This window comes from Musa acuminata, chromosome BXJ1-4 (assembly GCF_036884655.1).
Source record: "Musa acuminata AAA Group cultivar baxijiao chromosome BXJ1-4, Cavendish_Baxijiao_AAA, whole genome shotgun sequence".
NCBI classification, from domain to species: Eukaryota; Viridiplantae; Streptophyta; class Magnoliopsida; order Zingiberales; family Musaceae; genus Musa; species Musa acuminata.
Window position 1 is genome coordinate 29,907,540 of NC_088330.1, and position 70,610 is coordinate 29,978,149.

The 70,610-nt window shown below is 39.8% G+C and overlaps 8 protein-coding genes across 9 annotated transcripts; 3 read left to right on the top strand and 5 right to left on the bottom strand.

Annotated features, from left to right (window-relative positions):
* Window positions 1-11,453: 11,453 nt before the first annotated feature.
* On the top strand, window positions 11,454-13,260 carry LOC103982045 (transcription factor MYB41). Its single transcript, XM_009398843.3, has 3 exons — window positions 11,454-11,844; window positions 12,033-12,806; window positions 12,953-13,260. The coding sequence occupies exons 1-3, from the start codon at window positions 11,582-11,584 to the stop codon at window positions 12,978-12,980; spliced, it is 1,065 nt and encodes a 354-aa protein (XP_009397118.2). The 5' UTR covers window positions 11,454-11,581; the 3' UTR covers window positions 12,981-13,260.
* A 2,643-nt stretch (window positions 13,261-15,903) lies between these two features.
* On the top strand, window positions 15,904-17,958 carry LOC135652099 (uncharacterized membrane protein At4g09580-like). The gene is made up of 4 exons (XM_065172792.1): window positions 15,904-16,219; window positions 16,653-16,923; window positions 17,215-17,385; window positions 17,582-17,958. Exons 1-4 carry the CDS (start codon window positions 16,053-16,055, stop codon window positions 17,717-17,719), a joined length of 747 nt encoding a protein of 248 aa, XP_065028864.1. The 5' UTR covers window positions 15,904-16,052; the 3' UTR covers window positions 17,720-17,958.
* A 449-nt stretch (window positions 17,959-18,407) lies between these two features.
* Window positions 18,408-28,098, bottom strand: LOC103982047 (nucleolar protein 12). Its single transcript, XM_009398845.3, has 6 exons — window positions 27,406-28,098; window positions 27,271-27,323; window positions 26,394-26,463; window positions 26,170-26,292; window positions 25,925-26,053; window positions 18,408-19,069 (listed from the first exon to the last, which is right to left on the bottom strand). Exons 1-6 carry the CDS (start codon window positions 28,081-28,083, stop codon window positions 18,623-18,625), a joined length of 1,500 nt encoding a protein of 499 aa, XP_009397120.3. The 5' UTR covers window positions 28,084-28,098; the 3' UTR covers window positions 18,408-18,622.
* Window positions 28,099-29,640: 1,542 nt separating this feature from the next.
* Window positions 29,641-31,254, bottom strand: LOC135652094 (protein HAIKU1-like). Its single transcript, XM_065172780.1, has 2 exons — window positions 31,121-31,254; window positions 29,641-30,999 (listed from the first exon to the last, which is right to left on the bottom strand). Exon 2 carries the CDS (start codon window positions 30,937-30,939, stop codon window positions 29,947-29,949), a length of 993 nt encoding a protein of 330 aa, XP_065028852.1. The 5' UTR covers window positions 30,940-30,999; window positions 31,121-31,254; the 3' UTR covers window positions 29,641-29,946.
* A 1,003-nt stretch (window positions 31,255-32,257) lies between these two features.
* Window positions 32,258-35,235, bottom strand: LOC135672130 (ubiquitin carboxyl-terminal hydrolase 20-like). The gene is made up of 6 exons (XM_065180582.1): window positions 34,974-35,235; window positions 34,748-34,858; window positions 33,384-33,556; window positions 32,965-33,300; window positions 32,765-32,884; window positions 32,258-32,671 (listed from the first exon to the last, which is right to left on the bottom strand). The coding sequence occupies exons 1-6, from the start codon at window positions 35,233-35,235 to the stop codon at window positions 32,258-32,260; spliced, it is 1,416 nt and encodes a 471-aa protein (XP_065036654.1).
* A 4,249-nt stretch (window positions 35,236-39,484) lies between these two features.
* On the bottom strand, window positions 39,485-41,110 carry LOC135652102 (glycine-rich cell wall structural protein 1.8-like). The gene has a single exon (XM_065172802.1). It carries the CDS (start codon window positions 41,017-41,019, stop codon window positions 39,688-39,690), a length of 1,332 nt encoding a protein of 443 aa, XP_065028874.1. The 5' UTR covers window positions 41,020-41,110; the 3' UTR covers window positions 39,485-39,687.
* Window positions 41,111-49,329: 8,219 nt separating this feature from the next.
* LOC135652105 (uncharacterized) lies at window positions 49,330-50,261 on the bottom strand. Its single transcript, XM_065172808.1, has one exon. The coding sequence runs from the start codon at window positions 50,192-50,194 to the stop codon at window positions 49,505-49,507; it is 690 nt and encodes a 229-aa protein (XP_065028880.1). The 5' UTR covers window positions 50,195-50,261; the 3' UTR covers window positions 49,330-49,504.
* Window positions 50,262-53,484: 3,223 nt separating this feature from the next.
* Window positions 53,485-55,141, top strand: LOC135652112 (protein RGF1 INDUCIBLE TRANSCRIPTION FACTOR 1-like). 2 transcript variants are annotated; one of them, XM_065172825.1, is made up of 4 exons: window positions 53,486-53,720; window positions 53,836-54,036; window positions 54,319-54,534; window positions 54,607-55,141. In XM_065172825.1, exons 1-4 carry the CDS (start codon window positions 53,718-53,720, stop codon window positions 54,856-54,858), a joined length of 672 nt encoding a protein of 223 aa, XP_065028897.1. In that variant the 5' UTR covers window positions 53,486-53,717; the 3' UTR covers window positions 54,859-55,141. The 2 variants fall into 2 exon arrangements, with proteins under 2 accessions (XP_065028887.1, XP_065028897.1); XM_065172815.1 differs by having other exon boundaries at window positions 53,485-53,720; window positions 54,319-55,141.
* Window positions 55,142-70,610: the final 15,469 nt, after the last annotated feature.

Genomic DNA, 70,610 nt, shown 5'->3' on the forward strand with positions numbered 1-70,610 from the left:
CCATGCCTAGTATACGGTCTCTAGGATATTAGATGAATAAGGGACTATAGGTATATGATAACTGAGAACAAATAGGTCCAATGGATTGGATTCTCCCATATCGTCTGGGGACTGCGGCATAGTACATCCGAAGTCGATGAGTCGAATGAATTATTATGAAGATAATAATTCACTGGGCAAGAAGGAGTTTTGATAGGTATGACTTACGGCCAGCTCGATATTAAGCCTAGAGTATCATACATATATGGTAGACGTTGCGATGAATAAATGTTCGAATATGATATATCCGCTGGAGCCCCTATCTTATTGAATATCTAATAAGCCCATGAATTATTGGATTTATGGATGAGATTCAATAAGAGCCAATGAGAGATTATTGGGTAGAGATCCACTAATCTAAAATCTCCTATTCTTCTCTCCTTCTCCTCATCAAATAGTAGGTCTAGATATTAAATGAGCATCGTCGTAGCCCTACTATGTGGATTACCACTAGAAAGGAAGATACTTGACCTCCTTCACCCTCTCCTAGAAATCTGTAAGGATTTAGGGATATACAATTTCATGGATTTTGCGCACAAATCTTTGCACGACGACAAACATATCGATGAGAAATTTGAGGATTTTGTTTTTATGTTCTTCCATTGCACATGTGATGCCCCCTAAGATTTCCCTATACTTCTCATAAGTAAATTTATAAAATTTATAAAATAAGAATCAAAGAATAAAAATGAACTTGAGTTGTTTGATGATTTTGAATTAGTAATAAAAAATATATACTAAAAAATTTATGTTTCTCTTTCTAGTGATTTTGAAAAATAAAAAATTGAGTGTGACAATTGCATATTAACTCCTTGCACTAAATGCAATAAGTTAGATTCACTAAAGAAGGAAAACTTATTACTATAGCAAACAAAATGATTTTGATTGAAAATAATTTATGTTTAAACCATGCTTGATGATTTAATAATTTAATTACGCATGACAATTTGAAGTAATAATGATTTTTATGATTTATAATTTATTGATCTTGATGATTTCTATAATTAAATTTACTCTTTCGGTTTTAAATGATGATGCATGTGTTGATTACGACATATAAAACTAAGACATGTTTGTATGAAATAAATCACACAAATTGAAACAACTAAAAAGTGAATGCATTTTGAAAATTTCTCTCTCTCTATCTTATCGATTTTTCAAAAAGAAATTGATAAATCTATTTATGTCATTTTGAATCTCTTAAAAATAATTTTGATGATTTTGATTATTTGAATTTGAATGAGTTTTTACCTATATTATGATTTTGATTCCTCAGAATTATAACTTGAAATATTTTATGAATCAAGATCTCTTATTATGTATTCTTGTATTATTTAAGAGGAGATTTTTTATGATTAATGATTTTTTGAATTATAACTTTAGATTTTCATTTAATATATAAATCATGATCTTCACAACTTGAGATTTTTTATGTATAAATCGAGATATTTTATTTGTTTCTCCTATGATTCTTTTTGCTTTTTAAAAAAAGAAGTTTTATCCAAATCATAATCTTGATTCTTTCATAATTATAACTTGAGATTCTTATGAATCAAGATTGTTTAATATGATTCTTCTTTTTGCCATTTGATTTATCCAAAAGAATCAAAATTTATCTTTTGATATTCATAATTTAAAATTTATTTTCATGAATTGTATATCTCATCACCAAGTTAATTTTTCTTAATATATTTCATATGTTGATTTAAAAAATAATGTGATGGGAAAAGTTTTACACTATTGTAAACTTCCATTCCTTTTGACAATAACAAAGGGGGAGAGAAAATTACTATCTTGCTAATCTAAAAAAAAATACATTGCTAGCTTGCAAAGAAAGGCAAAACTTGCAACCTTGCACATCTCAAGGGAGAAAGTCAAGCTTGCACGTAATAAAAATTTGCAAAAAAGGTATTAACTTGCATATTGTAAAGAGAAGCAAAAAGTTACTATCTCAAGAGAAGCAAAAACTTTACTAAACTTCATATTCTCAAAAATTGCTAGCTTGTGCATTGCAAAGGAAACAAAAATTGCTAGCTAGAATATTGCAAAGGGTGGAAAAAATTACTAACTTGCACTTCTCAAAAGAGAAGAAAGAACTCATTAGCTTGCATGTTCTAAAGTGATGAAAAATTTGCTAAATAGCTAAGCTTTCATATCTCTAAAACCTGATGGTTGTACTTCTTCTTTTTATTGATAACAAAGGGGGAGAAGATATGATGATATGATGATCATACATGGTAGGATATAATATACTTTGATATTTTGATACCATGATGATTTAAAATATTTATAATGATGCATGCAATGCAATGATATACATATAATGTGTAGCATATGATCATGATTATAATTGCTTTGACTTGAATTCAAGGTTCTATCAATATGACATATTGATAGGGGGACTTTTATTTAAACTCCGTCATCAGTTAGTTGTTATCATAAAAAAAAAGGAAAGATTATTGAATCTTAGATTTTGATAATGAAATCAATTGATAATGTTATAATCTAATCTATGTTTTGAGTGACGTAGGACTAGCTTCGATAAAAGAGAGACAAATTGATTGAAGTAAAAGGAATCAGATGTTGAGCCGAAGGTGAACATGTCAGAAGATTAGATGTCAAACCGGAGGAATGGTCGACGTGTCGGCAGAAGGCTTCATGTCATGAGTTCGGGCATCCAGCTAAAGGATCGGATATTACACCAAGGAGATCGAAAGTTACGGGAGTCAATATGCCGATTGGACAATACACCGAAGGAGACGACGATGCACTAAAGAATCGGATGAAGCACCGGAAGAATCAATGATATGTCAGACAATAGATGATTCATGCTTTGTAATAATTTATCTAGATTGAGATAGTTTAGGTCGTAATTGAGTAGGATTCGGGTATAACTAGGCCAACTCAATTAGAGGCCAATTGGGCTTATGTTGGGTTTATTTTGGGCCAAGAGAAAGACTCATTTAGTGACCCAAAAGTTGGGTTAGGCAGTGACACAATCGGTCTAGGTGGTGGCACTGCTAGAGTCTTAGTCTCTAAGACACAATCTTCGAGACTGTGTCAGGTGATAGTACCACTAGACTGGGTGGTGGTATCGCCTAGTGTCAAGCGGTGGTACCGCTAGTCTGGGTGGTGGTACCACTAGTCTTAGTGGTGGTACCGCTTAGACATAGTCTCCCAAACTGTGTCAGGCAGTGGTATTACTAGTTTGGGCGATGGTACAATCCAATATCAGTGCAACAAGCAAAGGTACCACCCAACATAGGCGATGATCCTGTCAAGGACTCGAGAAATCCAAGATAAGACCCTTTTTAGTGTTAATTTTAAAGTCATTTGAGGTTTATAAATACTCCAGTTATTCCTACATGGAAAAGCATGAATTAGAGCAGAAAGGGATTGTTATTCTGGGTTATAAAATTGCTAAGTGTCTTGCTCTTTGCTTTCTAGTTTTTGAAATCATTCAAGAGAGGTGGGTGGCTTGTAAGAGTTATCTCCTAAACTCGTGAAAATGAGAAAAAGTGTAAAAGAGTAGTTGGTCTTTGCTCATTGAAGGAAGACCGATAGTGGAAGTCAGTTGCCTCGAGTGAAAAGGAATCGAGAGTGGATGTAGGTCACGACGACCGAACTACTATAAATCCGGTGTGTTCTTTTCTTACTGCTTACTTCCATTACTTAGCTGCTCATTTCACCTTATATTTACTCCAAGTCATTACATTCATTACTTTCTGATATGAGCTTTGTCGAAATGATTTTATCGAACGTAAGATTTTTAAACCGATGTAATTTTACGTAAGCACTAATTCACCCCTCTCTCAGTGCTGACTTGGTCCTAACAATATCGATTTGCAATGAGAACTAGACTCATCTTATCCTCTCTTTCTATTCTTTATAAGACTGAATTTAAAAACAAAGAGAATATAAGAGAAAATCTATAATATCTCATTGATTGGTTTACGTGACTAAGGAAAAATAAGAGAAGATATGTAATTTCTGTATTCACAAATCCACATATCCGCATATTTGTTTGCCTAGTGTTAAATTATGTGTTTAATTGATAGGAGATTCTATCTTTTTATAAATCATAAAAATCATAATTGAGCATGTAGGACAAATAATTAGAAAAGTTCTAAACTTAGGTAGATAACTGTAATAAAAATTTAACTATAACCATGATATACCTTATCATCGTATAATCTATCAAAACAAACTTGTATTTTCTTATGGTTCACACTTAGGACAGCTGGTTCTTATGTTGCTTCCTTCCATACTGATAAGTCCATAAAATGACATCCAACTCTTTTTTTTTTTGATGATTTAGAAGAGAAGTAGTTAAGAACATTTTAAAAAAAAATTGGCATCAATTGATGATCTAATAAAGATCTCAACCTACAAAAGAAAACAAAAACAAAAATCTTTGGGACCAGGGAGTTAATGAATTGGCTGATGATATATTAAGAAACAAAAATCTACTAGCAGAATTCTCATTTAATAAGTGGTCATAAAAAATTTTATGTACATTTAAAAATATTGATTTGTTGATGACGTACGTCTATCTTCGTTATATAATTTTTTAAAAAATAATCTTTTTCTTTTGATAAAAAAATTGAGAACCAGGGAAAAAAAATAAGAAAAAAGAGATGAAATACTGGTGGAGCCTACTAATAGTCCCCGAAGAAAATTGTGTGTCAACTGATAAATTATCATCTTTTCCACGGCTGATGTAAAATTTGTACGCGGTCCCCATCGCTGTGTTCGCATCACGTCCTGAGCTATATACCTGACCATATTGATGGAACCCATTTGATGTGCACATCCATCCTCAAAGTATTTTTATTTCAGTGGCCTCTAACCATTGGAGCGGGACTCGCATTTTCCAAGAATCAAGCGACTGACTACCTTTGGCATGACTATTACTTGGGGAAAAGCCAAGCCCAATGTTTAGTGAACCCTACTTGCAATATAGCATGCCATGTATCAAATCAGCTTGAGTGGAAGATGTGGATAGCAGATGGACGGGTAATCGTAAAAATAATATGGCTGATTTCTCTATTCATTCATCACAGGCATGATCATAAGAAAGATTAGGTTAACCAATCTGGAGGATCCAACTTTGGAAGGGTGAACCTCCGGCCTTCTATTGGTTAGAGCATGCATTTTACATCCATGTCAAAGTTTAATTTACAAACCAAATTGACTCCTATTTAGTTCGGGATCAGCTAGACTAGTCTAGCTTGTATTTCTTTATATGAATCAGCCAAACACAACTAGAGTAATTAGACACGTGAAAGAGGAGAAATCGAAGGACATAAAAAGTTGATATGCACCAAAGGGCAATCAATCAACCTCTAGATGACTTGGAAGGTGCTGCATCGCATTCATTGATAAAGCTTTTGTCAAGTCACCACGAGATGCTCGATCAAATGCTATCGTCTACAAATCACTAAAATATTGATTGATATATTCTTCCACAATGCATAAGCTGAAATAGATCATCTAAAGAAGATGATGTAATGACTAACATAGTTGAAGATGAATTTTCTTTGTGGAACCTTAGGATTTTCAAGAACAATTTTATCAACAGTTAATCACATCTTGTACATGTCTACGGTGACAGTCGTAGCCCTCTTAAATCTCCCCGAGTGACTTTACCCTCCCTCATAGTTATCTGTAGCTCAAAATCATCAATAGATTCCACGTATCTCCCTAGCTCGGACAAGATACTGAAGCTAAAGATGGATACGAGTATGCCATCTAGTAAGACATTACATCCAATATAACCAAACTAATTGTCGTCCTCATCAATGTTTCAACCTCCTGATTGCTCCTTTGACCCATCGACTTCTGTTGCAAGGACATGTTTCTTATTGATAGATACGACGGACAACAGTGCAGCGGCAGAGCGTCACTGGTACAACCTTTCAATGTCCTTCACGTGGAGTGTCGAGCTGTTTTCGGACGGTCTCAAAGTTGCATATCTGGAACGTCTCTCCCGAGTCAAAATTTTATCATCGACTCCGAAACCATATGTTTTTGAATTCCAAAAGCATGGGCAAATGTTCTTGAATTCCAAAAGCATCCCTTGGCAGCAACGATTCCCTCTACGTCCCATGGCATTTTCCACCTTGCCAAAGCTGTCAATATGACAATGGTCTCCTATCAGCAAAATTAATAAAATTTATTATCTTTGGGTATGCATGAACTTGCTAATTGTGGTAGACAGAAATAATAAAATTAATAATGGTTTGGAAAAGACATGGATGTCGCAGTCGTACCTTTTTTAAGGCAAACTTGCATAGCTAGATGAAATTTTTAGAACAATTTATCAAATAACGCTCCACTATTTATTTTTACCCGATGACATCTCTTTTTTCATAAATATCAATTTTGTTCTTACTTTTAAAATTTTTTGAACTGATTTAAGTTAATAAATCAGTTTGGACATACTAGGATGTTAAACAACACTAAGAGTGAGCAGAGTTGAATTAGTATTATAGTAAATTTTAAAGCTTGGTAAAAAAATATGTATCGAAAACATGATTAATTAAATATTAAGTCTGAATGAGGGTTAAAAATAAAGTGAATGATAATAAGTAAGTAATTACAAACAAAAATTATAATTAAGAAAAAGAATGTAAATCGGTTTATAGTGGTTCAATCTTTTCGATCTATGTCCACTCCTATTCTTTTTCCCTCAAGGTCATCGGTTTTTACTACTACTTTTTTTTCAATGGACAAAGATTAACTACTTTTGATATAACTTTTTTTTATTTTTACAGGCTTAGGAGAGAACATCTATGGTCACTTTTATAAAAGATCTCTCATCTCTTATAATTTAATATCATAACTAAACTCAAGAGGGAGGAAGAGACCCAAATAATAAAAGAAAGCTACAATACTTCATAAACTTAAGAATTAATGCTCTATTAACCAAGTTTAAGTATGGTATTTATAGATCCCAAAAGGCTTCATGAATAGAACCAAAAAAATTTAAATCCCTAAAATTTCGGGGCACGGGTGATACTATCGCAAGCACAAGGCGGCACCACAACTAAAACTTTTGATACCACAATTATAGACTCTAATACTACTACCATTATAAAATTTAAATTTTGAGTGGTACTACCATCACCCTAGGCAATACCATTGATATTAGGGTAATACGGAATGAATTTTGAAAGAAAGTCGATAGTACAATTGTAATTACTGGAATAAGTTCTTTGAATTAAAAAGGAACAAACTCATAATAAAACTTTAATAAAATCGATAAATAACTTACTACTGTGTTTAAAATCATAAAGAGATATAGAAAGTTCACCATCCCAAGGATAATAAATAATGACACAAAACTAAAAACAATAGACTAACCACTTAAGGAAGCATCCAAGAGAATTTCTGCTAATACCATTAGTTTTCTAAACTTCTTTCTAACCCTAAAATATTAAAATAAGAACTAGTACATAAAACAACTCTTTTACAACTAGTAACTAACCTTTCTAATGTATTCCTTGGTCACGAGGAAAAGTACCTTGAAACCGTTTTAACTTTGTCTAAGGAATATGCTCATGAGCTATTATATTTGAGTGGGCTGGGTTAAAGGCTATAAGACAATATTGTGAGCTGTAAAGAATACCATATGATAAGCAAGATCTACACAAGTTGATTGTAGCAAATTAGGCACTCCTATGTCAATCTCCTTTGGTTGAAAAAGACTTGTCATCAATTCTTTATTTGTTCCATCAACATGATTATGATAAAGACTTAAATTAGCCACATTGAATGTTGGAGACACTCCATAATCTTTAGGTAGCTCGATCTCATAGACATTCTTACCAATTCTCTTAAGTACCTTGAATGGACCATCAACCTTTAGTTTCAATTTTTTAAATTTGTCTAATGTAAACCTCTCCTCTTTAGATAAATACAGACCAAATCACCTGCGGCTTTCATATACCTCTCATTTTGCTTCTCAATGATTGCTTTAATACTCTTTTATAACTTCTTTATCTACTTAGCTTTCTCATCAACATGTCCACTAAATTACTTAGTTGTAGAATGAGGAATTAAGTCTAAAGGATTAGTAGGATTCACATTATAAACAACTTCAAAAGGACTCTTACCAATGCTATAAGCATAGAACGATTGTAGACAAACTCAATTTGTGGAAAAATAAGATCTCATTGCTTGAGGTTCTTCCTAACATAACTTCTAAGCAAGTTTCTCAAGCTTTTATTTGTTACCTTTGTTTGCCCATCAGTTTATGGATGATGATATCTACTGAAATTCAAATACATGCCTAGCTTTCTCAATAGAGTTTTTCAAAAATAACTAAGAAATTTTGAATCTTGATCAAATATTATAGTTCTTGGAATGCCATGCAATCTCACAATCTCCTTGAAGTACAAATCAGTAATATGGGATGCATCATTTGATTTATTATAGGGAACAAAGTAAGACATCTTTGAGAATCTGTCAATAATAACTATGATAGAATCCTTCTTTCTTTGAGTTCTTGGCAGTCCCAAACATGGAGCATTAGGCACTGATAATAGAGTATACAAATCAAATTTTTGACTTCTTATTTTTGTCAAATGACACAATCAACATTGCTTCACAAGTGTCTCCATATTTCTGAATATCTTAGACCAATAAAACTTTGATTGAACAAGAGCTAGAGTCTTATCTCTATTAAAATATTCTCCCGAAACACCTCCATAAGCTTTTGTTAGAATTACTTGTTTCAAAAAACACTGTTAGAATTACTTGTTAGAATTAAGAATAGCCTTTACCATTTAAATTAGCATAAACCATTTGATTCATCATGATTCTATCTTTTGAAATAATATACCCCAGAAATGTAACACTATGAGTAAAGAAATTATATTTTTCTTTATATTAGCACGAAACTTTTGTTACTTTAAAATAAAAAATATCTCTTTAAGATGATTCATGTGCTCCTCCTTACTTTTGTTATACACCAATATGTCAACAAAGTAAACCACAATAAAAAAAACCAATACATGGCTTAAGTATATGATTGATAAACTTCATGAAAGTGCTAGGAGCATTAGATAGCCCAAATGGCATAACTAATCATTCATACAAGTCATCCATAGTTTTAAATATTATTTTTCACTCATCTCCAAGTCTCATTCTAATTTGATGATAGCTACTCCTCAAATCAATTTTAAAGAAAATAGTGTTAGGATCAAGAGTCAGCACTAAGAGGGGGAGTGAATTAGCGCAGCGAAAAGATTACATCTTGATTAAAAACTTCGTTCGATAAAAACTGTTTCCGACGTAAAACCGTTTCATAAAGGTAATACTTTGAAAGCGTACGTAAAAGCTTGCATTTATAGTTTGACTTAATGTGGTATTATAATATTTATTAGATCTATTAATATATTTTCTAAAATCATGCTTGTATAAATTATTTTTCAAAGCTTAGAATCCAATCAAGCAAAATTATTTTTAAAAAATAATTTTTTATTTTATTATTGTAATTTTGAATATTTATTTTACATCTTTTTTTTATTCATGAGCCAAGCGAGAGAATATTAACCATATATGTGGCTCATAAGCTAATTGTTGAGATATTTTAAAGATAATGATTGGATTTTAATTAAAGAATTAAATATTAATATTTATGTATATTCAAATCTTGAATATTAATCTTGATGAAAGAAAATATCTTATATGTCTTCGTAGACCCTCTCTCTCCTCACATATAAATAAGTATGGCCTTTTGTATTTTGTGACGGGTTAAGAAACACAACTGCATTAATCACAATGGTCTTACGATAAATAGGAGAGAGGGGCAAAGAGGACTAGTTCTTTGTTGGGATCAAAGACGATAGCAGTATCGAGATATTTCGATTCAACATAAACATAACAAACAAATAAAGATACACACATTTTTTTTTCAAATCCATTATATATTATATTTCAATTCTTGACATAAATGTTTTTTACATTATAATTATTTTCTAACACTAGTAGCGCCAATGGCAAAATATGAATTCTCTTGTCTCAGCCGAAGGTGGTGAACTTTTCTGATCCTTCCATATCTGTCTCCTGCATCAGTAAATCAGTAAATGCTTGAATGCCTATCTGAAATACTTCCAACTGTATGCTTCTGAAGGCAGAATTGTAATCGGTAATTGTGGCGTGTGATTCTCAGTTATCGAAGGATTTTAGTAGACCAGACATGAAAGAAGTGTGTATCCTGGAAGAAACTTTGGTCATCCTGCATCTGAATTACTAATGATATTTGGCATCGGAAGCTATTGGAAACTATACAAGTCCACACTTGTGCACTTAACCAATTTGACTAGTGAGAAGCTTTATGATGGGTGATGCAGAAACAGTGCCAGTCAAAATTCATGTTTGGAATTATGATACATCTTTACTCACCAAATTTTGGTTGCCTTAGTAATAAGCAACAAACATTGAGGTCATCCATTACATGTCTTCACCTCGGCCATTGAATGCGAGAAAAGAGTTCAGATTCAGAGGAAGATGACTGCCGTTGATTGGCAGAAAGGAAGGCTGCCATTGAAATCGAGTGATGCTATTCTTTAGGGATGGCTAAGCCAGCGATATGATGACGGCCTCTGAGGATCCTCTTTGACCAAGCGCGTGATAAAAAAATGATAGATTGTTGTCAACGCAAACTCCAAGTTCTCCAACATGGTCGTCACACTAACCACTCGGTAAATTGATTAGGAAAACATCGTTGAATCGACTCGATTTCTTGAAGCAACTCAGCAATATTAATTTGATCCTCCAGGTAGAAATGGTCCCTGCAAAAGGTAGTGTTCGGTGAGGGCGCTAAACCAATCGGCACAGGAAAAAGGACGTGCGAAATAAAAACTTGTGGAAGAGCAAGCAACACTTGCAAGAATCTTATGAGGATGATGGCATCGATGATGTAGAAAAAATCTTGTAGAAATCAACTGCGAGCCCCAACCTGTCAGGGCGATGTCTAAAATTGCTAGACTCTTTGATTTGTTCTCGCACTTGTATAACCCACGTCAAAGCAAATGTGAAAGACAGTGGACTTTGCTTCTGAGAGAAATATCGATAAATCATCCCATCAGAATCTAATGATGTGAAGGTAAATAAGCTTGCGTGACATGACATGACATGCCATGCCAGGCAAAAGGAAGCAGGTTACCCAAGTAAAGATATTTGATTACAAAGAAACATTTATGCCCTGTGCCTTCTCTAATTGTAATACTAGTATGTCTATATGTAATGGAACATTCCTTGAACTTTCTTGGAAGTCTACTTTGGGAAGTAACATAAAGCAATAGATTATGGAGCAAAGGGGAAGGTGGACCCATAAGCTCAAACCACATTAGTTGTTGAAGTAAGATACCGGTGAACACAAGAACCCTTGCCTTTCTAGATCTCGATATCTCACAGACTGCCCTTTCTAGATCTTGATTTCTCACACAGACTTACCCCTCACATATCCAAGGCTGGTTTGATACCTTATATATCCACATCTGTTGCGCCTCCGATCCAGCCTCTTCCTAAAACAATGGGCAGGTCTCCTTGCTGCGACGAGAGTCACGTAAAGAAGGGGCCTTGGACTCCCGAGGAGGATAAGAAGCTCGTCGACTACATTCAGCTGCATGGCCACCGGAGCTGGCGGGAGCTCCCCAAGAACGCGGGGCTGAATCGGTGCGGAAAGAGCTGCCGCCTCCGTTGGACCAACTACCTTCGGCCTGATATCAAGAGAGGCAACTTCTCAGAAGAAGAAGAACGACTAATTCTTCAGCTCCATTCGGCCCTCGGAAACAAGTAATCTTCCTCGCCCAACTAGCTAGCTCTACTGATTAGGTTTGGAGACAGTGCGCGGGGTAAAACCCATCCGATCTCTTTCGATTCCATACGTTCGCTGCAACATCTATACTGGTCTAGGTGAAGCCAAAGTATTCTTTCTGTTTGTTCTCAAAGCTCTGTGCAATCACCTTGGCTTTTTCATGCAGGTGGTCCAAAATATCTACGCATCTACCCGGACGGACCGATAACGAGATCAAGAACTACTGGAACACTCATCTCAGGAAGAAGCTTCTCCGCGTGGGCATCGACCCCGTCACGCACCAGCGGGCAACTGATCTCGATCTGCTATCAAGCCTTCCTAGCCTTCTCGCTGCCACAGCAAAGCTTGGCAACCTTGCCAACCCCTTGGATAATGCTCTCAGGCTGCATGCAGATGTTGTAGCCAGATACCAGATGCTCAAAGGCTTAATTACGCTGATGATTCCTTCTGTTCTACCTCCTAACACGGATGCAATGAATCTGCTGGGCTTAGCCTCCCATGGAAGATATCAAGTGAATGATCTCCTTCAACAGAATCATCAGCTTGAAGGACTCGTGAATGGCTCTCTCGCATTTGGTCAGGATCAGATGCTACCGGCTCCCGGTCCTTTGGGTTTGGTCAATCCAAATACCCCTAGCAGTTCTCAAGCAAGCCCGGTGTCAAGGATTCCTCAAGAAATGATGATGATGATGAAATCCAATTATGATGGTTCCTCCACTTTGATAGATAGCAACAGTGGAATAACTACTCCAGGTTTTAGTTGTTTGGACATGCCAACTGCCCATTCAACTCCTTCTTCGGTCTCGATCTCTCCAGAGAACGAAGCTGAAGACTTCATGCAGGGCGCATGTGGCACAAATGCTTCAACCCCTTCTCAAGGTTGGCAAGGTCTAAATCTAGGTGAACCAGATGATGATTTTTCCTGGAAAGATATCCTAGAGTAAGTAAACAACAGTTCTTCCTTAAAACACCAGTATCCATCTCTCTATCTCTCTCCCTTTGTTCCTGTTGTTGGGACATTTGCATTACTACTGCTTTTTGCTTCCTTCTTTTCTCTAAATTTATGTCTTCTTGTTTATTTTGCAGCCAAATATGCTGGGCGGACGAGTCGTAGAGCGTGAACGCACAAGTCCGTACCACTTCGATTATATGTTGCTCCCTCCCTTTCCAATTAATCGGAGCGAGAGAAAGACAAAGAAAGAGACCATATTTTGTGACAAATATTTCTAGCAGACTTTTCATGACTTGTTGTTTTATTCCTTCTTCTGTACGATTTCGTTACAGAAAATCTTATGTTATTGCTCCTGGTTACAGAAGTTTCCGATGAGGATACTTTGTACAGAGACGGAATCCTGGCCATTATTAGTATGAGCAGCTCAATGAATGAAATCCTTCGTCTCTTTGCATATGCATGCGTTTGCTAAACAACAATTCGTAACAAATTCTTACTACAAATAATAAAATCCATCGGCCAAGCTTTTGAGAACAGTAATCGATTAGCATTCCATCATGGTCTTCAAGTGGAAATTTCTTATGAAGGTACACACACTACTAAAGCCTCAATCCAACAAGACATCCAATGGATTGATGACCATAGTAACTGTAACTAAACTCTACAGCTATCTTATTTGGTTTGTCACCACTGGATGGGGGATTTAGAAGCAAATGACTCTCGCTCGGTTTCCGCTGTCAAAAACTCTTTAATCGAATACTTGTGACTAAACAATTTGTATCTTAATTATTCAAGATAATTCATGTTTCATTTTTCTTTTTCTTTTTTTTTTTGTTTTTTGTGTTTTGGTTTGGTTGAGGAGGGATTAAACAAATTGTCATTTTACGGTAGTGATAGATTTCTGGGCAAGCTTAGAATTCCACATAAACTTCTCTTTCTCAAAGCTTTCCGCCAGATCAGAAAATGTATTCTCAGACAAGCTAACCTTCCCATGCAAGTCATAGCATAATGTGCAGTAGGTGTGAGCCCTGGACCTACAGGAAGCAACTAATTAAGTTACCTGCACTTAATGATGCTTCATTCAACTGCTCCACTGGGTGCAATGAAGTCTAAGCTGATTATTCTGCAACAATAGTCAAGACTAGTTCCCTTTCCTCTTGTTCATTTCCTTACGAACAAGTTGTTATATTGCTCATGAGGGTTTTCAAAGTTCATCCTTGGATGCTCCTTCAAGCTGATGTCTGGTGATATGCTTTTCTCGCTTTCAATCTTGGAGTCAAGGCTAGGTTTGCTTAAGAACTCCAGAAATGGTGGAGATCTTTTCCAGAAAGGGGTGCAGGCCCCGATGCTACCTCTGTTCAACAAAGCATTTTGCACTAGAATGAGCTTTTTTGTCTGCTTCTTGTTAGCCGTAAACAATCAACCTCTCTGAAGCTGACATCATGTAGATTATGCAGGTTTGAGAATCCCTACAGTTTTTGTCTGAAGATTACTACACGCCTTGTCAAAGGTGCTTACCTTCCTGCCGTGTGGAAGACAAATGTTACTGGTACAACATGTGATGTCATAAGCAGGAATTTCCCCTGGCCAATCTCTGCTGATGTTCATTGTGAATCGGCGACTCACATTCTTGTCAGTCAAAAGAAGATTAACCACGTTCTTATAGCCATCTGCCTATGCTGTGTCGCGAGATCGTCTCCAACAGAAATGCTTCTGGTGACATCACACGATCAGATGAAGATGCAATATTTGTCTTCCCTCAGTATCATTCGGCCACATTAAAACATTAGAGAGAGTAAGCAACATGCAGCAAGAGACGCGAATCAAGTGGGCCGGGCCACAAAAGAATCATCTCTTTAGACATGAATTGATTCGGAGGAACAAACAGAAACTTGGTTGCCAAAAAGATGTGTACTCTGCAGGAGTTTATCTTCTTATTCTCTGGATCACAGAGTGAAATGGCGCAGCTTTCTTCTCGCTGTTTACGAGTACCCTTCGGCTGTTGCGTGTCAGAATCGCAATCCATCCATCATTTTGTGGATGATGAATGTCTGCTGGTCTGTCCAGCATATCTCTATCTGACAGTGCCACTGATCCAACACGCCACCCTCCACTCTCGCGTGCCGGAAAACAAGTTGTGCTGTCACAGTTATCATGTGCTTTAGCAGACTCGTATCTGTCTGACTTATTGAAGTCAGACTAAAATATTGGATAATCAAATTTGAAACAAATATAAGAACAAAAGGATCCACAATGATCTTATTTGTATCATTTCTGGATTGACTATGAATCAAGTCTTGTTTTCCTACACACGTATCATCAGATTTAGAATCATGAATACAAAGCCCGATCGGATCGGGATGGATTTGGACATCTAACCAGTCGAATTTGATATTAATAGGATGAGATTTGTGGTTAACTATGACGGCTGCCATCATTGTTATGTTGACTTTGAATTCGATTATAGCAAGCACAATTGATCTGAGTGAGCAAGTCACATCACTGAGGAAAAATACTTACTAATGCCAACTGAATAATTCGAACGTTAGGTTTCTCTCTCTGTCTTCTTTTTGGTTAGCAGCTCATAGTTTTATCGTCTACTAATGCAAGGAAAAAAAAAAAAAAGAGCAATCAAATGGCAACAACAAAGTTGATAGTGTGTGTTTTTTCTCGACGAGGATTTGATATATTTAAATCGAACCCGATGAAGCATCAAAGATTATATAATCATTAATGAAGGAATAAATCCACGTGTGTGGAGTGGAAGCCACGGCAGACTCGGGACCACCCGTTCTCAATAAAGCGGTGGAACACGTTGGAAACGACACGGTGATCTCCGCGGTGGAAATCTTATCCTGGTATGCACTTAATCCCGACCGTCGGATGAGATTCGAGCGTATGAGATCTTTCGGCAGGGGTGAGGTTTCGGATTCCGTTTAAATCATCAGCCGCATGATGTTTCGGCCGTACACGTGGCGACCATGGATCGGCTGGAAGCGAATATTCGCACAGCTTTCGGCTGCAACAGGTGTTCCTGCGGAGCAACAGACTCTTCACCGGCCACAATGATACCTACCGCTCGTCATTACGAGTCCGATAAGAGAGGAGAGAAGCAGAGGGGAGAAAATTTAGGGCTTCTTCGTTGTGATCCGATTCTCCTCCCCTCTGCCTCTCTTCTCCCCAGTCAGATCCTCTCTCTCGCCCCGCTGATTCGTTCGTTCGTAAGAGAGGACGATGGGGAGAGATTCCAAGTTCTCGTTGTCGAGATGGGAGGCGGCGGCGGCGGCCGGTGTGGTGGCGAGCTTCGGATTGGTCTTGGTTGTCGTGTATCTTTCGATGCCGTCCTCCGACTATAGTTTCCTCAAATTGCCCCGCTCGGTCGAGGACATCCAGGATCTGAGGTGATCTTTCCCCTCTTTCCGCAGTTGCAGGTGTCAAACTTTAGTTCTATTCAATGAAGATCTGCGTGTGCATTAAGGTGTATGAAAGTAACGAAATTTGGAATCCTTCGATTTTGTTATTCTATGTTTTAGCTTGGGTTCTTGTTAGGGGTTGCTTCTGGATAGAACTTGTTGTACATCGTGAATATATTTCGAAATTTCCTCTGTTAGAATCAGTCATGGTGAATGAAAACAAATAAAATAGGTTTTCTTTTCTCCATATGGAAATATTTTTTTATTTCTGCTTTATCTTGAATTATCTTCCAGTATTTTCCGTAATTAACGTATGTTACTTAACACCTTTGCACATAATTGTGCCTCGATGCAAACCACTGTCAACAGTTGTGTTCTGTGCGAGTCTTTCTGATCCTGTTATTGGAACCTGTGTGTGCAGGGATAATCTTGAGAGTTACACAAGTGACTACACCATACAGGTTTTGGTGGGCTACTGCACAGTCTACATTTTTATGCAGACTTTTATGATTCCAGGGACCATTTTTATGTCCCTTCTGGCCGGAGCCCTTTTCGGAGTTCTGCGAGGCGTAGCTTTAGTCGTCTTTGCTGCCACAGCTGGTGCATCTTCATGTTATTTCTTGTCATATCTGATAGGAAGACCCCTGGTGTTCTCGTTGTGGCCAGACAAGCTCAGTTTTTTCCAAGAACAGGTGAAAACTTGGCCTTTTCTTAACACTGGTCCAATGGAACATATTATGAAGATGTTGGGCTTAAGTTGTAGATGAATCAAGAGCCTGTTTTGGCTGATAGATGTGTTTCCAGTAGTTTCGATACTTTCTTCACATTATGTATATCTAATTGTAGTCGTTTTTAGTGACTGAAATGTAGTAATTTCAATGGACGCAGCCATTTCGGTCTATTGACCAGTTTGTACATTTTGCATCCAATGAATTTTCTGTGTCCATGTCTCGTTAATGTAGCAGTTGCGTATCTCGTTTCAGGTGGCTAAAAGAAGAGAGAAGCTGTTGAATTACATGCTTTTCCTCAGAGTCACCCCTACACTGCCAAATACTTTTATCAATGTTGCTTCACCAATAGTAGATGTGCCATACCACATATTCTTCCTGGCAACGATCATTGGGCTCATCCCAGCTGCTTATGTCACAGTCAGGGTACCATTCCTCTGCCTCTTAACTAGTTTGCTCAAGTAGCTGACTTTTTTTTCTTTTTTGTTTTGTTGAGAGGTTTTAACTTATTTCTTTAATGGCTATAAAATCCTCTTGTATGATGTTTCATTACAATTTTGACTCTGTAGCTTTTCGCATATGCGTTTCATGTGATGTTGATTGGCCTTTCGTTGTATCTCAGGCTGGAATTGCCCTTGGAGAATTAAGATCTGTGGCCGACCTATATGATTTCCAAGCAATAGCAACACTATTCTTTATAGGGATTGTTTCGGTGACACCCACGTTGATAAACAAAAGTCAAACTGTAAATGATGCATAGGAAAGAAAATGAAGCTGGCATTGTTTGTGTGATCATCACAACTGTTCCCTCCAAGTCTTGCAGCAGATTTCCGGACTGGAATTTCCAAAATGGAGGTCGTCAGTCATGATTATTTGCTGCTGATTCTGGGGAGGGAGGATACTATATGTAAATATGCGTAGACCTGATTTGTGTTTTTGGATTTCCAGTTCATTGTAAATGCTTCGTTTATATTTTTATTTTGGTGGGTTTATTTTTCATAGATAAGCATAATTTAGTTTTCATTTTAAATGGATCCTTTGTTTTTCTTAGCATATCCCTAAGCGGGTCACAGGTGTCCTATTTGCTACGCTATATGTATGGGTTGAGCAGATGGGCATTGCATCAGTGTCTGACATATCTCGATAAATATTGGTTTTGGTGGAAATAGTGGGATTTGGAGCTTTGCCATTTAATTCTGCCAGGAACATTTGATACCTCTCCTCGACCACCACCTCGTTGGGGTCTTTAATGGGGGCGGCGAGGGTACGATGCGTTATGTCTTACGAAAATATCATGTGAGCTTGAAACACAGAACCGAGAACATTGTTAGGTTGGAATCCATGTTTCAGTGTAAAATTACAGGCAAAATTACTGAAAATTAATGTAATAAAAATTTCTAATTACTTTTTTTTAAAATCAAATTCTGCAAGAACAAATAGAATTCCGGTTGGCGATAGAACTGAAAACACACCTTCAGCATGCAAGTTGAGTTTATGGAGGCGTGCCAGTTACCACAAAAAAGTTTGTTAGAGTCGTGCACAGCCAACATTACAAGAACTAGGAAGAGACTTTCTTCGTCTTCGTGCACTTTGTCAGGTCAGCAACCAACAAACAATCTAGTGCACAATTAAATATTACAATGAGTCGATCAAATTGCTGACTTCAATCTTTTCTTGCTTTCTTGTTGACGTGGGTGTTCAGTGGTGTACCAGCCTCCAGTTTGCGTTTCTTCAGAAGTTGCTTTGCTTTCCTGGCAGCAACCGCAGGCCGTTTAGCTTTAGGAGCCATCTGATCTGAACCTCCACCCCTCTTGTTGTTCCCTTGGTTACTGACTTGTGGCCGCAAGTTTGACTTCTTCATCACACCAGATTTGCTTGATCTCACTCCTTGGTATGACAGAGAAGCAGCCTTCACCTTGGATTTGTCATTTTCACCTGCTGATGATGTCCCACCATTCGCCACACCATGCGTCTTCCCTGGGAATTGCCTCTTTGGTCCGACACTCGAACTCTTTGATGGTGTAGCATCCGCAGACTTTGCATGGCAAACTCTAAGCATACGATCTCTAACCTTTAAGTCCCTTCTCTTAGCAACGGAATTGGCAGCATCCTGCAGGCAAAATGTGCAAGACTCCTGTAAGAAACATGTTCGTACAACTGACACCACCTACCACTTTGGACACAAACTTGTATGTGTCCAGTTGTTCTCTTCTTTTTATTATTTTCCGTGCTCTTCCATCGCTGGCTCACAACACAATTAAAATGATAATGTGGTGTGTCTCTATATAGGCCTCAAACCTTTTTTTTTCTTAATCTTGAAGCGACGATTATAGAAAGCATACCATCTCTGCCATCTCTGGTTTTGTGCTTAAAATGTTCAAACATATTGTCACGGACAAACTTTGAAACAGGATGTTTGATGTAATGCTTATATCTGTCCGTGTCTGTTGGCATGTTCATGCCTTGTAAAACATGTAGAGGGGCAGCCGAAGGCTTATAAGTCCCATTTTAGTTGGGTTGGTGGCCTCTTTAGGCTTGTAAATAAAGGTTGTGTCATGTGGACACGTACGAGAGCTTTTCGATCTGTAATGGACCATTTTACCCTTTGTTGTGCCACTGTTCAGAGCTTGTAAAGTCTGTTTGTAATTTGCATTGTCTATGAAGTGTTTTTCGGACATGTTTGCTTGTGGATCCCGATTGAGGCGTTCTCTCTTGCCCGTTCTCTCTTTTGTTGGTCCTAAGGGACAATGGGAGTCTTCGGGGAGGCTGACCTTTGCGGACGGACACGCAAGGGTGCCGCACGACTTAGGCAAAACCAGCTAAGTCCGTGTCAGATGGTATCAGAGCGGGACAAGCACTCATAGAAACACTTAGCATGCAAACGTGGGGGACCTAGCGGGGCTGCGTTGAGGGCAGTCAGCACACGCGCGACCGTTTGGGGGAAAACGGGCATGGAGATGTAGGGAAAAGAGTCGCTCAGAGGAGCGGGCATCTGACATTGGCATTCAGAGGAATGGCCAACCCTTCGCGCAAGAGGCACCACGAGAACAGGCAAGCTTGGAAGAATTTGGAGCGCACAAAGGTTGGGGTGGCTGAGTTTGAGCTACGGCTCAACGTTGACAACTATACTTGATGGTGCTCTAGGCAAGCGAGGCGCTTGGCAAGAATGAGACCATGCAAGGTGGAATGAGTTGTTCAGCGATCGAAAGAGTTGTGCAAAGCTCACAGAGGTGAGGGGAATTGCTAACTCAAAGAATTCGGTACTCATGCATGGGCTTGTATGCGAACGATGGAGTGTTCGCGGCCATCCCAAGGCGGCCGAGACTCGGCACCATGGAGCATTGAAACTTTCTCTTCGGCATGTGAAGGATACGTCCGTAGGAGGCTGAAGTGTGCAACGAGTTCAGCATGTTGCTAGACCTTGAGGGGTGCAGTGGTGGCTGTATTGACGGGGAGTCGCAATCTAGCAAGTGCGTTTGCAGGAGGCAGAACAATGCACAGTTTGTTCAGCAGATCGGAGTAGTCCAAGGGGATGGTGGTCTCCGAAACGAAGAGAGATGTTGCTCCAATGGGACAGTTATCCAGGAGGGATAAGTCTCAGCTCTCCAGAGGGAGAATCATGTGAGACGGACTTCACATGTTGAGGAGGAGTACCTCAATAAAGAACAACTCCACGAAGCTCGATGGACTGAGCAAGCGGCGAGGAGTCATCGCATGATCTCGCTTGAGAGAATGCATTGGTGGATGCATTGCGAGATCAAGTGGGGGAGCAACACAGATGAAGGCACACTTGGAGTCGATATGAGATCGGACTCAAGGGAGGGCTGACCCGTGGAATGGTGGGCACGAGGGCCACCATCGACTCAATGCGAAAACGAGGAGCGGAGCAACTTGGGTGTAACTTAGCGAAGTACCCAAGCCGCATGAAGGGAGCCAGCAGAGAAGTTGGAACATGGAGCAGAGGCACAGTGCTTTCCTTAGACAGGGGTCAAGGACATGAACACTTGCAGAGGCAAGAGCAGGATCATGTTGTTCCATGGGTCCTTCATTCTGACGGAGCATACTCATCTTGCATGGTGCCAAAGACGAAGGGAGCTTCGGGGCACATGCACCTTATCTCGGAGAAGCATTTGAGGGAGGAACTAAGGCGACTCAATTTGCGGAGGCGAAGTTGGGTTCAGAAGGCCTTAGCACGGGGCAAGAGGACGCAGAGACAGGTACTCTTGAAGAATATGCCACAGTGTTGCCATTCGAGTTGCTATGAAGGAAGCGGTGCGCAGCGGAGATTGTGCTGGTAGGGGCAGAGGCCCAGGATCCAGACAATGGTGCACCAATTGCAACGAAGTCGGGGGACTTCGGGAGCTACTAGGCGACGGACTGTCCTAGAGCGGTGCTTCATCTAGGTGTGGCCCAAGAGTGGGTGGATGAAGGTCGATTGCCAAAGGAGCGAACAAAATCGAAGGTGGATGAGACCCTGCGATGTATTGGCAGAGGCCACACATGGAGGGTTCACAATTCGAGTTTATTCCACAAGGATCAGAATGCAATGGAGATGTCACCAGGAGGCGACATGGTGCAGCGGATCGTGGTGGAACAGTTCGTGGCAATGCGATACACACGACGGCTCCCGTGAGGGATGAGATCATATGGAGGTATGATCGGGAGCTACTGGGAGCTCCGCTTTGGTGAACAACACGACGGCAAGAAGGGCTATGGATTCAAGGAGTGAAGGCCATGGTACCGCAGAGGCGGGTCTTCCGGGCGTGCACCGAATTTTGCATCGGATGAAAACCTTGGTCATCAGCATATGGGGGCTGGGTTCCACCAAGGGAAAAGTTCGTATGCAAGTACCAGTGAGTCACATGGGAGGGACTTGATCATGCAGAGGTATGATCGAAGCAGCTGGAGAGTTGGACTGCTCCAGAGCTCATATTCGCTTAAGGGAGCCCGACAAGTCAGAGGACAAGGTCGAGTAAGCGAACGTTGCTACCAAGGAAGCTAAGGAGAACAGAATTGGTGCAAACCCTACAACGCGATGGCAGAGGCCATGCATGGGAGTTGCAGTCTGTCTTTCCATCGACCAAACAGACTGCTTGGAGAACACAGAGGTGTTGAAGCAGGGGGTCGAAAGGGGCGAGGAAGCGACGACGAGTCCAGAGGGACTTAGCTACCCAAAATCAAGCATCAGTTAGAATGGAGGTGGACTCAGAGGAGTGCCACGGAGACATATCTACTGATCGTGAAGAAAAGGGATGCAGATGCGAGGCGACGAATAGTAGGGCCATGGGCATGGCAGCGCCATGGTACCGCAGAGGCGGGACTTCCGTCAAAGTCATTGATCCCTTGCTCTCACGGAGGGAGAGCGTTTGGTCGTGAAAGGGGCCGAGGAGGTGGAGCATGCAGAGGCAATCTCCAAGTATCGGGACAAGGCTGAAGGGCAGAGGCCGAGGAACTTCGTAAGACCGGTGTCAGTGTGCTTCTCATCAAGACAACCGTAAGTGAAGGACTTCGGGTCATGCAATAGTGCACGACCAAGGAACGAAGCAGGCAGTACGCGGTGCTGTACCTTTGCTACTCAGTGGAGTAGGCGGCAGGGTTGATGGAGAAGACGGTACAATCCCAGAGGCGACCTCATCTATCAGAGAATTACTCCAAGTTAGGGTGAAAACTTCCCGCATTCCAGAAGTTCAATGGCATTGAGAAGGTGAATCACAGTAGCTAACTCAATGCAAGGAGTGCAAACACTTCAAGTGCTTCAAAAGTGTGAGCAAAGAGCAGGCGAATACCAGTAACCAGCTCGATGCATGAAGTACAACCTCGAGGAGGCGAGCGAAGTCAAGTAACCTTTGCCTTCTCAACTCTTAAGAGAATGGGCGAAACCGAGTACCCCAATTCTCTTATCTATCCAGCAGAGGAGCTCTGCACAAGTTCAAAGACCCTTCGAAGATAATGGAAGACAATAGTTGTCAAATCCTCACCAACGGTGATCAGTGCTACTGAGAGTAGATTGTCCGCTTCATTTCCCAACGAAATGCCAATCGAAAGCGGAAGTGATGCGAACCTACTTGGATGTGACAACTAACTGAAAGAAGAGTCAATGAGCAGATTTTGTGGAGGAAGGACCCAAAACTTCAGAAGTTTGCGAGACGATGCTCGTTAAAGCTCCAACAAGCATCCACCCAGTTCAAGCAGCATGTGGAATTTCTGAGAGACTGGCGCAGTAAGGATGGTCTTTTTCTTCATCTGGGAGATCCGCAGGAATCAACGAGGATCAACACAACTCCGCCAACCCCACACCAGAGTCAGAGTCATTGGCGAGTTGAAGCAGCATGGCGGATCAAAGGTTCGACTACTCAAAAACAGCAGCGGAGAGCAGCTGGGAGCCAGGAGGCGCATTGCAGCTGGAGCAGAAGATTGAAGACTCAGCAAAGGCGAAGAGTTGCAGTGTTCACAAAGGCTTCGACGAGGACGTCGAAGGTATAAGTGGGGGAGAATGTCACGGACAAACTTTGAAACAGGATGTTTGATGTAATGCTTATATCTGTCCGTGTCTGTTGGCATGTTCATGCCTTGTAAAACATGTAGAGGGGCAGCCGAAGGCTTATAAGTCCCATTTTAGTTGGGTTGGTGGCCTCTTTAGGCTTGTAAATAAAGGTTGTGTCATGTGGACACGTACGAGAGCTTTTCGGTCTGTAATGAACCATTTTACCCTTTGTTGTGCCATTGTTCAGAGCTTGTAAAGTCTGTTTGTAATTTGCATTGTCTATGAAGTGTTTTTCGGACATGTTTGCTTGTGGATCTCGATTGAGGCGTTCTCTCTTGCCCGTTCTCTCTTTTGTTGGTCCTAAGGGACAATGGGAGTCTTCGGGGAGGCTGACCTTTGCGGACGGACACGCAAGGGTGCCGCACGACTTAGGCAAAACCAACTAAGTCCGTGTCAATATGGCGGATAATTATATCTTTGGTTCTAACTCTAAGAAGCAGCTACACAAGTATGCTCCAGGAGACTATAGCCAATTAAATATGTGCAATAAATGTTTCTACATATAATTTACCATACATAATATTCATATTCCAATACATAAATACAAAGCTTATGACAGTTATAATGGTAATAATGATGTAGAAAAAGATATTTCTCATATTGCCGAAACCAGAGAAAGAAAGAACAAAAGCCTATGTAACAATTAAGCATACAGAGGGTGAAGGTAAAAAGATACTTGTTAAAGATTAGAAGATTAACAAAAAAATGAAGAAATTATTTAATGAAGTATTCATAAGGATAAAAGTTTTTCTATTATTCAACAATGTGAAGAAATTAATGAAAATAATGTTTGTAGAATAAACACTAAATGCTTAAAGTCGAGGAACATTGATGATTAAGTGAGATCATTTGGTGCCCTTTCACTTGTAACAACAGAGAAAATAAACATAGTCGAGGATACAACTAGTGGTATTGCTGTACAAGGGAAGCAATTAAATACATGATTGTAGTTCTCGAAAGACCCACAACAAGTAGATTCAGAAAAACCATCTTGTATCCATCAGTTGCTTAAAGCTGATCAACAAAAAGGGTATACTCAACAGAATATGTCAAATAATTAGTGTTATGCTAGTTTTCAAAGAAGACGATGATAGGACATGAAATCTTAACACCCTTACATCTTCTAACTAGATTGTGCCTTGATTTATGTGTTCATATAACAAGCACACCCTTCAGAAGCTGACTTTGTTCAAGCAGACCCGTGTATGATAGATTTGGAGAACAAAGACAATTAGAAATAAAGATAGTTAGAGTTGATATCTACTAAATAGACTAATGAAAGATGTCACAATGCATTCAACTCAGGTTAAGGGGCAGAACTTGAGGTGATACCAAATTAGTACCTTGGTTGACTGAATCGTTAGGACAACTGGCATATAGCTTTATCAAATGATTCTTATCCTGACATCTGTGCCAAATATAATGTAATCCAAGATTTTGAAGAATGAAGAGTTCCATCTGGATTGTTTAAAGCTGAAATCAGAAATTAAGAAAATGCAGAATTTCACCTGAATTGCTCAAAGGCTGATATATGCTAACCTAACAGGTTGATCAAACAAATATCACAGTCTAACAGGTTAGGTGCATGTTAGAGTGTCCCCATCCGTGACTGAGAGGGTCAACAATAATGCCCTAAATTCCTTGTGACTATTAAACGTGGCTCACTGGACTCTAATCAGGATAAGAGAGGAATTGTCAGAGGATTTACTTAAAAAGAGTCAAATGAAGCCTAATTTGTTATCTTTGAGCAAGTCAATCTGAAGCCACACATAATATGTTGGTGCACATGACAGTGTGTTAAACCTCTGTTTCCCCTGACCTAGCAATATCTAAATGGAGTCAACAGAGATTGCCAAGAACAGTACTCAGTTACAAACACATGTACATAGGCCATATAGCAAATTAGGGATTTCAAAAAAATGAGCCACAAATCAAATTAATTTCATGTAGAGCCATGGAACCAATCAAACAATTAAATGAAGTGTTTTCTAAAGCTAGCTTCATATTTAAATTTAGATACTATGAACATGGTCATACTTTAAAATGCATTAGGAGATATAGGCCTCGGTCAGAACTGACAGATAGAGAAATAATAAGAGAGACTATAGTACACTAATTAGTGGGTCCATTGAGTGATAAACCAAAAAAGAGTCCGAGGTATCAGGCCATAACAAACTACAGTCACCATACCTAAGACATGATTGGAGACCTAGAATCTAAAAGATGAGGAACTAAAAGCACAATCACTAGGTTTCCTTTGTAGTGCTTATAGCAGTGTGAAGTGAATGTCAAATACAAGTATTAGAAACTAATAGCTAGGAGGCAAAAAATGAAAACATAAACAATAAGCAATATATAGATATGTGATTAATTACTGGCAAGAAGAATAGTCAATCATAAAAGAATCGTAGTCAATCTTACCCGTGTTTTAAACAGAACATATGCAATACCCTTGCCCAAGCTTGTCTGAGGATCTCTAACAACTCGTATAGCTTCCACATTAGATTCTATTTCGCTCACCCCACAAAACAACTGATAGAGTTCTTCATCCTGAAAGCAAAAGTGAACATTACCCCAATAAGTATAATAAAGCTTTTTTTTACAACCCTCACTACCAAACCATGAACTCTCTAAACTTCAATACAGAGAAAAACAATAGATATTACCTTCACATCAAAAGGTAGGTTGCCCACAAAAACAGTCCTCTTTTTGTCGTAAAGTGGACCATCTCCTCTCAATTTCTTACGAGGTGGACATGCCATGTCCACACGAATGTGATTTCCTCCAAACTACATGAGCAAGTATAGTTATCTTAGACAAAAATCAGTGCTGACCAACAAAGTGAATTACACAGCTCTTAAAGAAGAATAAAAAATAGAATCTAGCCCACCTGTGCCATATTATGGGATAGTGCAGCCTTTGCTGATTGCTCATCTTTAAAAACAATGTATGCATGTACACTGCAATGTAAGAACGAGGTGAAGTAAGAAAAAATGCATAAACATAGGCTAAAACTATCAAATATTAGCAGAGAAACAGGACTAAAAAACATCAAAAAGATCCACTAATAAGTAATAAAAGAAGAAATCATCAATTACTAAACATACAGTCAATCCACTTGCCTATCAAAATGCAATATTAATTGACGTTGATAATAAGAGGCTCAGAGAACTTATAAAATTTAGGGTTGGTTTTGCCACGTTCACTTTGACTGCTGTTGCTGTAACAAAGTATTGTTCTGAATTTAGGCATGAATAATCAACTGGCTGTAGGCTGAAAATGACATGCATAGCATGCACACGAGGAAAGAATTAAAAAGAAAAAAAATCAGCAGGCTGTGAATCCCAGTCCTTCAAAATCAGCAGGCTACAAATCCCAGTATATCATCCTGATTTAAGAGGGAAAAAAAAACACATCACACCCGTATTGCAAGTGCCTATAAAATGGACAACGGTGAGATGCCAAGGGTTGATGTATGCCAGAGGTAGATAGAACATTAGTTACCAACTAACGGCACCTATTTCCCAATAAAAGGATCTATATGACAAACCTCAAATAAATGTGAGTAGATATTAGTTGAAGGTTATGATTATGTTTTCATATAAGAGTTTGATGACATTGTTGAATTCGTTCCCCCTCAAAAAAAGGTGAATTTCAGGCACATTCGGGCTTCCAAAATTGAAGTTACATAATGAAAAAAATTAACGAGAAGAACTTATTAGCAGAAGTTTCATCATAAATCATAAAATAACAAAAAAATTACTAACCTATCAACAGCATCATTGATTTTGCCCTGCACTATCGCCCTGGGTGTCTTGCTCTGATCAAGAAAAACCAATACAAAAATCAGGAAAACATAAAAGTAAAGAGGTCATCTTAGGAGCAGAGTTTGACGCACTCACGTAGACAATAGGCACGGATCTTATACGGACGGACTCCACCTCACCAAATTTCAGGAACTCCTTCTGCAGAGATTTTCGCTTGGTCTTTAGTGGTAAATTTCCAACGAACACCGTCCTCATAAGCTTGCTTTCGTCATCGAAGGCCTCCTTTGAGACCTCCATGTCTGATGAGACCACATCAGCCGCTTTCCTCTTCTCCCCGACTGCAACAATCCTTCCTTCAACCCCATCACCCTCGAGAACATTCTCCGCCGCATCATATATCCGCTTCTCGTACTCCTCCTCTATCTCGCGCCTCTTCCTCTTCTTTCTGTTCTCTTTGGGACTCCCGCTGTCTTCTCCATTCTCGTACTTGTTCCTTTTATTGGGAATGGAGGCAGGCGTCAAGCTAGGATTAGGAATTCCAGACCCCTTACTCCGCTTTCTCTTCCTCGCCTCTTGTGCATCGTCGACGCCGCCACCTACGAGGTTGGACGGTTTCCCAGCCAACCCTAACCCTAGCTCGGGCGTCGGGAGAGGCGACTCCGGCTGGGGCTTGCGGCGGAAGGGATTATCGTCGGAGAAGAGTGATTTGACGACGGCCGAGGATTCTTGATCCGAATCCTTCGATTTCCTCCCCATCGCTGGGTTCGATTTTTGGAGAGGAGACGAGAGGAGGCGCGGATTCTCGCTGGACATTCCCCGGAATATATATATATATATATATACGTATATATATTGATGGGCCGGGTCGGGCGTGGTAAAAGTAGTCGCCCAATTCGAAGAGGACACGTAATTTATTGGAGCGAAATTAGAAAAATAACAAAAACAAAAAAAGAATTCGTGTCTTGTTCTTTTAAAACTTAATAATTATTTTAAATATGAAAAAAGGAGAGGTAATTGATCTTTCCTTAGAATCTCATTATTTTAAATATGAAAAAAAGGAGAGATAATTGATCTTTCCTTAGAATCTCACAAGCTCCTATCTATACCACTGTTGTCAAATGCATATTAGTCTGTTCAGCATTAAATGTTTGGCATAGCTATACTCATCTTAACAACATCCATTAATTAATTGGTGGGAGACATGACTTGATCTTGTTATTGTTCGTGTGATTACTACGTGTGAACGTTTATGCCCAACACAATATCAAGCCATTTTCATCTTTTCTTTCTCATCTGAAATATTTATGGATCGGTTTAGGATGAATCAGTTCGATCGCGAATGTATTAAATATACATAGTCATATATAAATTATTTTTAATAGATTTATAATGCTTTTGGCACCTCCACAAATCAATCTATTCAAAAGCATGTTTTAACTAAGACAAATTGACTCAAAACTAAATAAAGATCAACTCATATATATATATATATATATATATATATATATATATATATATATATATATATATATATATATATATATAAAGCTTCAAATATGTAAATAGAGAGGTTTCCATGTTTTCTTTATTTTTGCCAAAAGCATCAAACCATAGATTAATGATGAGGTCTTAAAAGAGTACAACCCAAAAGACCTGAGCTTAACATGGAAAAAAATTCCTTCAATTGAGAAGGTTTCTATTTGATTTGATAAAACTTATCGACCAATTAGCTACGAATAACATGATTGAATGAGTACGCTACAAAAGATTAGAGTAACCAAAAAATTGATGCCAATAATGTTATAGATTGTTGGTTAGTATCCAATTAAGTATTTTTGAATTTGATTCTATGTTGATATGCTGATAAATTACTTATAGTGTTTTCGAATAGACTTACAGTATTTTGAAAAGAAAAAAAACTACAAGCTTATTCAAAAACATTATAACTTAGAAATTGGAAAGGAGACTATTGTTGTATCATGTCAAGAGTAATTAAAAAGATTATTAAAATGTGGGAACACCCCATAGGAAATATGAAAAATGGACCCAAAAATAAATTTTTTTTTTCTCAAAAATTTGCCCTTAAAGAAATACAAGAGAAAAAAAAAAACAACCTTTTGTCCTCACTTTTTATAAGTTTAGAATAAAAAAAAACTTTTTATTCTAGACAAGAAAACTATGTGCAAGAAATGAATATTTGTTTTGTTGTAGATGCAGAAGAAGCCAATGTAAAGACACCATCTCTAGTTCAAATTTAATATTTCGTCTCCTATAGACCCTAAAACCACTTGTATAATAAGGATATTATTACCAAACCATCAGTATGAGAATTGATGTCTCACACAAGAATTACTACTTTGAGAAAACATGAAAGTATAAGATTATGAGATCATTAGTAGTAAAGTAAGTCAATACAAACATGAAGCAAGAGAAGTCAAAAGTAGACTATATTTCACCTGCCTCATTTCCTGGTACACCTTCACCCTCCCAGAAGCTCAGGTTGACTATATATGCAGAGTCATTCGCTCAACCAATGGCTATCCACATCTCCTTCGACACTTGGGTTAGATCTTTGGTCAGATTCATAGATTACTTCTGATGCAGAAGAAATGTTCCTCCTTGCTTTGTGTTTCAAGGAAAGATGGTGATGTCATGAACACCGCTCACTCCTTGCAGCTACAACATGTCCCTCCATCTGGGGCTCAGAATGGGCAAGAATCCCGAGGGGGATTGCGGGAACAAGAACCCGAGGGGAGACGGTGGTGGCTGCGGCCCGGCTCCTGGTCCCGCCCCCAGTATCCCCGATTGGGCCAACGGAGAGAAGGCGAAGTTGGGAGTGGGAGGGTACAGAAACCCTGGCGAAAGCAGTGGATAAGGTGATAGGTTCAGGAATGCGCTTGGAGAAGGCAGCGGCAAGGGTGATGCTGATGGAGTAGGAGGGAGGGGCAGCGAGCTGGAATTCGTGATCCCTCTCGGGGATGGCAGGACGAGCGGGCGCGGGGAGGGCAGCAACCCTGGGGACGGAAAGGGGGGCATCGGCGGCTGCGGCTGAGGGTGGCGGGACGTGTCGGAACCGAGGAGGGAGCTCTCGAGATAGCGCATGTAGGCGGAGACGGGCGATTCAGCCCAGGCAGCGCCGGCGGAGGGCGAGGGACGGGGGAAGGAGGAAGAAGGGTTCGAATTGGGGTGAGGAATCGGCACCGGGAGCAAATTAGAGTTAGGGTTTCGGTAAGGCACAGGGGGCGGATACCGGGGAGGCGGCTGGGCGGCGGCAGCGACGGGGCGGAGAGGAGGGTGAGGCGGCCGGGCGATGGGGGCGAGCGGCGGGGGGCGGATCTTCTGGAGGCGGGTGCTGGGGGACCTCGGCTGCGGCGGGCGATGCTGAGGCCGGGAATTGGCGGCGGCGGCGGCGGCGGCGGGGCTGCTGTCGCGGGAGGGGGTGCCGGTGAGCTGCTGCACGATGCTGCGGAAGTCGTTCTTGCTGATGTTGTACACCTGCGGCGGCGGTGGCGGTGGTGGTTGTTGCTGCTGCAGCTGCGGTGGGTTTTGGTTGGAGTAGTAGTTTGGCTGGTGGAGAGGGCTCTTGCGGATGTTCTTGCTCAGCCTGTTGACTCCCAGATTTTGTTGCTGTTGATGATGATGGTAGTGATTATTTCTCGACTGATCCATACTTGTGCCTCCTCTTCGCAAGACCTTCTTTCCTATGACCTTATTTCCTACTGGATCTTCCTATGATACCAGGAAGGGAGGGAGAGATGATGAATGATGAGAGCGAGAGAAAGTGGAGAAGAGAAGTAATTGAGACGGAACCATAGAGTGGTGGAATTGGTGGTGGGGGATGCTTGCTTACGTGCCCGAGCGGCCCTCCCCCTTGCTGGATTTTCCCCAGCCTTCACCTGTGCTTTCCTTTGAGCTGAGGTTGCGAAGACGCATCCGACTGGTGGTTGAGTTGCTTCGCCTCTCGTTTGACCGGTGCAGCAATAGAAATCCACGGTCAAAAGGGGCCGGCGAGAGGGCCACTGGTAATGGTGTGAGCTGGAGCGAGAAAAGGATGTGGCGTGCATGTCTCCAGGAGTCCGACTCATAACGGATGGCACGAGACCGACTCACAATCGTTCGAGGCGCGGAAAGTGACGACATGGTTGGATAGGATGATGGCAGGACGTATTTCCATTACACTCTTTTCTCGTTGTCAAAAATGTCACGCCATCTTCATCTTCCTGTGAGCATTCTGGACGTTTGTGGCTGCGCCAGCCCTGGATACGATGTTGAATCGACGCGAGTTACACGTGTAGTAGAAAAGCACGTGGACTATGCCATGCTGGCTGAACATAATCCACGTAGGTGACAAGACTGGACACATCATAAACAGTTGCAGATCAAACATTATAATCCAGATCGAGGTCGTAAACATTGCGTGTCCCTATGGAGCTAAAGTAAAGCGATGTTTTAATTACAAAAAGGTTTCTGCAGGCTGGGGAATCCAAAGGAACAGTGACTTCGACTCCTGCCACACAAGTGCCCTATGTCTAACAAGAAGATGGTGTAGTAGGATCCTTCGGCACTCTCTTTATATCGGGACCCCAAATATGAGCCATCGATGAAAGAGGGATGACCTCTGATGTTACAGCTGCGCTAAGAATGTGCATTCGAACCAACCTTACTCATGTTGCTGCCACGAGACTCTCGGGTTAGGTGGCTGTTCTCTTGATCTGGACATCCTTCCCAGTCTGTCGTACCATTAAGGATATCTGCAAGATTCACAGATATGAATGTAAAGATAAGCACTGAAGAAAGCGATGTTTCGAAATCCTGAAACCAAGCAGATTGGTATAAGATGAAAACGAGCTGCTTGATGATGAGTGCGATCCTTCAGATGAAAGAACCTCACCCAGCGGTTCAATATCAAACATGTTGTCCAGATGCGGGTCAGAAATGGACCATCGATTGCATTGGTTATGGCAAGCCGATAAGCGTGACAGCTTTCTCAGCTTCGACTGCAGGATGTGCAAGAAGATGGTCCAGACAGATCCTCATCACAACTATTCTTATGGTTCCTCAGTTTGAATGTTCCCAAGGGAGTTTCTATCTGACGTCCTTCTCCCTCACGGATGAACGCATCATTGTTGACTGGGCCGGGAGGAGAAGAATTGTTGCATGGATCAGCGTCCTCATGTCTTTCAGAGGTGACACTAGAACTACTGCAACCATCCTCATAAACTAAAGATGAGCGATCATGTCTTTGTGCATGACCCAGCACAGATGATGGGGAACTATCAGTTGCCATTAGTGTCTTAATTTCGTCCATTAAGTTCGAAAACCAGCACGACGATCGTTGCTTTACATAAAAGAGCAAATAGGCATCCTGGGCTAATACATCAGTTTCAGAGACTCTAAACACCTGCAGATAAACATCAAAAAGTAAGCACCATAATTATGCCTCCCTCCCATGGAAGTTCAGTAAAAGAAAGAAAGAAATTTTGTCAGAATTTGCCTTCGAATCATTAATGCAATGCCATGTACTCGGAGAGGAACGAATGCAGCAGAAATAATGTCCAAATTCTAATGAACCAATGTGCAGCAAAACTGCATAAAGATCATATTTTGAGTGGACCTGCACAAGTTGAGTATAGATCATGAGAAGTTGATTTTGTTCTGAAGTGCAATCAGCAAGAAATTTGAAGGAACACAAACCTCATCTACTGGGCAGCTAAGGCATGGAGTCAGGTCCAGTTCCAATGGATACTCCACGGGATTGCGAAGCTTGTAGGCAAAAACCCCATTGTTCTTGAACCTCTTGAGATGGAGCGTGAGAACTTGTGGTGTATGGTCCAGCTTAAGCTGCTTCTCCAGCGACACTTGGGCCTTACAGCCTTCACAAGTGAAGTTGATGTCAGGATCATCAATTTTCTCCGACCTGGTGAAAGACGCAAGAGCATCTACGATGTTGTCCACATCATCAATCTCCAAGCTGAGATCGAGCAGCGGTTCAAATGTGTCTGAACAGTGACCACAATTGCAACATCGCAGCTGAAACAATGAAAATATACCATATAAACGAAGAAGAGAACAAAGAAATGCGCAACCATCTTAACAAGGACTTTCAGAATTACCTGGCTTCTAAGACGGCCTCCAAATACAAGCTTGATGAGGCTGTCTTCATCTAATGAAGATGGCTGATCTGTAGTGCAATGACCAAGACAGCAAGTGTGCAGATTATCCAGCAAGGAGTGGAGAAATTCGTGTGCATCTTCTTGCTGTCCTAACTGAAAATGTGGTGATATTTCTGCCAATCCAATGGTTAAGTGTTCCAAATTTCAGTACATTTGAGATAGAAAAAGATACTATCTAATACTTTGCTCTGTTTAAACAAGCATACTAATGACCAACGTACACAATTTCAATCTTATGTGACAGTCAAAATCACTTAATCAACCTGAAGTTTGAAAACTTTTATTTGATAGGAAATATATTAATTCTCAATTATCATCCGACACATAATCGTTACTCGGAAGAAAAAGATTCATGTCATCCTCCACCTATCTATTGACATGGATAAAAGTCTAAGGTAGATGATTCGGGGTTGTGTTCCCCTTGTCGCCCACATGAATAAAATACCAAAAAGAAGACTTCAGGACGATTATAGGTAGTCCTCTCTAAGACCAAGTATAAAATATAATCCCAACACTATGCTAGAAGGTTTTCTTTTCAAAAAAATCCACACCCATTAAGAGACCTCGGTCACTTACTTGAGTATCAAAGAGATCAAATCAAAAAATTTCTTCTGACGATCTTAGTAGATGATTTGGGGTTGTGTTCCCCTTGTCGCCCACATGAACAAAATACCAAAAGAGAACGTCAGGATGATTATAGGTAGTCCCCTCTAAGACCAAGTATAAAATCTAATCCCGACGCTACGCTAGAAGGTTTTCTTTTCAAAAATATTCATACCCATTAAGAGACCTCGGTCACTCACTTGAGTATCAAAGGGATCAAATCAAAAAAAAAATTTCGACGATCTTAGTACAGGTGATACCTCGGAAGCTCAACACTTCCACCTTGGAGCCATCTCGAAATTATCTTAAAAATCTTATACTCTTAGGTTAGGACAATATCGAGTTAACTTACATGTCGATAATAATTTTTTATAACATCTATTGGACCGACAACGAGCGAGACATGCACAAACTCGCATTACGAAATCCTCAATAAATATCACCATTGGATTATCTTATACTCATGAGAAAAAGGATATATGGGCTTCCAATATCAATAAGCATTTGGAAAACACAGTCGATCGGAAAACGATCACAGGACAATCCAGGTTATCATTTAAAATGAAAACTATATTTCGTATACGATATATAAGAATAATAGGAACAACAAAACTCCAGATTTCATATAGAAACATCAGCATGTATCAAGCACATTAACAAAACAATAAATAGATGGCATAATAGGAGAATGAGAAGCATACTGTTCAAATTTTTAGCAAAATCTGTTGGGGAGATCACATATCCTGAAAGAAACAAAGAACGATTGATGTGTCCTTTCAAGGCACAGAAAGAGCAGAAACCTCCAATATCACCTGGAGTTCCAGAATCAATCATTACTTTGTCTTAGAGTCAGCAAATAGTACAAATCCCAAATAAACGCAAATCTGAGAAGAGAGGAATTAAAGGATGAACCATAAAATCTCATACCACAACAGGAACAAGGATGATCCATCCTGCGGATCTTCTGTACGAGGGGCACGGTATGCGTGAGGCACTGTAGAACCGCATTGAGGAAGCACGTATTCCCCAAGTTGAAGAGAGCAGCTCCCTGCGATGGTACCAACCACGGCAAACGGATTCGCGTCAAAATCACATCCAAGATGGAACCTTTTCTCAAGAGCCGATCACAACGTAGACGATAAGATGAAGGTAAAGGAATCCTTACCACGACGCCGGGCTCGTAACTCATAGACAGAGGCGAAAGGAAAAACAGTTTCGCGTCGGCAAAATCACGACCGAACTAAATGGAATAGACGTCGAGAAATCAAACACACACAAAAAGAACGACAATTAAACCCTAGAATACAATGAAAATTTGCTACCATGATGTTGATGCGAAGGAAGGAAGAGGCCGACTTATTGAAGAGAGATTAGGGTTCTAAAGAATTGGCAATTTGGTGGTACAAGAAGGGTTCGGGAAGGAGGAGGGAGGGAAACCACCACGACGCTTTAAAAAGGGAAGAGGCGGCACGGACACAAGTTCGGCAGACTTAGACTTCTTCACCGATACGCTGTTGGCAAATAGTTTGAAGACAAGTGTTCTTTTTCCCAAATACGACACTGGAAAAATCCATTTTTGTTAGGATAAACTTCCTAAAATAAATTCCTATTTTAAATAAACTCTCCTTTTTTTTCACTTAGTAGTTCTATTTTTTTATTCGTTTTTTCCAAAAAAAATCTCTAATTTTTTTAATTGGATAAAAATAGCCGCAACAAATAATTTGTCTTTCTCTTTTTCATTTTTTTCCCTTCCTTTTAAGCTAAATCCAAATGTCTCTTGAAATTGCCAAATGAAAGACACTAGACTGATCATAAACTAATAATGTTCAATAAAGCATGAAACTATAGTATCTTGGTATCTTGTAGTTTCAATAAAAAACAATGCAACTCACATTCCACTTTTTTCAAAATTTCTTGGATTTATATAAAACCATGGAAATGACTTAAGAAAACATAAATGTTATTTTTATATTTTTTTATTTTTCTCAGCCCTTAAAGCATGAAATTATATTATTTTCTTAAATTTATCCATTTTAAGGTGAATTTACAACTCACTTGGGATAAAATCTATTTAAATATTATTATAGAATGTTTTCTTAAACTTTGAGGATACAAAATTTTTTTAGAGATCTGAGTTGCACTATTTTTTTAATGGGGTTACAGTATTTTTGGGTCTTATTTAAAAATAGTTTAATCTCAATAAAAAATAATATAACTCAAAAATTCACTCTTTCTAAGAATTCTTAAATTTTCAGATTTTTTTTAATTTGTAAAAGACATGAAAATGCCTAAATGACTTTTTTTCTTCTTTTTTTAGAGCATTTAAAATAGATATTTTAGCCCTTAAAAGCATGAAAAAAATGTTATTTTTATAAATCTACCCTAAGATGAATTTACTACCACTTGAGATAAAAACAATCACTTGAATATTATTAGAGAATATTTTATGAAGTTTTGATGTAATAAAAAAATTAAATATTTTGAGTTACAATGTTTTTGAATACGGTAGCACTACGTTCAAAATAATGTAACCTCATTCAAAAACTCTATTACTCATATTCCATTATTTTTAAAACTTTCATTTTTTTTAAAAAATCTTATAAATAATCTGCAAAGGCCTAAATATTTATTTTATTTATTTTGTAGCCTTTAAAATAGGTATTCTTATTTTTCAGCCTTTAACAGCTTGAAATTATTTTTTTTTAATTTCACTCAATTTAAGATAATTGTTCAACCAGTTTATTATTAAAGAAGGTTTTTTAAAGTTTTAAGGAAAAAAAGTTTAGAGACCTAAGTTACATTGTCTTTAGATTCTATTCAAAAACAGTATAACTCGCTTTCATAATTTATAAAAAATGTTCATCTCGAAGAAACCTTTAAAATGAATTACGAAATCTTACATGACTAGTTTTTATGATTTTTAAAATTTTAAAATACGTAATATTTTATTTATTTCGGTTCTTAAAAACTTCAACTTAAGCCATTATTTTGGGTAAATTTCTTAAGAAAACCTCAATTTTTTATTTTTTTTCATAAGACACCTCTTTTTTATTTTTCATGTGGAGTGTCTCTTAATTTTAGAAAGTAAAATGAGCTCACCTTTGGCCTTTATATCATTCGTCACCACTGTTGGAGAATAAATATGTCGTGGTTGGTGAGTCAGCATGGCCTGGTCCACGAGTCGATGTCGGGAGTTCTCTATCGGCTGAGTTGGATGCCAAGGTGGGTCGGACCCTCGCAGCGGGGTGTTGATCAGCGTTTCTCAGTCCGGGTATTGTTTGGGTCGAGCGGCGTCTCTTCGTTCTCGGGCTGGTTGGCAGCTAGCCTTCGTTCGTAGGATAACGATTCCCAGGTCGAAGCCCTTGGGGCTCGTGGGTGGCCGTTTGCCTGCAAAAATGGCCTTCGTCAGGTGGTTTCCGACTTTGGCCCCTCCGACGAGCAAGTCAATTGTGGGCCGAAGTTGTTTTTTTTGTCTCCTCTTAACCGGATGCTGACCAGGGGCTTTTATACTATTGTACGAGGGTAGGTTGCTCGGGGGTTTGGCATGACCCCTGATCTTCGAGAGTTGAGATGGCACTTCTGACTAGTCGTTGTCTCGGGACACACGGAGTGGTGTTAGACGACGTCGCCCCAGGTTCTTGGGACAGGACATGTGGAACAGCATCTCAATACGAATTTCGACTTGCCGTGTGGGAGTGTTCCCCTTGCTGATCCTTGAGTTAGCGTGGTGGTACGCGGGTTGAACAACGCCTTAGTACGGATTCTGACTTGACATATGATATCGACTGTAATGTGTCTTAGACCCAAAATAGACCGTATCAACCACCTTTACCTCAGTGTCATTTCCCCACCCTTTTTCCCCTTTGTGTATTTTTTTCTTCTTCGTTAGATCTCAATATAATCAGCTCCCCTTCGTATGTGTTCCCCTCTATTATGTCTTAGTAACACCAATTTGCCATCAAGTTGGTAGTCACACCAACATAGAGAAGGGGTTATGTGACTAAACCAAAAAAGATGGTATATAATAATTGAGAGGCTCATAAACTTGAGAGGCTCTTTATGATACTAAACCAAAAAAGATGGTATATAATAATTAAAAAAAGGAGACACTACATGGTAATAAACCAAAAATAAAATAAAAACTTCAAACTTTTTCAAACAATTTATCCTTTTAATCTAATTTTTAATATTTTTATAGTATTTATATTTATAAGTTTAAGATTAATTTTATATTTTATTTTTATTAATATAAATATATTATTTATTTTATTAACTATGAGTTATTTTGGAGTGATCTAAGTTTTGAGTATGTTAAATCAATTCATTTGAATTATTTTTTTAATTAAATGAGTTGATTAGTGAATTTTTTGGTTCAATATGAGTTTGAAAAGAGAGAGATACAGTGAAAGGGACAAAGGAGGAGTTGTTGAGGGTATAATTGTTATTTTAAAAATTAGAAAAACTCCAAATAGGGTCACTCTAAACAAAAAAAATAACTAAAGGGTTGTTTTTTCAAGGATTTTGCCTTTTTTATTATCATGTTATAATATTTGGGCTTATTAAATGTATATTAAATTTAATAATAATAATAATATTATTATTATTTGGATTAAATATTTTTTTTTCTTTCTTTTTAACGAATATATGAATATGCATCTCACTCGACTTACGTGATGGAGATAAGGAGTCCAAATCAATTAAGATAGAATCAATAGAGATGATAGTTAATGAAACTTGGATTGTACTTCTAACTCGCACCCTAAATTGTAACTCATATCTTTAATTAATCTAAAGCATAAGGCTATTAATTTCTATCATGTTTTTATCTCCTTCTAATAGTGAATAAATAACTATTAATGATTACAGGTCTCACGCGCTTAGCTTATAATTGTAGAACCCAAGTGGTAATTGTGTTGTACTCCCAATCCCCACCTCCGTATGGATTATGATGCCAACTCAAAATTATTTTAAATAATTTAAATGTAAAACTTGTGGGTTATTTTTTTTTATTAAAGTCACTTTTTATTTTGCTTTTATATGTTTATTAATTTATGATAAATAATAAATATATCTATTTTTTGATTAAAAGTTTTTTTCTCTTCATCTAACTTACGCATCTAACTTCATCTAACTTACGCATCTAACTTACCATTGGAGATGTAGATAGCAGTATGAGTGATCCAACGATGTCTATCTTTTGGATAAATTGATTTTTATTAATTTTTTAGAGTTTGTGTCATTAGTTTCGCTAATGATATTTATATATTATTATTAAGCATGAGATTTTATCGTATGATCATTTAGTCCCACGTTGATTGAGGAGTAAGTTTTGACGCTAAAGGAAGCGTCCGCACCTCGATCGACCAAACTCATAATCAAGATCAAGTCCCACTAATGATCGATCAATCAAATGATCCCTTATCACAACACAAAACGAATAATGACTCGATCAACGTTATGCAAATAGGAATTTAGGTTTTAAAAGTACCCTCATACGATCAATCCACACATTGCTCAGAGCTTGCAATACCAAACTTGAAGCCCATACACAACACCGACAACAATATAATTATTCTGTTTTTTTAGTAGCGTAAATAACTTATAATAGATGATAGATTCCAAGGGCTTCTTTAGGTCTCTCTCAAGGAGCGTGTCCACCACCGTAGCCAGCTCCGGCACCCGAACCACCACCAGCGCCGCCTCCATAACCACCAGCTCCACCTCCGACACCTGAGCCTCCACCAGCCCCACCTCCATATCCACCAGCTCCGCCATATCCACCTCCGGCACCTGATCCACCGCCAACGCCACCTCCATAACCTCCTGCACCACCGTACCCTGCACCGCCACCAGCTCCTCCTCCACCACCAAACCCACCTCCATGCTCCCCGCCGGCACCGTACCCTGCGCCGCCTCCGGATCCTTCACCTCCACCAACACCGTGCTCTCCTCCAGCTCCATATCCGTCACCGATGCCACTACCACCACCACCACCATATCCACCGCCATGTGCTCCTCCAGCACCATACCCACCACCAGCGCCACTGCCACCGCCGCTTCCATAACCTACACCATGTTCTCCACCTTCTCCGAAGCCACTACCCCCACCGCCACCCTTACCGCCACCACCTCCATATGCACCACCATACTCTCCGCCTGTGCCAGCGCCACCATAGCCCGCGCCACTGCCACCACCGCTTCCATAACCTACACCATGTTCTCCACCTTCTCCGAAGCCACTACCCCCACCGCCACCCTTACCGCCACCACCTCCATATGCACCACCATACTCTCCGCCTGTGCCAGCGCCACCATAGCCCGCGCCACCGCCATTGCCGCCACCATAACCACCTCCATGCTCGCCGCCAGCACCATAACCGACACCACCGCCTGTACCACCTCCACCTCCACCTCCAATACCGCCAGCACCATAGCCACCGCCGTTACCACCTCCACTCCCATAGCCAACCCCATGTTCAGATCCAGCACCATAACCAGCTCCTCCACCGCTACCTCCCCCACCACCGTAGCCAATCCCATGTTCGCCTCCGGCTCCATATCCAACACCACCGCCGCTCCCTCCACCACTACCATATCCACCTCCATAAGCTCCTCCTAAACCACCACCAGACTCTCCCCCACCTCCATAACCACCGCCGGAACCTCCCCCACCTCCACCACCATAGCCGGCACCACCACCGCCACCACTGCCGTAGCCGCTACCATAGCCAACGCCATGTTCCCCTACGGTACCATAACCAGGGATGAACTGGCCCCCAACTCCATAGCCACCGCCAGAGCCACCACCACCTCCACCGCCAGAACCTCCAGCAGCGTAGCCGGAGCCCCCACCAATGCCGTGGCCTGCACCATATGGCGCTGTCTCTACGAAGCGTACCCTAGAGGCAATACATATGGTTGCACCCAGCAACACTAGGAGTGGAACAGCAACGCTAGCGGGAGAAGTGCCCATGTCACCAAGTTCGCGTTGAGGATGGGATGGAACACAGCAAGAGGTTGGGCATTTATGGAGATGGTGAGTGGAGATGGTTGAAGTGTAATGTGTGGAGCTGGTCAGTTGGGAGTGGCTGGGCACATACATGCACGGCGAGCAGTGCACACCATGTGTGCCCCCACACGAAACTTCTCAAGCTTCTGCGTTCCTGCTGTAGTGCAAACTCCATCTTCCCATGCCCACTACACCAATCGAAGAAATTTTAAGCAAAATATTCCTTACGTTTTCTCCTCACCCAACTCGTCCGGTCATTTTACTATGATCACTGCATGCATCAACAGATTACTCCACTCTATCACTTGGATGCGTTCTTAGCCTTTTCTCCACTCCTCAGCAGCGCTGCTTTCCTGCATCCTAAGCTGGAACTGTTGGAATAGCGCACGATTGGTTGTGCTATTGCACTCCAAGCAGGACCTACCTGCTCACGAGCAAGGTCTCCATAACCAGAACAGAGACCCACTTGGAAGCATACTTTGGAGTTCTGGATACGGTGGTACACATTGTGGGGTTGAAAGATAACTTTTGCCTCAGAACAAATAGAATGTCGAATTCACATTGAGTTTCGCAGTGCTCTGCTAAATTCTGTACGATTCCTGCTAAATTGTGTTCGAAGAATGAGCTAAATTGCAGCGTTGACCATGCAAAGGCCACACAACTAGAGTTCTACGGCGAGCCTCAAATACAGATACAACGCAATCATTCTGATGAGGCTAATGGATCTTGCATATGGAGTTAACCGTAATCGTCAAGGCTAGCGGTGACGAGGAAGGGCGTGCCAAACCTACAAACATATATCTTCAGAACTTCCTTTAAGATGAGATTACTTGAACGAATTAAGACAGAAGCTTATTTATTCACACACAGAGAGAGAGAGAGAGAGAGAGAGAGAGAGAGAGATGTAACTTCAAAATTCAACCTGATTCATGATGAGAAAGAAAAATTTTACTGAAGACCACATCATTGATTTTGTACATGTGATTGGCTCGACGAGTTTTACACGCAAAGACTCGAAGCCACCCTGTTGGAGCACTTCCATAAGGATCCTAGACAATGTTCTATCAAATCATAGGAAAATATGGTTAAAAAAACTTTAGTTCTCCTCTTTGACTTGATCTATATGACGCCATTAAAGCGTCAAAAAGAACCTGGATTTGCAGTGGCGTGCGACCATCCTGTATTCACTGCCACTGTTGACCAGAAGAGCTGTAGCTCAAGCAAGCTACCATGGAACAGAGAACATGGTCATCATAACTTGTGAAAGCCATGCTGCATGAGGCCAAGAGATGGTGCTCATATGGTACAGCCTTTTGCCTAGTCTGGATGTGAAAGAGATTAGGGTTTGGCCATTCACGGCCGAGATGAAGATAAAGGAGGCCATAAGAGAAAAGAAACCATATCCGCTCCGTGGATGGTGCATGACAGAAGGAAACGCAACAGCAGCATGCACAATAACAGCGAAGGTCCATTGGTGGGGCTGAGCCACGCCGTGTGCTTTTTGCCCACTCACGCCCATATGCTTGAGGTCGATCGATCCACACGCGCTCGGGTCCCCCGCTCAAGTGGAAAGAAGAGCGCTGCTGTCGTCCTACACATTGGACCTATACAGTGGAAGTTTTGTCCCCATATTCTTTCTTCTCTTTTTCTTTTTCTTCTTCTTTTTATCAACCTAAGATGGATTATATATTTAAAGGAGAACAGGACTCGGATACTTTAATGTGTTGTGTCGTAACCTCTTACATCTATAAGACTAAGGTCATCGAAAACACTAATTTATTATGGTTATCTTAGTTGATAGGGGCTATACTAATCATTATGGTATTAAGATTTATCGTATTAAGGTTGAGATTGAGTTACTATTGGATACTTTAGATGGGTCCTTTTTTTTTTTTTTCTTTTATAAGGGATGGAATCATAGCTAGATTCTGACTTGGAGAGTTTTAATGTAGTTACGGCCCTTTAGAACTTAGAGTTGACTTGAATCTAATTTTTGAACTTCAAATTAGCCTTTGTCTTAGTATAGTTTAATCAAGATCAAATTGGAGTCAGAACTCTAGTTTGGCTAAATTAGAGTTTGGTTCAAATTTTGCTTGATCATCCCTAATTATGGATCCTATAATTAAGTGATCTATGTCTTGTTGAATCTTACTTTGGGACTTGTTCTCTCTACACTTGTAGGTTAGATGTTTCGCTTTAGTTGATCGATATGGTTAGCATCGTTGTGCTCAACTATGTCATCTATGTATGTCATTTTGATGAGGTTCGCGTTGTTGCTGATCTTCATCGACTCGAGGGCATTTTTTATCTTCTCGAGGTTTTGAGATTGTTATTGTCCCTTTTGGTTTCTCCTCCTCTTTCATTATGTTAAAAGAAGGTTTTGGTTCTTTGTATATTGAATCAGATCCATGAGCTTCGACAAGCATTCATCATCTTTTTTACTTAGCCGATGAATGTTTAGTGTTTCATCAAATCTATTATATCTTGGGTGATGAAGAACTTTCATCTATACGCCAAGCTTTTTAACCAAGCTAATCAAGATGAAGTTCTTTTGGCACTTGGTATCCAAAATCACACCAATAATTTCTTTCTTTATTTGGATCTTTGTGATGAAGAGCTCTTCTTAAATCTTTTGACCAAGACTTCAATTTGAGCTTATAACTTTTAGTTTAGCCATCATCTATAGACTTAGGTGTGAGATTGGTGAAAGTTTAATGAAGCTATCATCCACAGTCGTGGCCATAATTCACCAACTTTGATTATTTTCTAATAACTTCATTGGGAAGAGTTCTAGATGAACCTTCTAATTTTTTTTCTAGAGTGAATGATAATTTTATAATGATCATAAAATATTATTTTTTTAAAAAAGAAGATGAAGTATTAACTGAAATTCTTTTGGGCTTTTGAGTAGCTCCTCTTAGTCATTTTCAAGGGTTTCTCATTACAAGTATAATTCTTTCTCTCAATTATCACCACTATGTTACTAGTGATCGAAATATTATATACTTTGAAGAGACTCAATCGTGTATAAATTTATGTATTTCATCATCATCGTCGAGTGATTTTCGAGAGAAATTCCGAGCATCGTTATTTATTATTGAAACTTAGTGGTGTACTCTTGCATAGATTGATCCCTTCCTTAGTGTAAGTAGTGTCACTTTCTTTATACATGCTTAAGATACTCTATATGGTTGAATTCTTCTTATATGATATTTTAAAATCGTGTTCACGATGTCTTCATCACCATTAGTGCTAGTCATAGGTGCCCTACAAGTCAATCACTTGAGTGATGACACGTGTGACTTGACACATAGTCTTTTTGCTTATTATATTTTGACATTTAGAACTTTATATTATATATATATATATATATATATATATATATATATATATATATATATATATATATATATATATATATATATATATATATATATATATATATATATTGTGATGTCCTTGGATCTGTGCAATGGGAATCGGATCGTGATGAGATTACGATAATGAGACTGATTTACCTTTAAACACAGATCATAAATAATCCCGGTCATAAATTACTCGAGAGGGATGCAGTTGGTCTCATAGTTGCTCGTGTGGGAACACTAGGGATACATTACAAGTGCTCATTGGAGAATGAGTTCATTGATTGATTCGCTTACAGAATACTGAATAGTTGATGATACTTTATTGTCAAACAACGATTCCGTAGTCCTAGTGGTGTATCTAGTCCTTAGACTTGAGACACCAAGGATATCTTGTATGAGTGCTCTACTCTTTGATACCAAACTTATATGTTTGGATGTTCTGGATCTAGCATAGACGACCATCGGGCGTGGTAGCCAACCATACGAGGACTATTAAGTATCGATAGATGATCATCCACTCTTGGTGTCATGAGAGGAATGTCTCATGTGTTCTTGCTCAGACAAATCCCTAGCTAGGGTCATTCGGATTGAGAGAGAAAGAGTTCTATAGGAGAATCCGATTAGAACGAGACTCGAGTAGAAACTGTATGGGTCTGATAGCACCATACCCAATATACAGTCTCAGGGATATTAGATGGATGAGGGACTATAGGTACATGATAACTGAAGACAAATATATCCAATGGATTGGATTCTCCTATATCGTTTGGGGATTGTAGCATAGTGGCATAGTACATCCACAGTCGATGAGTCAAGTGAATTATTATGAAGATAATAATTCACTGAGCCAAAAGGAGTTCTGACAGGTATAACCCACAACTAGCTCGATATTGAGCCTAGAGGGTCACATACATATGGTAGGCATTGCAATGAGTAGAGGTTCTGATGTGAGATATCTGTTGGAGCCCCTATCTTATTAAATATCCAATAAGCCCCCGAATTATTGGATCATATGGATGAGATCTAATAAGAGCTCATGTAAGATTCTTGGATAGAGATCCACTAATCTAAGAGGCTTAAGTAGTTGGATGAAGATCCAATACTCAATAGGGTAGGATCCATTAGGGTTTAGTTGACAGGGGACCTCTATAAATAGGAGGAAATTAGTAGTTTATAGGCTAGAGCCTTTTGCTTGCCTCTCATATTCTCCTCCCCTCTCCACCTCAAAGCACACGAAGTTTTGAGGAGCATCGTCGCAACCCTGCTGTGTGCATTACCACTAGAGAGGAGGATGCTTGACCTTCTTCACCCTTTCATAGAAATTTGTAGGGATTCAGAGATATACGATCTCCCTAGGTAACACAATCTATCTCATACATGGTTTCTTGTTTTGTGAATTTTTGCACATCAATCTTCGCACGACGACGAATATATCTTTCAGAATTGAGGATTTTGTTTTATGTTCTTCTGTTACGCATGTGATGTCACCCCCAAGATATCCTAATAGTTAGTCCAAAGATAGACTTTCCACCATACATATATATGCCCATTCAACTTGAGTAGTATAAGCATCACTATATCCTCACAATTGTAATCATATAGAACAAAATAAATTTTAAATTGATTTATCAATGAGTCTAATGCTTTAGTGTTGATCAAGCCATTTATGTCCATGCGAGCCTAAACTTGAAAAGGTCAAGTTCTTGCTATGATATTATGCTTGATAACATCTTCTTCGCGGTTACATCTATCAAATAAAGATGATTCTCCCTCCTTATCTATGATATTCTTTACTCGATTATCCCTTTTTGGTGGGTTGGCTTGGGTTTGCATCCAACCCATCACAATCTTCATCTATTTGATTAATCATCTCATCGGTAATTCTTTCGTCAATTGAGTACAACTCTAACTCTTGAAACTCTTCTCTAGAGGTTTTTATCCTTGCTTAGTGGGAACCATCAATAGGCAAGAGAATGTTACTTTGATATCATATACCACCTGATCCATATAAGATTTGGGTTCAATGATTCGTCGATTTAATACCGCTTCTTGAATAAAAGTTTTAATAAAATAATTTCACTTTTGTTGGAATAAATATAATTTAGAAAAGAGAATTAATTTACTCTTACTTATAATAAATTAAAATGTATAAATTAAGAAATTAAATCAAAGAGTTTTTGAACAACGATTGCTCAAAAGTTCTCGCACAATAAGCATATATCAATCGTGATAAAACATTTGTTGTTTATATTCCCTTTTTTTTTCCTTTCTTACCAATCCAATAATACTCTAATAGGGTCTAGGGATTGATTAATTTCTATTACTTAAAAGTGTGTTTTGAGAAGAAATTCAAAACTGATGAAATAACGGATAAATATAAAACAAAACTAGTAGTTAAAGATTTTACTTAAAAAAAGGAGAGTAGATTATTTTAAAACGTTTTCTCCCATAACTAAATTTAAATCTATCAAAATAATGTGTGCTATTGCATCTATATACAATCTTCAAGTATATCAAATGGGTGTAAAGATTGTATTTTTATATGGTGATAGAGAAATTTACATAAATCAACCTAAAGGTTATATTGTTTTAAAGGTCATGAGCATAAAGTATGTGAATTGAACAGATCATTACATGAGCTTAAATAAGTACCTAGACAATAGTATAAGAAAATTAAAATTTTTGATCTTAAAAATAGTAAAATAGAAAGTTGTGTGTTTGCTAAAGTCACTATAGAAATAAAATTCTAGATCTATTAGTGGTTCCTTATTCATTTTTAGTTGGTCATCCAAGAAATAAAATTATATTATTTATATTTTATGAAATTAAATTATATTACAATATAAAATATTCTTAAAAAGTATTCCTTTTATAAATCCATCTGATAAATCTATAACACTATATTGTAACAATCAAGTTGTAATTTATAATAAAAATAAAATAAAAGAATAAAGATAACAGTAAATTTATTGCTACCATTACAACAAAAGTGAATTTACCTTTATAAATGTCTAATCCCACCATACAGATTATTAAGTTATAATTTTAAATTACTGTAAATCAAAGACTATAATTTTGAAGAACTGCAGCAAAAAGTAAGTATACGATCTGAACCTATTATCTTAAATTTAGAGGGAGATACGTTCTGAATCGTAGACCCTCCGACCGAGATTAAAAGGAAAACAATGCTGCAGGATAAATAATTGAGAAACTGATAGGGGAGGAGAAGGAACTCAGAGGACCAGCTTCAACGAATCGATCACCTACAGCAGCTTCTTGGTGTGGTATATCACCTTAAAGATGATACCGTAAACAGCAAACTTGGCCAAGTGGGAGTCAAGTCTTCTTTAGGCTTATATAGGGGGGGGGGGGAGGAGAAAGTAAGCAGAGCGTAGCGCTGCTGCCGACAGACAGGTGCAAAAAGAAGAGAGAGGTGTTGGTGAACAAATGTGTCGCGATTGATGAGTCAATATGGTCTAATCCACGAATCGATGTCGAGAGTCTTCTGTCGACTAAGCTGGATGTCGAGGTCGATCGGATTCTCGCAACGGGGTGTTGAACAACATCTCTCAGACCGGGTGCTGGTTGATGGCTCATCGTGGGGACATCGATCGACGACTTCCAAGGCTGGGATGCTCGCGGGTCGAGAGTGGCCGCTTTCTTGTAAAAATGGCTTTCGTCGGGTGGTTTCCGACTTTGGCCCCTCTGACGAGCATGTCAGTCGTGGGTTGAATTGTTTATTTTTTACCCCCCCTCATGATTAGATGCTGGCCAGAGGTTTTTATACTATTATACGAGGGTCGATTGCACACAGGTTCGATATGATTGTTGATCGCGACGTCAGACGACACCGCCCCGAGCTCTCAGGACGGGACATGAGATGTTGTTATGTACAGACGACAACTAAAGATTGATTTTTTCCTCTCCTAACTCATCCTTTTCTTGATTTCTGTGAATTAAATCAAACCAGATGAGATGAGATTGCGAGGTGTCGACAAGAGATGGGAACGGGGGAAACAGCTCTAAAATCACCATTGTATAAATTATACTCTGTCGCCAAACTAAATAACTAATAATTTATTAATTTGGCAATTTAGAAGGAAAAAAAAAATCATGTTGTACTTTAAATCAGAATAGAAAAAAGCTCTTAACTCGAGTTGAATTCTCTTAGAATATCTCTAAACATGAAGAAGAACATGACAGAGTGTTAAACAAAGACGGGTTTTTTTAACCTTTCTTTTTACCTTTTTTGACTAAGAGCTGAATCCATATACATGAAAACATAACTCCCAGTGGAGAGAATGAGGTTAATGCTGGTTGTTGAAACCCAATACCCAACAACAAGTAGCTTTCTCGAGTCCCTCAGATGCCTTTTCCTTAATTATGAGTCTGGTTTCAAACCTCACCTTTTTCATGGCAGACGACACCGATCGGTAGGTCATAAGTCGCTTCTAATGGCGATGGGTTCATTCTGGTTGATTGCTATGATGCCAATTATCAGTATCAAGTTCATCACTCGAACGTTTGCTTTCACTACAGCTTTGGCTGGAGAGAGAGAGAGAGAGAGAGAGAAAAAGTCATCCATGCACAGCGATGTGCTGAATTCAATTACAAAAGATGCTTTGTATCGACGCCAGAAGAAAGAGGAGAAACAACGTCGACCACCCAATCCGATTACATGATCAGCACAGTAGGAAGAACATGAGATTCAAAAGGAGGAAACGACATCTGCACGTGCACGGACGGCTGCCCCTGCACGTGCCACCCCTCGAAAAGTCTCCTTCTCCGTTCTCTGCTTTCTCTCACCCTGCGGTCCGCATCCGATCGCATCATTGAAGACTTTACGACGGACTTCGGTTCATCACAGCTCGAAAATTGGAGATATAAACGAGAAATCTCACAAGGCATATCGATCTTAATCACCTCCACTTGCGAGGTTGGTTTCCAAGGCATATAATCTATTGCAGCAGCGTCGACGAGTGTAACAATAACAATACCAATGCTAATGCTAATACATCCACGCTAATGCAAGCGCACGATCTCCTCCTCCGGACATCTTTCTTTTTTGTCGCGTGCGCAGATTCTCACCCGCGCCACAGCGGCGACCGCTCCTGCACCACCTTCGTCGCCGACGTCCAGTGCCGGAGAACCTTCATCGGGCTCGGAAAGTACCATCGCCGCCCTCCCTTCCCCTTTCCCTCCTCCTCGTCGCCGCAGCCTGCGGCCTGGGCTCGGCCCGCTGCCACCGACCTCGACCTGTACAGCTCCGACCCCGCCGAATCCTTCTTCCTCGCCGCCTTCGAGAATAGCAAGAACGGCGCCCACCCTTTGCCGCTACCCCGCGATCTCGGCGCCGCCGCTACGTCGTCCACGAGGGGTGCCGACACCGACGTCGACCGGAGTAGCGGAAACCCCACCGACTGGGACCTCCGGAACGATGGCTCGCTGTCGATGAGCCGCGACATGGGCCCCACCGCCCCCACACCCGTGCCGCGGCCCACCCCGCCGGGTCTGGCCAGCTCGGCGGAGGAGGGAGAGGAGGATGAGGCCGAGGAGGAGGGGGAGGGGAAGCAGCCGCAGGGTCGGACGCTGGCGCAATCGGGGCAGAGACGGAGGAGGCGATCGCGGAGGCAAGCGGGGCAGACGCCGTAGTGGGGCTGCAGCGGGTGTTTCCAGCACTTCCATCCGGCTTCCTCCTCTACCACCTTCTCCTCCTCCTCGTTCCTCCACCACGGAACCGCTGACTCAGTCGTAGATCTCTGATCGGCTCCCATCCTCCGCTCTTCCTTCGCTTCTCTCTCGTTTCGCAGTTTTTGGAGACGGCGAAGCTTTCGGTGGCTTGTCAATTTTTATTAATAGGGGAGGCAGCGCCGCGTAGTCATGCCATCGCCTTTCGATTATTTACGACGACGCCACACACCTTTATCATGGGCCGTTCGTTTCGCTGGGGCGCCATGAGCAGTCGATCTCTGGCGCCACGTAGCACACAGCCAGTGGCCACGCGGTGGACTCGCACATTCAAGCCGTGGGTTTAGACTCCACCACGCGACCCCAACTCGGTCTCTGCTGCATCAGCTTACGTCGACGACGGCCTTGATGAACAGAGAGCATCGTCATGCTCGTAGCTTACATGACAAGCACTTTTAAGACTGGATCGAGCACACCTACGGTCGGTGGTATTCATGTCATACTCGGGTGTTTAGAATCAAATCGATACGAATTACCAAGGGCGATTCATACGCGATCTGCACGGTAAGCTAACCAGTGCAATTTTATTTATATCCAGATCAATATCTGCAACTTTGTCTTGGAGGAGAAGGGTGTTCGGGCCACCTGCATTTATTGACTCCGCTTTTCCTCGGAATTAAATGGGGCGGGCGGCTTCACCAACCCCTTCGTTTGTGGTGTATTGATGCATCGCGAAAGTGACATCGCCCTCATCCCAGTCTCGTTTCTTCTACGCATATGGGAGGCTCAACATCGACAACAGCTACATACAAACGGCATCTTTCTCAAAGCTATTTAGAGCTTAAACTAATCTTTAAGCTTTTCTACGGTCGCCCTTGCCCGGTGGGAATTAGAAGACTTTGTCCACTCCCACGTTAATACGATTTAGTATGATCCAACCAAGTCCGAGGACAGCGTCTTCAGTTTCAACTTATGCCCAAAGCTTGACAGAGCTCGAGTCAACCACACGTATGAACAAGCCCCAACGTCGCTTTGTCTTAAAGACACTGCAACTTGTTTGAATAAGTAAAAGTCATCATTTAATCTTCCTTCTTTTACCTAGTCAAAGATCTGCTTACGAAAACATTTCGAAACATAAAAAAGTTTTGGTCAAACATAAACAATGTTTATTGTTTCTTATGAAATGATTAGTTTCGAACATCAAAGAATGCTGTCGATTGGCTGTCGTCGTGGTTTCCTGTTCGTAATCAAACCGATCCAATCTGCTGCCGCGATCCTTGACTGCTACTTCTACATCAAAATGGAGCCCAGACGGCCATATGACAAGAACATGCATGATTATATCTAATCTTTGCAGGATATAATCTGTGCTGCTTTATGCTTTTAGTTTTGGGCAGGTGAGGTGAAAGGAGGCGACCAAGGTTTGGTAGTGCACATGGATAGCATATGATGCAATGGTCCAGCGATCTTTAGGACTAACCAACAACAGGGATGTAGCAGCATATGATCATGATCATTTCCATATCCAAACTTTTAATAGGAACGGCTGCTGATAACATGATCTCGCTTTGACCAGACGAAGATTTACTCACAGTTTGATTCGTTATCGTGATCTTCTTCGAGTATTTTTCCTTTTTCCTCCAAGATTTTGGCATGTCGTCTGTAAGGCAATCGAGAGCGATCCCCGACTTCCGTGCTTCTGTGACCTGTATCCCTGCTCGATCAGTACCGTGTTCGATCATGGCCATGGAGTTCCATCTTAGTTTCTGGGTACAGCGATGGCCACTCAGAAGAAACCGCGGTTCGACGTGTCGTGAGCTCTGCTTTTGGTGTGTGTGTGTGTGTGCTTCTTCCGATCCAATGCAGCGGCGAAAGGATGAAAGGGAAGATTTTGATGTGATAGGCGTCGAACATGACACGATATAGATGATCAGGCTCTCAGATTTAATCGTCAGATCGAGGAGCCTTTGTTTGTTCGTACAGCAGTGGAGAGGCTTGGCTACTTTAGTGCTTCGGAAGAAGGAGAGGAGGATCCGTGCGAGCTGTGACGTGAGGTGATAGCTGCAGGATTGAAGCAGCTCGTTACCCATCACCGGGCGAGAGATCATGTCGACAACAAGAGAGGTATGAGGTGATGGCTCCGCGACGACTGATGAGTTCTGACATGCGTGCGTATGTAGTGAAACTATCGCACGATCACTATTCGATGCAGTGGTAGGTACGCAGGCAGGTAGATGGATGAGACATACGCATTTAGAGAAAGACGTAATCCATCAAAAGCTGGGTCATTCATCCTTCACTAGCTGGAGCTGTAGGTGCCAACGTAGGTGCGGAGGCAGAGCCCATTCATGGTGCCATATCTACCTGTTGGGTCGTGACTTGGCATCTCCCGAGTCCAAGAGTAATCGACTGAGCCCATAATAATATTGTTGGCCCATCAGTCTGCATCACATTTTCCAAGGGCAAAGCAGGAGATATTATTATTATCATTATCATTATCATTGCAGCTGCTGGAATATTATTGTTTGCAATCAATGCTACAGGAAGCAACAACAGCGGTAGCAGCAACAAAGTCCCAAATATCCCGCACATTTCGGCCTTACACGGGAAACAAGGGATGCCATTCAGTAGCTTTGCAGCCACAACAATGCACGCGTGTCGTCTCCATGTGGTTTCTTCGATCTCAAACATTTGACTCCGCAGCAGGCTTTGAAGGTTTTACACGACAGCGGCAGCAAGCCAAACTAAGAGAGCATTGATTGTACTCTCGGTTGATCCATTTTTTATACTCTAATAATCTATAGAGTTCTTCTTGTAAGTATATAATTTAGTTAATATATTCTTTTACAAAATAATTGAAGTTATTCTTTCATATCAGACCGGTAGTAATCGCTTTCAGAGAAGCTATCTAGATTCAATTAAAGAACACAATCATAGCTCAATCAATCAAGTGTCCGCAGGTCCCACATTGCGGGGTGTAGGACCCAGTGTTAAATGGAATTTTTAATGGCAGATGGGAGAAACACTCCATTAACGAAAGATTCCAATTCCTCAGTGCTGAACTGGCCCCCATCATGGACTTTGACCCTCAAAAATAAGAGAGCGTGTGGAACGAGTCGCAGCTAATTGGCCTGTGAAATGAACTCGAGCCCGATGGCATTGTTGTGATTGGGTCGAAGAGGAACGGGCACAGAAGCAGCAAACATGAAGCCATGAAAGCACGGGAAATAACGTAGAGAAAGAGCAGGGAGACAGAGACATGCATCAGGAATAAACAAGTGGGTGTGGGATGATGATGGGGGGAGATGAAAAGCTAAAAAAAGTTACTTGCAATTAACGCTTCTTACAAGTCTTGTGAGAGGATAAGAGCGACTCCACTCTCTGCTCCTTCCCACACCCCCATTCTCTCTCCAAGTCAACAATGGCTCCTTCTGGCGAATGCTTCTGCTTTCTTCCTCTCTCTTTCTCTCTCCTTTGAAATCTTTCCTCTCCTCTTTCTGTCAGCTGTCTGATTCCGGCAACTTCAAGTAAGCAGAGAAGAAAGGAGGGTTTTTGTCTAATGATCGAGAATCTCCATTCAGAGAGCTAAACATCAAGAACCGGCGAACCATGGTGATGTTTCTTTTCTCCTTCCTTGTTTGCGAAAAATGGTTATTGCTGCGTTCGAAAGCTGGCAGCGATTTGCTTTGGCGTGGGATTCTGATGATAGTGATACGGAATGGAACAGGGTGGAGGAGGGACGGTGGAGGAGGAGGGAGGCCGGTGGCCACCGTGGCTGCGGCCGCTTCTGTCGACGAACTTCTTCGTCCAATGCAAGTACCACGCTGATTCCCACAGGAACGAATGCAACATGTACTGTCTCGATTGCATGAGCGGCGCCCTCTGTTCCTTCTGTCTCGACCGCCACAGCGGCCACCACCCGATTCAGGTCCATTTCATCTTCTGCTTGTCTGCTTTCGGTGAGCCTTTCTTCCGATTGTACAAGAAGCCGACCTCCTTGTCCTACCGTGGAAATGGTTCCTTCGACGATCTCCTTGTTTCTTATCACCATAAACTTCTTATACAGAACTGCATCATCAGTGTCTTCCCTCGATTCTAGTCGCTCAACTCCCAACTTTTCCCGCCCTTTTTCTCTCCGTCTCGCAGAAACCAAGCGATCGATCGAATTCCTTGCGATGACGAGCTTGTTCTCTCCTGGTGTTGGTTGCAGATACGGAGGTCTTCCTACCACGACGTGATCAGAGTTTCCGAGATCCAGAAGGTGCTGGACCTCACCGGCGTGCAGACGTACATCATCAACAGCGCCCGCGTCGTCTTCCTCAACGAACGCCCCCAGCCGAGGCCGCGCAAGGGCGTCACCAACAACTGCGAGGTCTGCGGCCGGAGCCTGCTCGACTCCTTCCGCTTCTGCTCCCTCGGCTGCAAGGTTCCCACCTCCATGCCATTTGATTCAATCTCTGCGGCATCATCAATCATTCAACTGCCATGTCCGTTTCAGATGGCCGGCACCGCACCAGACAGCAAGAGGAAGAACAAAATCCTACACGAGGCCATCAAGATAAAGTCAACGACGGAGTCAGACACAGATGAGTCTTACACGAGCACCAGCCGTGGCAGCGAGAAGAGCAATGTGACACACAGCTTCACTCCGTCGACGCCCCCGCCGACCGCCGCCAGCCTCAGCAGCGCCAAGAGAAGGAAGGGCATCCCCCATAGGGCTCCCTTCGGAAGCCTGATACTGGAGTTCTAGTCGCTCACCTACTCTACCACGAGTTCCAACGGAGTAGTAGCACAATCACATAGTTACCGCGGCAGGAAAAAAGAGCAGAACAGGTGAAGGCATCTTTAAAGCAAGTGTTCGAGGCATTGTCGTTGTGGTGATAAATAACTGGTAGTTATTTCAGAGAGTTGTACAGTAAAAAGTATGTTGTTTGAAGGCTCTGGTAACTGTAAATATCGAAGGGAAGGGTTACGTGCGTGTCTAAAAACCACGGGCACTCCATATAGTAATAAAGAAGGTTTCTTTATTTACATATGTATTTTGTATATTTATTTATCTTTATCAACTGTTGAGGTGGCGCGAAGTGTCACACACGGGTATGGTCCGCCGGTGTGGACGTGGCATCGTACTGTTGGTGGATATGACGTGATCCGTTGTCGTTTGGGGCAAGGCGGGGTGCATCCTACCCGTCTCGGGCTTTCTGCGTCGATGCCAAGGCCCACATGTCGGTAAGTGGGACCGATGGCCTTCTATGCCGTTTAATCCTCGATGGACGGTGTGGATCGAGGTAAGAAAAGGATCAGGGTCGTTCTTTTTTTCTTTTATTGTCAGCGCCAGCCTTTCTTCGAAGGCGTGAAGCTTTTCGAGGAGAACTAATTGGCCGAGAAGAATCGATACTTCTCGGGACTCGATTCGTGGATGCCATCACGCACATCGTCTCCAGCATCTGTTTTCCTGTTTCGACACGCGTCCAGGCTCGTATCGCCAGATGATAGTTTTTCTGTTTCCCGGTCCCACGGCAAATTTATACCGCCCTGGCCTGATACCACGTGGCGGTTTGGTCGACATCGAGGTAAAAAACACCCACTCGTACACCCTGTCGCCGCCAGATGAGGCGGATTCTCGGTCCAAGAAAAGCTTTCGTGGGTCCCGAAGGGGCCCAGGCTGTCGACCCCAAGTCCCGAGGCCGGTGGATGAGGTGGGAAGAGATGAACGAGTAGGAACAACGTCACTCTCCTCAATAATGCCTGAGGAGGTTAACGTGCGCTATTTACTTTGGGATCGAAATCGCTCGTCTTCGTTCTCGGGAAACGGAAACGACGAGGAAAGGGCACGTTGCTCGGTATCTTTCACGGCACTCGTCGTCGCTGGCGGTGACAATGGAGAAAGACACGATACATCACACCACACTCCTAGTTGGGAAGAGGCTCATGAGTGGAGAGATGTGTAGCACTCACCTGCCACTTCCCGTTCCTTCTCCTTCCAAAGTCACAATCCTCTCGTACTGAACCATGCCACTTTGCATACTTCCATTACTCTCGTTTTAATCCCTTGTGCTGTGCATGCAGCTCAAAAAGCAGCAGCCACTAACACCACCGAGGGAGAAAAGGTTGAAAGGCCGGTTCCCCAGGACGCCTTACTTAACAGGGCATTTTTCATGTCTCATTTCCTTGCTAGCCCTCATCAATGTCACGAGAACAAGGCATCGTCATCGTCATCGTCACGGTGATCAGTCTCTTCTGTGGAGTTGTTGTCACAGCCCGCCATCTTAAACCTCTTCGGTCTAAATTCGCTCGAGGATTCGGTCGGGGATTAAGATGATAATAATTCTTTGGTTGGGACGTCAAACCTAAGTCGACGTGTTTAGTGTGAAAGGAACAAGAGCTCATTGTACTTGTCCATTAATCTTTATGGCCATGGTGTGGTCGGATAAAGGCGATGAGATCCCTTTCACGTAGGATGGCGGTCGACTCCGTTTGACATCATCCGAGCTAATAATCGAAGCAACTATATGTAAACATATATGACTCATCTACGTTGAACTTTATGCGTATACTTTATATTCATACGTTTCTTTTAGCCTGTTTGGAATTATTAGGACTGCTGTGTTAGTCAGAGACTTGCTGAACAAATAACATGTTGAATGTATAAGGAGAGTGAGAGAACTGTGACGATAGTGACAAAGCAAAGCATCTTTGTTCGACTTAAAATATCATCATTACAATTCAGACTGTATTACTCTATACAATAGATGGGGTTTATATCTTCCCGTGGATACATCAAATATGTCACGTTTAACATGAATATTTTTTTCCTTGAGATTTTTTAATCTTTTTTAATCCGATATTTGATTATCTTTTATTAATCCAACATTTAATATATCATATTTATTTTTTTTAATATCTAACATTTAATTTTTTTTTCTTGAATCTCGTTTGGCGCCTTCAATATGTTTCACTTCTTAATACAATAAAATTTTCATGGTGCATTTGACAAAAAGATACTTTTAATTTTAACACTAACTCCCTTTCAACTTATTTTCATCTAACATACTAACCTTCTTGTTAAAATACTTTTAAATTTAAGAGATTTTATGATTATATCTAACATACTAAACATGAAGTGGCTTTATTTTTTTATTCTTAATATATTTTTTTTTATAAAATAAAATCTTGTATCAATATGCTTGGATCTTTCTATTGAGGTAAAAGTAGGGTATTTAAATTTTGATTAAGAAAATAATAAAATTTAAAAAAAATCAGATGGTGCATATTCACTATGTAAAATCTCATCCCTATGTATAGAATTAATTAAGATTTTTATTCTAAGATTTAATCGATATTATCCATCTTCTAAGCATGATCATAGAGTGTCTTGATCCGCCTCTTTCAGCAAACTAAGTAATAATATAGAATAAAAACATATATTAAAATAATTAAAAAAAAATAAGAAACTTGTATTGATCTGAATTAGATTAATTAAGATTGTTTTAGGATTCTATATGGAGCCTAAAAGTGAACCAAATATTCCCATGAAAGTGTTTTATCCAAAGGACATACACTTTCATATGTAATCACTACAAAAAATATTAAAAATTAAATCCAACAATTCTTAAAAATCTTAAAATTTTAGAGATTACAATTAAAACAATTAATGAACAAAAAATTAACAAAATGGCTATGCCATACAGTCAAGTTCTTTATAAAGTTTTATTTTTTTAAAAAATAAAGTTTTATTACATTAAATGACATATGTGGCACTCACATATCTTATTAGGAATGTATGTAGGGTTACAACATGTGAGAAATATTGTTTTGAGTCTCTTTTATAATTAAACTCTTTATATACATTTGCATAAGAGTAATAAACATTCACCATAGGGATAGGAGTTAGAAGTTAAACTTTGTTCATACACTATCACACATTTTATTTTTTTAATTTTTAATATATCCTATAATCAATCAATTAGTTTGCTATTACTATATGTTAGGCTCCCAATATTGAAAGGCTCATTATAGGCTAGTTTATTCCCTCGATGATATTAGAATAATAGTTCTTTTATTTTTATAGTTTTATGAAGACAATCATGAAATATTATATAGTCATATTAATTTTTTTTAATTTTATAATTTATGAGAAGAATAAGCATTGATGATGCAGTTATGTAATTGGCACATATACTCAAATGTATACTAATAAAAGTATCAACAAATTCATATACATAAATATGATATGTGAACCCTCATATTTCAAATTCATATATAGAAATATGATATGTGAGGCCTCATATTTCTAAAGAAAATTAGCATGAAAGAATTAATAATTTACTCATGATGTTGCATATGCAATTTGACATCATCATAATTATCCTTGCAATTTCAACTGCATAATGTTTTTTATTATTTCACATGCCCATAATAATTTTTTCATGAATATTATAAAATATACTAAATAACATAAATATTACCATTAACAAAAATATCGAAGCCCCACAATTCAAAGGGTTATTGAGAAAACAGAAATCTTCAACTCTCTCTCTCTCTCTCTCTCTCTCTATATATATATATATATATATATATATATATATATATATATATATATATATATATATATATATATATATATATAGTGATCCTAATGTTGTGTTTCTATCCATATTAGTTTGTTGCTGTGTTTCTTTCTAATACATACAATTTGATCATTAGTTTCTAATACACACACACACACAAATATATATATATATATATATATATATATATATATATATATATATATATATATATATATATATATATAATCAACAAATAATAATACTTCAGTGCATGCATGGAACATACACTTTGCAAGAGATTGAGCAGTAGAAATTAAATTTAATTGTAACAGAAAATCAAGATCGGTACAATAGATATAAATAACACAATCACAAGCGATGAGGAGCAATTTGAGGTTTGAGAGTTTGCAATGTTAGAAATCTGACAACGATGAGTTTGAGCTAATTATTTAAGAAATATATATTGAGTTAGACATCAATTCAACTTAAATATTTAAACGATTAGATTGTGGGTCAAACCTAATATATATAATTCGATTCTTTTAATCATTAATCATATAAGACTATCCTATTTGATAATTTAGAAAAGAAAACGACAACAACGTAGCTTTTTTTTTTTGGCACGTCAAAAGGGTCTTGGGATGCAACATGGGAGGAAACGTTGTATGCTTCAAATCTAAGGACAAGTGGGATAAATAAATAAAAGAGTAATTTGGGTTTTTAACACATAAATCTAACGAAACATAGTATAAAGTTTTCTTATTTGAATAAAAGAAAAAAAATATATGCAGTGACCCCTTTCTCTCTCTCTCTCTCTCTAATACAAATCTAGAATTGAAACATATTAAGTCCATTCGTAATTTATTATGACTATACTAACAACTTGTGTTTAGATAAACTATCCATCATAAATAGGAGGGTTTCAATAGTTTACAAACTTCGAGTTTTTGCTTCATCTCTTATTATCCTCCTACCTCTTCACCTCAGATCAGGTCTGGAGTTTTGAGGAGCATCATCGCAGCATTGCTATGTGGATCACTACTAGAGAGGAGGATGCTTGACCTCCTTTACCTTATCCTAGAGATCTGCAGGGATTTAGGGATATACGATCTCCCGATATAACACAATCTATCTCACACGTGGTTTTTTATTTCACGGATTTTTACACACCAATCTTCGCACGACGATGAACATATATTTAGGAATTAAGGATTTTGTTTTCTGTTCTTTCGCTGCACATGTGATGTCGCCCTCAAGATTTCCCAACATTAATTACCAGGGGAAAAAGCACAATAACAATTCAATTTTAATCAGAATGAATCACATTTAATTTCCTAATCAAAATCCATCAAGATTTCTCCTTAAATTATTGGGGTAAAAAACATTTAAATTTAAATTAATAAATTAATAAAAATATTAAAATATTAGAATAAAAAAGAAAATTTAGAAAGAATCCAAAATTCAGCTAGTATTATCTTTGTTACAATCATGATCGTGAAGTAACTTAGCTAGCCTCTTTTAACAAACTAAGCAATAATATAAACTTAAAAAAGTATATTGAAAGAATGATATTAAAGAGATTGAATTGTATTGAAATGATGAATTGGATTAATTAGGGTTGTTTTAGGACTTTATTTATGGAGCCTAATGGTTCCCTAAAGGTTACCATAAAAGAGTATTGTCCAAATGACATGCCATTTCATATATAGCTACTAAAAAAAATATTTTTTTAAAAAAAATTAAGTTTTAAAATTAAATCCAATACTTTTATTGTAGATTACATTCTTGAATAAAGCAATAATTAACTTATTATTAATATAAATCTTAGCTGAACTTTTTATATACATGAAGCAATTGAAGTGATCTTAGCTAAATTCATAACAAACATTAAAGACTATATAACATATTAAACTTTACAAGTTGACTGAGCAACAATAGACCATTTCTTTGAAGACTATGTGAGTGTAGCTTCACTAAGATAAAATATAAACTTCTTGTATTTTTTTTTAATTATCTTATCTTTCAACCCAATCACTAAATCCAATAAAATATGACATTTTAGATGTAAAAGAAAACATGTCATAATCAATTGTCCATTTAATATGCTGTAATCTCATTTTAACAATCTTCAAATGAGATGGTTTAAGGGTTTATATAAATCTAACTCAAAATAGCATATTAGATCAACTGCATGTCTAAGTATTGTAGACGACCAATTAAACTTTTATAATAAGTTGGCTTAATCAGTTTTTTTTTCTTCCTTTGTCAACTTGGCGTGTATATTAATAGGGTGACATTCCAGAGAATTTCTTTGTATCTTTTTATAATCATTTTTTTATAAAATAATTTTTTTTTCACTATTTTTTAATTTTAATATCTAATAAATAAGCCATTATATTCAAGCCTGTTATCTCAAGTTATTTTTAAATTAAGTATTTAAATTCTTTAATCATATAAGGACTATTATTGGTAAAATTAAATCATGTGCATGTAAGCATGCAAACATGATATCTACGTCAAAGTTAGTTTTTATATAGATAGCATATTCATGTGGGCATTTTAAAAAACTACTTCAAATAAAATATGCATTAATAAGGAAATTTCAAGCTCATGGGATTTGCTTAACACTATAAAAAGCTCTCTTTAACTTATATAAATTGCCTTCATATCTATGAATATTAAAACAGGAGGGTTTGTGTGTGTGTATATATATATATATATATATATATATATATATATATATATATATATATATATATCTTTGAAAAAAAAATTTCATTAAATAATATTGATTTAATATCTATTTATAAAATTTTAATTTCACATAAACTATATTATTTTCATTTTGAAGATCTACTAAAAATCGATTGCCTTATGGTCTTAAGAAAGTATAGTGAGTTCTTTATGTTTTTTTTTTTAAATAGCATGTATCTACTACTTTGTAACTTATCATCAAACTTTTTTTTTTATCTCTATAAGTTTCTTCAAAGATTAATAGATCATAACCTGTAAAAATAAAATAAGTTTGTTATTATTAGTATTAACCCTACAAGTTATATTATACAACCCTTGAATTATTTTTATTCTTCTTATAAATTAGACTTTTTGAATCATATGACTCAGTTGATTTAAGTGATGATTTAGATAAAAGCTCTACGAATATTATATCATCTTCTTTTAAAATTATAATTTGATTATGTTATTTGTTATTTTTTTAATTTCAAATCTATTATTCATCAAACATATTATCTCTTAGCATCACAATCTTATGTGTGAAAGGATTGTAAAGTTTTTAACTATGAAAATTCTCAACATAACCTAAAAGGATGCAATTTTTCACTCTTGTCCTCTAGTTTTATCACCTTTTCTTCCTATGTTTTAGCAAATGCAACATGAAAATTTCTCAAATATTCAACTTTTAACTTCTAGAAACTCCATAGTTCTTAGGGTATAGCATTGTCAATTTTCATTCTTGAAAAATTGTTAAGCAAATACATTTCACAAGCGATGATATATATCCAAAATTCTTTAGGAATTCCTTTTTCCGTTTAACATGTATAAATCATGTCAAGAATAATCCTATTCTTTTTTTCTATAACTCCATTTGTGTATATGACATGGTGAATTATTGTAAAATTCTATTATCTATACAAAGACCCATTTTAATGTATGATCATTTGATATTTTGACATATATTATCTTTAAAAAACCTCTATTATCTTTACAAAATTCTATTTCAAATTCATTTGATGTATATTCATTACCCCTATTTATCCTTAAATATCTTAACTTACAATCACTTTGCTTTTCAACTAAATTTTTGAAAGAAATTAAAATTTCTTGAATTTGCTCAAATCTTTTTTCTTTCGTTTCTTTTAAGATATAAACCCAAGTTTTAACACTATAATCATAAATAAAGTTAAGAAAATACATGTTTCTTTCAAGTGATATTGGACTAATAGAGCTACAAAAATCTAAGTACACCAAATTAAATTGTTACCATGCTATTTTTATTCTTTTTAATTTGAAAGATTTTCTTTCTTTTATATAGATGGCACACATTTCAGATAACTTTGTTGGATGAGTAATTCTTGATAATCTTGTCATCATATTAAACTTCTATGCCTCAAAATTCAAGTATTGATATCTAATATGTCATCATATAGAATTATCCTCCATAACAACCTTAAAATAGTTTGATGCATCAATGCACAAATGTATATAAAAACTTTTATTTTAAGTTATGTTCACATGTTAAGTTAGTGTTTTATTCTTGTTACAAATTGAGAGTCATATTTTTCAATTTTAGGTCATAACTTTTTCAAGTAATCAACCTAAGCTTTGAATTTTTTTAATTATGAATATAGTAAATATCTAAAATACATTATTCCTTGCCACTGTTGAGTCCAAGGGTGATTTTACCTTTATCTTCTATTGGTTTTTGGGATAAATTATTATATATAATTTTGCTAAAGCAATTTGTATGTGTCTGAGTAAAATTTTTTTGATGCCACGTATGTGATTTGAAGTTTGTATGTTTAGATACCTATTGACTTTCATATTATCATAAATTGTTAGCAAAATAGAGTTTTCATTCTTTTCTTCTTTCTCAATAAAATTTATATTCTCACCTTGATTTAGGACTGTAATAACATTCAAAATTTCATTCTCCACAAAATTTACATTCTCTTGAAAACATAACACTATATTTTTAATCTTTTAGATTTATCTTTTTGAGATTCATGATTGATCTAATTTCCATCGCCTTTTCTTCTTTGTTGTCAATCTCTTTCTCTTTGAGATTTCTGTTCACCGTAGTACTTACTCCATATATTTATCTTCTTATTTTTATAAAATTTTATTCATGAATGTGAAGAGAACTCATTATTAGTTCTAAAGATATATAATCTAAATCTTTATATTTTTCAATAGCTACAATAATAAAATTAAATTTTGGGACAAAAAGTTTTTCTATTAATTTTGGATCACTTATTTCTTCATCATTCTTTCTCATTTGGTGAGTAATAAAAATAATATTTAAAAATTAATCATAAATAAACTCAAAAATACCTTATTTTAATATTTCAAATTTGTACATGAAGTTTTTTATCTTGTCGACGTCACAAAACACTTTTTAAAATATTTCTTTATCCTCTTTTGATTTCTTTGTTGGAAAAATGACCTCTAATATTATATCATCATGCTCATCTTCTTTTTTTTTTAATCTTTGAGTTAATTTTTTTTACTTTGGATATATTCTTCCTTCCTCTTTTAGATATTTGTTCAACAAATATATTTTAAACAATGTTGGGATGATATATTCTTCCTTCTTCTTCTTGATATTGTTCAACAAATATATTTACAATAATGTCCTTACAACTATGGATATTGTCGAACAATATCCTATGCATCTAGCGAGCATAGAAGAATATTTATTTGGATGCATCATATAACTCTATTCTCTTTTAGAAAGTGTTCTTAGTACATGCCCAGTACTAAGAACATGAAAAACAGTGCTGCATGGTGACAAAGACAACAATGCGACGTTACCTTCTTCGACTAGTTGAAATTGACTGAGTAAAACCATGGATGTCGTTCCTTTACCTCCCTTGGCAGATATATGATAAAACGAAATGCCTAATTCTTGTTCTTCTCAGAAGCATTCTTGATGCGTGGTAGTAGCACTGTTTGTAAAGCCACTTCCACGTTTAATCATGGCCAAACTTCCCTGCTTGCCGGTGTTACGAAAGCTACTCTGCCATTGTCATCCACTTCCACCTTCCCTGCCTGCCGATGTTACGAAAGCTACTCTGCCATTGTCATCCACTTCCGCGTTTAATCGTGGGCAACCTTCCCTGCCTGCCGATGTTGGGGGGAAAAGAACCCAAATGAATTCGTCTTGCAGACTTAGTTAAACTGATCCATCCATTCTGTACCCAGTCATTCACTCTTCCAGCTGCTGCTGAATGCCGATTGGTTGGGTGGTCATTGCTGATCCAATAATAAACTCATGAGTTGCTATCAGTTTCTTCATGGAAGATAAGCTGCCGGATGCAGGAGCCGAAACATGGCCTCATGACAAGCGCAAAGAACTGCTGAATCTTGACGAACTGTCTTGGAATTTTCTGCAGCTTGTTCGCCGCCGGCCGCATCATCTCTTAGTTCGTATCCGTCTCATCATGTCAAGCTTTGTTTGAACAAGCCACCCACTCCGCACACTGACATACAAGTCTCCTAACAATTTTGGAGAAGATTACTATTTTCTTTATTGACTCGGTTACTATTTTCTTTTGGAGAGAAGACATAAGTTTATGAATTAGAAAAACGTTATTGTGTTAAGAATATTATTTTCTAGGGTTTCAATAATAAATCTTTATTGTTTTTTAGAATATTATTTTTTTAGTCTCTTAGCGAGTTCTATAATAATTAATAAGGTTTCTGTTTCGGTAAGATAGTTACTAATGGCCACAACATCAACACTGTTCGTCCAAATACAAAGTCACATCGATCATAGCCCCACGGTTGGATCAAGTGGTCTTCCAATGATTTCTTCTGGTACTTGGGCCGAATTCATGGTAAGGCATTTAGTTCTTGGATTAGGTGAAGCAAATTGCTGCCGACGACGGATGGAAACTTCAAAGAAGTTTCTCCCCTGCCCTCCATCGAGAGAACTTCAGGTATCTCGTCCCGGTGCCGTGCTGTCACTGTTGCACCTACTATGAGTTTGCCCACGTGGACCCATACAACGATGCATAAGTAGAACTTTAAATCTGATATGGCGGCGCGTAGCTCACACGTGACGGGCAGCCATTCGTCTTCCCCTCTGTATGAACGGCATCATCATAGTACAATCATCCCGGAAAGCTCAGGGCAGCGCCGCGCGGTGCCGATCCATGCAGGTCGGTTGGTGCTCGCACAAAAGCTTAAGCCGACCGTAGTTAATTGACCATGTACGACCAACTCATCCTTGTAGGTATAAAAGTTAACCCTCCTTGATCAAGAAAGGAGGATACTCAACTCCCCTTAACTCCATAACACTGACTTGAACTTTGGAGGGGTCAATTCAAAAAATCCCTCTCCCGACGCTGACCTTTGTGCATAAACTGGCAACGAAACAACAGCAACCCGCCGAGGGAGAACTGCACTTCGGAGACGACACTTGGGCCTAACTTGACCTGACATCAACGTGACCCAAGCATCCGCGTGGGCAACCTTGCGCATCCGGGACTAGACCGAGCCATGCTGACACCTCGGCCATGGCGTAAAGGTTCACCAATATTTTGACACTAGAAGGAGGGCTCCGATGTCACAAGATTATCTCCAACCAAGCAATCCATGCGAACGCCTTGGAGAGGAGCCACTCCCAATGCACTCAACCTTCAGATTCGGAGGATAACTCCCACCTCCTCCGAGCCTAGAAGAAAACGCCCCCACTACAATCCCGAGCCACTATTGGCAGTTGTTCATCGACCCTAGGTTGTCACCCCTCGGGGCCACCATCGGACAACTTCTTGTCTCTACCGAGCGTTCCTTAGCCTCATGCATCAAGTTCAAGCCTAGGAAAGAATGATGCAGACCATCATCCCCTTTGTTCCTCAGCTTGTCCGGCAGTCAACGTTACCTCAATCATCGCAACGGGATCCGTCGACTCCTGTCCCCGTGCCATCGACAGCTCATCAACCCGTCGCAGTGGATGTTACCCCATCACCTAAATAGCTATCGGGGAATCCAAGGCTGCCACCCGAGCACAATGCTCCAGACCTTCAACGATCCTACCCGAGCACCCTTGAGCCCAACACACTATCATCCAATTTAGCTGACTATTTTTAGGTTTAGATATGCTTGGTCAATCGATATCTTGATAGGGTCCAAAAGGAGCTTCACAAATCCAAGGAAGAGCGCTCGGCGAGGCTCCCCCAATAGGATCCCCATTTGTGCAGGAGATTCAGGACAAGCCAACCTCGCAAAACTTCTGCCTCCATGTGCTCGAGCATTATGACGGTAGCTTCAACCCAGCGGAGCATGTCATTGTATTTCGGGCCTAGATGGCCCTATATGACACTTTGAATGCCATGATATGCCCGAGTTGTGCACCTCGGCCAAATAGTGTCTCAATGGTGCACCTCGGCCAAATAGTGCCAAAGTTGTACACCTCGGCCAAACAGTACCTCAATGGTGTACCTCGGTCATACAATGCCTGAGTTGGGCACCTCGGCCAAACAGTGACTCAATGGTGCACCTCAGTCAAACAATGCACGAGTTGTGCACCTCGGCCAAACAGTGCCCAAGTTGTGCACCTCAGCCAAACAACGCCTCATTAGTGCACCTCGGTCAAACAACGCCCGAGCTGTGCACCTCGGCCAAACAATGCCCAAGTTATGCACCTCGGCAAAACAGTGCCCGAGTTGTGCACCTCGGCCAAACAATGCCTCAATGGTGTACCTCCGCCAAATAGTACCAAAGTTGTGCTAGTCATAGGTGCCTAGCAAGCCAATCACGTGAGTGATGACACGTGTAACTTGATACATAATCTTTTGCTTATTATATTTTGGCATATATCACTTTATAACTATTGCATATATGCATATATATATTGTGATGTCCTTGGATTTGTGCAATGAGAATCAGATCGTGATGAGATCACGATAATGAGATCGATTCACCTTTAAACATATATCCTAAATAATCCCGGTCATAGGTTACTCGAGAGGGGCATCGTGATAACCAGACAGACTGGTGTGCTGTATACCCGTCTATATGATGGATGCAGCTGGTCTCATAGCTGCTCGTGTAGGGACACTAGAGATACAGTACAGGTGCTCATTGGAGAATGAGTTCACTGATTGATCCGCTTACGGAATGTTGGATGGTTGATGATGTCTTATTGTCAGATAGTGATTCCGTAGTCCTAGTGGTGTATCTGGTCCTTAGACTTGAGACACCAAGGATGTCCTGTATGAGTGCTCCACTCTTTGATACCAGACTTATAGGTTTGACTATCCCAGATCTAGTATAGCTGGTCATTGGGAGTGGTAGTCGACCTTACGAGGGCTATTGAGTGTCGATAGAGGATCATCCACTCTCGGCGTCATGAGAGGAATATCCCATATGTTCTTGCTCAAACGAATCCCTGGCCAGGGTCATTCGAGTTGAGAGAGAAAGAGTTCTCCGGGAAAATCCGATTAGAACGAGACTCGAGTAGAAACCGTATAGGTCTGACAGCACCATGCTCGATATACAATCTTTGGGATATTAGATGGATGAGGGACTATAAGTACATTGTAACTAAGGATAGACAAGTCCAATGGATTGGATTCCCCTGTATCGTCTGGGGACTATGGCGTAGTGGCCTAGTACATCCATAGTCGATGAGTCGAGTGAATTATTACAGAAATAATAATTCACTGAGTTAGAAGGAGTTCTGACAGGTATGACTCATGGCCAGCTCGATATTGGGCCTAGAGGGTCACACATATATGGTAGGCATTGTGATGAGTAGAGGTTCGGATATGAGATATCCGACAAAGTCATTGTCTTATTGGATATCCAATAAGCCCTTGAATTATTGGATCCTATGGACGAGATCGAGATCCAATAAGAGCCCATGAGATCCACTAATCTAAAAGGCTTGAGTTATTGGATGTAGATTCAATACCCACTAGGGGAGGATCCATTAGGGTTTGATAGGGGACCTCTATAAATAGGAGGGATTCAGAGCCTCATAGGCTAGAGCCTTTGCTTGCCTCTCCTATTCTCGTTCCCCTCTCCTATTCTCCTTCCCCTCTCCACCTCAGAGCAGGCTTGGAGTTTTTGAGGAGCGTCGTCGCAACCCTACTGTGTGGATCACCGCTAGAGAGGAGGACGCTTGACCTCCTTTACCCTCTCCTAAAGATCTGCAAGGAAACAGGGATATACGATCTCCCTAGGTAACACAATCTACTCTATACGCAGTTTTTTAGTTTCACGGATTTTGCGCACCAATCTTCGCACGACGATGAACATCTCTTTGGGAATCGAGGATTTTGTTTTCTTGTTTTTCCACTGCGCATCTGATGTCGCCCCCAAGATTTCCAAACACAATCAACAACCGAACCAACAATCCCAGCATGACAGCCAACCTAGCTAGCGAAAGGCACGAAGCCATGCCCCAAGCCCCTCCATGAGGAACCCAGGGCACGCCTCTTTGGGGGGGGGGGGGGGGGGGGGGGGTGGAGGAGAATGATAGTGCACATTTTGGTATCGTCCACGTGGACCCAGGAAAGCAGACACGACGATGCAGACGTGGAACTTCAAATCCGATGTGGCACGTAGCACACACGTGGTGGGCAGCCACTCGTCGCCCCCTCCGTACGAACGACATCATCACGGTATAGTTGTTCCGGAAAGCTCGGGGCGATGCCGATCAGTGCAGGTCGGTCGGCGCTCACATAAAAGCTTAAGCCGACCGCAGTTAATTGACCCTATATGGCCAACTCATCCTCGTAGGTATAAAAGCTAACCCTCCTTGATCAGGAAAGGAGGATACTCAACTCCCTCAACTCCACAACACTAACTTGAACTTCGGAGGGGTCGAGTGGGGAAATCTCCCTCCTAACCCTGACCTTTGTGCAGGAACTGGCAACGAAGCAGCAGCAACCCGTCGAGGGAGAACTGTGCTCGGGAGACGATGCTAGGACCTAACTCGACCCAACGTCGACGTGACCCGAGTATTTGCATGGGCAACCTTGCGCATCCGGGACTGGACCAAGCCATACTGATACTACGGCCACGGCGTAAAGGTTCACCAACGGTAAGGCATTTAGTTCTTGGATTAGGTGAAGGAAATTGCTGCCGACGACGGATGGAAACTTCAAAGAAGTTTCTCCCTTGCCCTCCATCGAGAGAACTGCAGGCATCTCGTCCCGGTGCCATGCTGTCACTGCTGCTCATGCACCTACTCTGAGTTTGTCTGCATCTTCAGCATGTCTGTGATGTCTTCAAGTTTATGATGCCATTTGTAGCAAAATCACAGAGGAATCTCTGAGTGGGATTCATGGCTGATCGACGATTTGCAGCTATCAAACTGGGAGGAAGAGAACGGTTGACAAAGATGAAAACAATCAATCACCGACTCCTATCGACTTAACCTGAATGCTCTGTTCATTTAGGGACGGACAAAATGGGGATATTAGCAAAGGCGAGAATCTCAGATCATGAAGTCCAAGAACACGAGTGTTTCAAAGCTGATGCTGGATGACATTTGATCTGACTCGAAGTTGCATGAATTAAGCCAAGCAATAGAGAAGAAAGCCTGACATTTGATCTCCTTTCGTTTTCCCTTATTAATAACTCCTCTTGGAAGCTGGTCAACGACGAAAGCAGCAGTCCCACGCCATCTTCTTCCGCATTCGATTCGATCTTATCCGGTGATACATCTCCTCGCCGTTTGGTTAGCCTGCGTCCTTCTCCGCGATAGCAATGATTCCGAGGAAGGTCTCCTTGAGATGAACCTCCTTCTGACTGCATTTCCTATGTGGACGTAATGATGATAGCGGTCATCTCCGTCAGTGAACTACCGGATGTACACGCTGTCTCAGTATGGACCTCAGAAGCAGAAAGCGCTCGTTTTATTCATGCCAGACGAGAGACGCAAATAAGTAACAAAAAGGTTTGATCATTAAATGAATGCCAAAGGGTCGGCATCGCTGCCATTACTACTCGTCTTCTTCCATCTTTCGTTCATCAGTTATCGAGCAGATTCACCGCGCATGTTCTAAATGTCATGCGCAGATCGTGCCTTCCTTTCGGCTCTCATCCTCGCCAAAAACTTCAAGGCTCTTCTTCCAGACAAACATCTCCTGATCCTGACGTGAATTGAGCAGGATCAATAATTTTGTGCCTTCTAAAGGTGTATCCGAACCTGAGAAATTATCGAGTTTTGTGGCCTTGCTGTAGTTTCTGCTCTGGGAAA

What these genes read in the sequence shown, in the direction of transcription:
- LOC135652102 (XM_065172802.1), bottom strand. Translation starts at nt 41,019, where the DNA reads ATGGGCACTTCTCCCGCTAGCGTTGCTGTTCCACTCCTAGTGTTGCTG.
- LOC135652105 (XM_065172808.1), bottom strand. Translation starts at nt 50,194, where the DNA reads ATGGGAGCCGATCAGAGATCTACGACTGAGTCAGCGGTTCCGTGGTGG.
- LOC103982047 (XM_009398845.3), bottom strand. Translation starts at nt 28,083, where the DNA reads ATGTCCAGCGAGAATCCGCGCCTCCTCTCGTCTCCTCTCCAAAAATCG. An exon ending in GATCCGTGCCTATTGTCTAC is followed by an intron (nt 27,324 to 27,405) that starts GTGAGTGCGTCA and finishes TTTCTTGATCAG; the next exon opens with AGCAAGACACCCAGGGCGAT. An exon ending in TATCCCATAATATGGCACAG is followed by an intron (nt 26,293 to 26,393) that starts GTGGGCTAGATT and finishes TTGCTCATGTAG; the next exon opens with TTTGGAGGAAATCACATTCG.
- LOC135672130 (XM_065180582.1), bottom strand. Translation starts at nt 35,235, where the DNA reads ATGAGTTACGAGCCCGGCGTCGTGGTAAGGATTCCTTTACCTTCATCT. An exon ending in TCATCCTTGTTCCTGTTGTG is followed by an intron (nt 34,859 to 34,973) that starts GTATGAGATTTT and finishes CTGGAACTCCAG; the next exon opens with GTGATATTGGAGGTTTCTGC. An exon ending in GAGGCCGTCTTAGAAGCCAG is followed by an intron (nt 33,301 to 33,383) that starts GTAATTCTGAAA and finishes TCATTGTTTCAG; the next exon opens with CTGCGATGTTGCAATTGTGG.
- LOC135652112 (XM_065172815.1), top strand. An exon ending in GCGGCCACCACCCGATTCAG is followed by an intron (nt 54,037 to 54,318) that starts GTCCATTTCATC and finishes TGTTGGTTGCAG; the next exon opens with ATACGGAGGTCTTCCTACCA.
- LOC135652099 (XM_065172792.1), top strand. Translation starts at nt 16,053, where the DNA reads ATGGGGAGAGATTCCAAGTTCTCGTTGTCGAGATGGGAGGCGGCGGCG. An exon ending in TCAGTTTTTTCCAAGAACAG is followed by an intron (nt 16,924 to 17,214) that starts GTGAAAACTTGG and finishes ATCTCGTTTCAG; the next exon opens with GTGGCTAAAAGAAGAGAGAA. An exon ending in CTGCTTATGTCACAGTCAGG is followed by an intron (nt 17,386 to 17,581) that starts GTACCATTCCTC and finishes GTTGTATCTCAG; the next exon opens with GCTGGAATTGCCCTTGGAGA.
- LOC135652094 (XM_065172780.1), bottom strand. Translation starts at nt 30,939, where the DNA reads ATGGATCAGTCGAGAAATAATCACTACCATCATCATCAACAGCAACAA.
- LOC103982045 (XM_009398843.3), top strand. Translation starts at nt 11,582, where the DNA reads ATGGGCAGGTCTCCTTGCTGCGACGAGAGTCACGTAAAGAAGGGGCCT. An exon ending in CATTCGGCCCTCGGAAACAA is followed by an intron (nt 11,845 to 12,032) that starts GTAATCTTCCTC and finishes TTTTTCATGCAG; the next exon opens with GTGGTCCAAAATATCTACGC. An exon ending in TCCTGGAAAGATATCCTAGA is followed by an intron (nt 12,807 to 12,952) that starts GTAAGTAAACAA and finishes TTTATTTTGCAG; the next exon opens with CCAAATATGCTGGGCGGACG.